Genomic DNA, 72,089 nt, shown 5'->3' with positions numbered 1-72,089 from the left:
AAATTTGGAAAATGTTCATAATCCCCCCCAAAAAATTGCTATTTTGAAAAATACTCAGAACTTGCAAAAAGTTTCCCATTTTTCTAAAAACATTATAGTTTTTCAAAATTATTCGAGATTTCTAAAAATAAAATGGCATTTCCAAAAACGCTCCAAATTCGAAAAATATTCTTGTTTTAGTGAAATTTTAAAAATTAAAAATAATGTTCGTGTATAAAAGATACACATTGTCTAAAAATCTTATGAATTTTTAACACATGTTCCCGCTTTCAAAAGGTGTTCACAAATTCAAATAATGTTTATGTTTTTATAAATAGTTGATGTTTTCAGAAAATGTTTGTGAATTTTAAAAGATGTCCCCTGTCATATTTTATTCACGTTTTTTCCAAAAGTGTACCTAAATTTTCTAAAACTGTTTAGAATTTAAAAAATTGTTCATGTTTCCTTCAATATTTAGAAACTTCATACCTTAAAATCACCACGATTGAAGGGATAGAAAGGAAGAGTAGATTAAATAACTCATGGGCCTTCTCTAGCGTACGATGACATAATAAAACTCTTAAATGCCCTCAATCAATGAATGGAAAAAAGGCAGATTGATTCCTTCACTGCCAATGAAACCCAGAAGCTAAATATTCCTTTTTCGTGTGTACACAAGGTTTTACTTGCACATATAATTGTCACTGACTTTATATACGTACTATTTTATTTCCCGTTGCAATGCACGGCCATATGTGCTAGTAATAACAAAGCAAGGTGCGTTTCTTCAGCTTTTTCATCCGTTCACCACCGATTTTTTTTATATCCGAGGTGGTACTAAAATTTTGTGGTCCATCTGCTAGAAAAAAATAGTTATGTCCAGAATTTTGTACGTGGTCCGCACGCAATAAGGCCCAGAGAAGCCAACCCATTTATATCCTGCCCATGCAGCAGGGAAACTTTATTTGTCCCACAAGGAATATCCTATCGGACGCTCACTGCGGCAGATTGTCGAGCGAACGCACAGAAGCGAGCGACCTAGCGATCCAGATGGGCCAGCCCAACTACGCGCAACAGTATTCGGTTTTGGGTACTTTCTGGAAGCTTCCTGACCGGTTTTGGGCAGCTTCCCGAAGGTTCTTGAACCAGTTTTCACTGGGTTTTTTTCTTTTTCTATTTCTTAATTTCTTTCTCTTTTTTTCTTCTTTCTTTGTTTTTCTGTTTCTTAATTTTTTTTCTTCTTTCTTTGTTTTTCTGTTTCTTTATTTCCTTTTGTCAATTCCTTTTCTTCTCTTTTTATTTCCTTTTTGTTCTTCAGATTTTCAAATTCCTTTCTGTTACTTTTTTCTTTTCTTATTTTTCATTTTTCCTGTTTGTTTTATTTCTTTGGTTTCTTATTTCCTTTTTCTTTTCTTTTCTTTTTATTTTCAAAATATTCAATTTTGTTTGCCTTTCCATAAAATGTTCACTTTTAAAAAAAATCTCAAAATTCAGAAATTGTTCTCGTTACACAAAAAAGTTCAAAACTTTTGAAATTAATATAATGTACCAGACTTCAACAAATGTCCGTGCTTCCAAATTTATTCGGGATTTTTCAAATTTGTTCTCCGTCTCAAAAAAATTTCTCAATATTCAAATAACATTCGTGCTTTAAGAAATTGTTTGCGCTTCCAAATTTGTTCTACATTTCAAAATTTGTTCTCAAGATTCAAATAAAATGTTCATGCATTAAAAAAATTCCGCGCTTCCAAATTTGTACTCCATTTCAAAAAACAAATCTCAAGATTAAAAAAACGTTCGTGCTTTAAAAAATGTTCATGTTCAAATTTTGTTCTCTAAGTTCAAAAAATGTTTGGGATTTTAAAAAGTGTTCATTTTATCAAAACTTTGTTCAAGCCTTTTAATTTTTGTTTTAAAATTTGGAAAATGTTCGGTATTTAAGAAACACCTGTTCAAAATAATTTTCGTGCTAGGAATTTGAGAAAATGTTCGGATCTTCATTACATTTAGCTCCGCGCGCCATTGCAAACCAAGAATGCTTGTCTATTGTGTTGGTGATGCTCATGTGTACATAGATGTAGGTCCTTGGTTCGATTTTCCCCTCGAGCGGAGTTTTTTGGGATTTTTTTTACTGCGTTGTGCGAATGGGCCGGCCCAGCTGGAGACGCGCATGTGCGTCCGCTCGACAATTCGCCGCAGCGAGCGGCGCATAGGAGCTCTCGTCCCGCAACACCACAAAAAGTTGGAACTTCGCATAGGTCGCCCTAGATTGGGCCTGCCTATTTTCATTTTTTTTCTGTGTTCTTTTTCTATTTTTATTTTTTCCCTTCCAATTTTTTCCCTTTTCCCCATAAATTTATATTTATATTTTTTCCAGAATTTCTTTTTTCATTCAAATTTTCGTTAGATCTTCAAAGTTTCAAATTTTCTTCCTATTTTTAAAAATATTTGGAACTTTAAATTTTTATTCTCATTACAATTTTGTTCAAAATCCAAAAAATGTTCGTGTTTCATAAAATGTTTTCTGAATTGTTGAAATTTTTTAAAATAAATTGCATTTTATAAAACAATAGAAATTCGAACAATATTCTTTTTATTGAAAAATGTTCGCTTTTCCTCATTAAAAATGATTCCTGTTTTGAAAAATGTTTGTGAAATTCAAAAAATCTTCCTATTTCAATTTTTTCCTTTAATAATTTAACAATTTTTTCAAAAAAGCGCTTGCATTTTATAATAAAATCAGGACTCAAAAATTATTCACATTTAGAAGAATATTTTGGAATACATTTTTTTGAGAAGTTCGACACAGACCAGAAAAAAATTTGTTTGGAATGTGATGTTGTAGTATGTTCTTATACATTCGCGCTAGACATTGGTTAGTAGAAGTTGTTTGTGGCTAGCAACAGGTGGTCGACTTTTCAGGTCGTGAGTTTGATCCGTCAACTCATCGGGTTTGTTGGATACTAGTCATCAACCATGTACCAGCACAGGCTAGACATTTATCTACTTTTTGACCAATATTGTATTAGTAAATATACCAGCATACATTCTTGTTGATTCACTTTATAGGTCTTTTTCACTTATATTTTGAATTGTTTTTGTCTTCGGATTTCCATGGATGTTTCCACGTGAAAATTAAAATTAAACTTCATATATATCACAAAATATTTAACCATAAATACGGAAATATAAGAACTAAATTTTATAGATAGAACTCATGTCGATGTCGATTCAGATGTTTGTTTCTACGGCTATATAAGCAATCATGTTCCCCACGGAACAATAGAACGTAAATGGAGTTATATTTACGAAGAGTGTCAGACCCAACCTATAACTATCCAAGCAAAGCCACATAGAATTAAAAGAGGGAGAAGTGGATTAAAAGAGGGAGAAGTGGAAAGTGAACCTGTATAAATTCTCAAGTTCATTGATCAACTGCATGGAGTTGCTATCTTCATTAACTGATAAGTATAAATAATCTAACATCTTCAGGACCCACACACATGTTTGCATGACAAACTGAAACACCCAAGTTTGGATAATCCACTCTCTTGTAAGTAATTGTTTATTTCCTCATGTTTGCTTACATCATCATACCCAGATAAGGATCTAGCTGACAATATAAAACGTATTTATTTCCTCGTACTGGCCTATTATTGTTAGAATAGTTGTGCAAATAATATCTTATTTTACATGGTGTTAAATATGATTAACTTAGACATCGTACACAATTTATGTTATAGATGAACAGGACCTCAGCGTGACCTTTCACGTGATGGCATGTAAGTGTCACTTTGTGAGCCATACTGCCTCTTCCGTTTCATGCTGCTCCAAACCTGCTTGCAGGCTCTATCCAGCGCATCGTCTGATCAGACGACAGCAATACACCATAGTAGAAGCTGCTATGGACGTTGTACGCACCACAAAATTTATGTAGACTTAAAGAGATCAAATTTTCATATTGCTAGAATAATCTATCTAAGTAGTATGAATTATGTACCTCGAATCGTAGAGGCCGACATCTAACAGGAATCGACAGACTTGCTGCAAGTAATATTGTTGACATCCATATGATATCAAACTAACTTGTGAAGTTCAGAAGTCGTAAAGCAATAATGTAGAATAAAATCATATTCTATCCTACACGCTCAGGCTGTAGTACGTTGGAACACCTGGTAGATTAAACAATGGAAGCGGACACATATTAAAGCGAAGCAATGTGACGTTAACTGAAATCAAAAGTCTAAAAAGGGTGGTTCAAAAAAAAACATTAATCGCTGCATGGTTGAGTGTAACACATTGTAATTTCGGCATCCAATCTCATAGAACGGTTGTTCGTAGCCGGTGAGGCATCAGCAGGTGGTCGCCATGCACTCCTCAGTCTAGTTTTTCCCTCATCAAAGAATAGACAGTAGAGCCCAGCAGCAGCAAGATGCAGAGGAGGAAAGTATGCCATCAAATCAGTTGGCACAACAGCAGAAAAGAAAAACTACGATGACATAAATTACGATTGCAAGACTGAAAATTTTCCTTGTGCATTTTCAGAATTAGATATTAACATAGACAAATTTAGTCTTACTTCTATGTGTCCATACTTCCTACAAATAAAAAAATGGAAATAGCAAAGCTTAGTATCCCTTCATATGTTCGGGTTACACTTGAGACAAAAATCCTGTCCAAAGAAAAAGACTAAACAATAAGTAAACATAATCTTATCGGAACATCGGATACCAATATGGGATCGGAAACTCTCAGATAATCCATTTTACCCTGAAGGGAAAGATCAAAGTTTCATCTGCAATAGAAGCGGTGGAGAGGACAGGAACCGTGAATCTTTTTCTTCTCCTACATAAATAAGCAATTTTGGTGCCAAGAGTACAATTTATGTATTTCCAAGTTTTCATGTATAGATAATTATTTATACTTATTTCTTAGCAAAAAGTAAACAAATAACCTAAGCTTTCAATGTAGCATCACTGCCTCTCTTAAATATTATATGTCGTCCACTCCTTTAGTTCTCTATATGTAATGATCAGTTTTTCCAACTGATAGGTGCACCATGAGTCCATGGGAGATAGAAAGAAATTCACTTGAAGAAATACACGTTGAATGGTATGGGATAGAAGCTTCAGTCTTCCACCATTAAGAAACTACAATGACACATACCCTACTGTTTGATACATGCAGCAAATATATCAATGTGGTATGTTGTATTGTTTTCTTTTTTCAACAACATATCAACTCCTTGTCATTACTTTTGATGCCAGTCTAATAAAGGGGATATACATAGATAACTACTAATTCTATCTTGTCAGATGGACCAATAAATACTTGTGTCTCCACAGAACAGACATAATTACAAATAAAATCTTTCAATCTCTAAGCATTATTTCACCGTGCAAGGAATGATTTTCAGTCTATGGAGATTCTGGTCTTTGTCTTACCTCGATGATGCATGAAGAAATAAAACTCTCAATCTTCAGAGTAACTAATCATTACAGCGGATCAACACCTTAATGAAGAAATAAGTCGATAGCCAGGGCGCAAAGTGGACGTCTACATTTGAACACAGTCCATTAACTCAAAACTTAAAAAACATGTGAAAATAGAAACTTCAGAATCAAAATAAGCTTATTATAATTCATATCTTTATCCTAATTAACCTCGCCCGAAGAGATTATATATGTTCCAAAAAATAAGCAAGTAAGCGGATGCTACATGATCTATTGATCTATTGGACGTCTTTCAGCTTGATCTGTCTATTCTTTTTAAAAGCCATAGTATTGAAGGGCGCCAATTAATAGATCAACTTCTTGAATACTGCTCATATTCTTGTTAATTCTTTACTAACATAAGGAAAATAAGCAGTGATGATTTTAGTGGATGGACACTCCATATTTGTTTTTGCAGGATGCTCGATCTGTTAAACCATAACATCAGTGTTGATATCTTGTTCAAATAAATAAAAAGTAAAACGATAAAAACAGTAACATGAAACTGTAGATATGTTTATCGGAAGGTCACCGGAGCATTGGCACGCTTAAATCTGTAGAAATTGCTTCCATCATCTTGCAACAGCAACGATCTATCAAGAGAAGCACTATCTCCTTGTCCAATCGCGGGTTGGGAACATGTTCAGACCTGTTTGTTCGTTTTATCAAGGACAAAACTAATGAATGAGGCGACCCATTGGCAAGCTTGGATACGATGAAAACCTGGAGGAAGTCGTGGAGACCTTGGCCGGTAGAGCCTCATGCGATGAGAACATGGAGGAGGGGGTGGACGGCCGGCTGTACAGAAGAGATGCGAAGTGGAGGCAACGGGGATCTTGAGAAAACCATGGCGGAGCCGGCGAGGAGGGGGTGGACTTTGGCCCGCTGTATGGCAAGGGCGAGGAGCGACGTATAGGCCATGTCGATCTTGAGGATACGGTGCTAGAGGTGGATGGTTAGAGGGACTGTGGTATCCCCAGCCCACCAGGGTTCAAATCCTGGTGCTCGCATTTATTCCTGAATTTATTTCAGGATTTACGGCGATGTGCATTCAGTGGGAGGAGACGTTCCCTCGATGATGAGGTGCCTACGGTGACTTCGTAAATTTCAAGATGATATGCCGGCTCGGTCTTTCGGAGGTAGGGTGTGCGTGTGTGCGTTCATAGCAATATTTTAAATAGCGTGCTATAAAATATAGCGAGGCCCTTCTCTAAATGCTACACAAGTTATAGCGCGCTAATAGCGTGCAATATTTCAAAATAGCGTTTGCAAAAAAAATCAAATATATCTAAAAATAAAGTATTTAAGCAACTATTTTTTTCATAGGAGCAAGCAATATATGCATAAGGGCCAAATCCAGCACATAAACATAGTAAGTCTCAAACATCAACAACCATAGTTTTAAGAGTCTCTAACATCAACAGCCACTGGGGCAGCCACCTGGGCCTGCTGGTTAGGTCTCGTGGGAGAATCTGATAAAAGGAGTGAGAAAGTTAGTGGCCGTGGGTTGGTTTTGGCCTGCTGGGCCTGCTGGGCTGTGCTTATTTCAGTTTTGCATGGTTTGCACATTGTAACGTTACAACGTTACAACGTTATAGCGTGTGTAGCGCGCTAAATACGCGATTAGCGCCGTAGCGTCCGATTTTGTCAAAACGTAACGTCTCCCTTCCAAATATGCTATACCCGCGTTATAACGGCGAAATAGCGTGCTATTTAAAATATTGGTTCATAAGGATGAGTGTATGCGCGTGTATATGAGGGCTTGTGTCTGTACTGTGTTCAAAAAAGAGAAGGAGATGTACGCCTGGATTTCTTTAGCGAGAGGTACGTGGGGCTGTTTGTAAAGGTATTCTGGACTCCTAAACTATCACGGCTGTAAGGATGGAACAATGAGTGTAGGCTAGTTCAGTGTTTTTTAAAGGGCAAGTTCCGGTTTGGTCTTTGTCACGTATTTTGTGAGTCTTTTTTTCACTGTGAGAGTAACATAAATCATGGGGTCAAGATTTATCTGTTATATAGATCAATGGTGTAAATAATTTTAATGATGTGGATTATCATGGAGACACGTATAGTGCATCTAATCCAATTAGTATATATATTGGATATCTCTTCTTTGGATATATATGGGATAATTTTTTACCAACAATATATGGGATAATTTTTTTTTATAAAAATAGTTACTATGTGATTAGATTTTGATTAGGTTAATTTGGGATTAGGTGGAAGTGGTAGACAGGTATTCTTTTTATCTTGAATAGTATTTACTATTCACCAGGTAGGGCACTATTCACAATAGTGCTCCACTATTGAATACACTATTTGGAATAGTATTTCACTATTCACAACAATATTTAATTCAATATGATTACCTTCACGTTCTAACTCGATTATATATTTAATGCAGGATCTATTTAGAGGCTGGCGAGGCCAACAATTCGTCCGGCGATGTGCGCAAAGATGTAAAATCCTACTCAGTACTCACCATATTTTTCATTATGTTGCATCAGATGTAGCTAGTTACGTTCACTTAGCAGTTTTAATTGCAAATTTATGGGGTAAATTCCTATCGTCTTCCCAGGCAGTTCCACCCAAAGGGAACACTTCTCTACGGCCACAAGGTTCTCATTCAAATGCCACTCTGGCTACACAGAAAACTACACACGCAGAGGTTTCTTCTATAGGATCCCTAGCATAAGAACTCGTCCCATAAATTCATAAATAAAAGCACTAAGTGAAACCAAGAAACTACATCATTTCAACAACATAATTTACATATGATTTTCCCTTTCGGGAGGCCCCGAAGGGATTACACACAACTAGGAAATTACCTTCAAACTCTTGGCGAACTAAGCGCCTTTTTGGCTATTCTACTAGTAGTGGTGGTGGGTAGACTACGAAGGAAGTGGTGCTCTGGTGGAGAGTCTCGATGCTTTGAGTGCTCCGTGCTCTCCCGTCTCTTGTGTTCTCTTCTTGAGCCCAGCGTCTCCTTTTATAGCCGCGAGGGGTGGCTGCAAGGTGGCCTTCGGGACCCTTTCTTCACTTATTTTACCCACGGTAGCATGCACACGTGTCCTACTAGGGTATAAGCGTGTCCTTTTAATAATATAGAAAAGTGCGAGAGAGTGCCGACAAGTTTCAATCTTCAGGAATCTTTGCTTTCTTCACGTGGCATTGTCTCTCGGTGAATAATTGGCTAGTCTTTGTGTACCAGTCTTCGCTCTTCGGCCATACAGGTCTTCATGCGATTAGCCTTGAGAGCTTCTTCAGCCTTGAAGAATCCTCGTGTCAGTGTATGCGTACATACATGCCAAGGCTACTTACATTTTCAATATTACTTAATATTATTATTTATTTATTTTACAAATATATATATATATATATATATATCATTTTATTTATTTATTATTATTATTATTAAATTTTTTTACATGGGGTCTCCCCTGCCCATATGATTGATAATACCTTATCAATATTTAAAGGACCTTATGGGAATTTCTATCAATATTCGAGTCGGGTATATGTCCTCCGCGCCCGAATAATTGATAGCAATATCAATATATGCAGTTTGGGCTTTATTCAGGTCGCTGCCCATGCCCTGCTATGTCCATATGATCATCATCATTTAACAGATTGAAATCATATTTTTCATCACATTCTTTCTTTATTTCTTTAAATTTTTCATCCACTTCTTGCCTTAATTCTTTTAATATTTCCTCCTTTAATTCTTTCTTTATTATCTTTGAAAATTCTTCAAACCTTTTATCCATTTCTTGATCTATGTATTCACTGTCTAAAGGGTCAAGCCCCTTTAGAAGGCATTCTTGATATGTCTTATATTTTGGGGATTCTTCTTTCTTTATATTGTTTGAGCTTGATGCCTCCCCCTTTGTGGGAGTTGGTGAAGCAGGTATGCCTCTTTTCATTTGGATATAGTTTTTAGCCTTTGGGTCAATATAATAATCTGGTCCTAATACCTTCCTTGCCCAAAGTAAGGCCTCATCTATACTGTAATATCTTTTGAATGTTAAATCTTGTCCATTTCTTTTTGCATCTAATTTTTCAATCATAATATTCTCCCATTCCAAATATATGCCAGGTTTGTTTCCATCAAATATAAGATATAGAGTTTCTCCTTTTGGTATTTCAACCTTTGCTGGCTTTGGCACATTTTTGTTTAATTCATTAAAATATTCAGCCAAACTGTTGAGAATTGATAAAAAATATCCTTGTTCCTCTCTTTTGCGAGTATATTGGAACCAAAAGTTATCCAATATGCATCTTTGAGCTTCATCGAGCTTAATATGGGATTTTGGCTTAAAATTGAATGTATTTGGCTGAAACATTTTCAGCCTATTTTCTTCTCCAAAGAAGAGATATTCATCCTTGTTGGCGAATAATCCTTTCCTCATTCCTGCAAATTTGATGCACGAGAAAATATGTCAGGTAAGGTATTATCCTTCCCCTTAATATGCTCAAAAATAACTTTATAACCATTCCCAGCTATGGTGTCTTCAAATAAGACCCATCTTCTGGTTGAGCTTTTCTTACTATTAATTTTATTGTAATATCGGCATATGGCTTCACAGTCTGTTCGTACTGTAAATTCTTTAAATCCTAGATATAACCTAAATGCATTTATTGCATTTACAACTGCAAGAATTTCTCTATCAATATTATTTACCGTCTTTAATTTGTAACTTCCTGAAGCATATCTGCATATTTTTTCATCTCCCTTTGGAGAGTATTTATTGGGCTTTTGTTTTAGTATCGCACCCCATCCTACCTTAGATGCATCTGTCTCAATTATAAAATAATTGTCTTCTAGAGGCAATTCTAGGGGTTTTAAATTCCCGACCTTTTCCTTGATGGCCTTTACTAATTTTATATCTTCAGAATTGAAGTATCTTTGACCATTTTTTCTTAATTTAGCATATAAAGGTCCTGCTAGCTTTGCTAAGTTATCTATATAGTTTCGCGCATAGTTTACAATTCCTAAGAACTGTTGTAAAACCTTTTTATCACTCATATTATCAGGAAACTCTAATATTTTCTTTGCAATATGTTCTTGTAGATATATTTTTCCTTCTCCTATTTCATGACCAAGGAAATTTATTTTCTCTTTGCAAATCTCCATCTTCTTTTTAGATAGTATGAGCCCATTTTGTTCTACCTTTCGAAAGAACACTTCAAGATGGGCTATATGCTCTTTGTATGATTTTGAGAATACTAACAAATCATCTATGTATACTAATATAAATGCTTGATTCTCATTAAATATATTTTGCATCTTTCTTTGAAATAGTGCAGGTGCATTCTTTAGGCCTAATGGCATTACTAGCCATTCATAATGGCCTTGTGGACAAGTAAATGCTGTCCATGGAATAGATTCTTCAGCCATTTTTACTTGCCAAAATCCTGCCTTTAAATCGAATTTGGAGAAATATTTACTTCCTTGTATTCTGTTAATCCATTCCTGCTTATTAGGTATGTTGTATGCATCGTCAACTGTATTATCATTAAGCCTTTTAAAGTTAATTACCATTCTAGATTTACCTCTAACTTCTTCAGCATGATTTCTAACTATAAAAGCAGCAGATCGATGAGGGCTTCTGCTTTCTCTTATAGCTTTTAACTTTAATAACTCTTCAATATGCATTTTGAACTCTTCGATATCTTTAGGAGTTGCTTCTATTGGTCCTGACTTAATTATATAATCTGGATTTATGATATTTATTTTGCAAACTATAGAGTTCTTATCCCAATGTTTCATTGGTATTTCTCCAATAATTTGTATACTTTCTAGTCTTTGCACAATCTTATCTATATCCTTTTTAGATTTTATATCTCTATATCAATTTGGAGAGAATGATTGCAACCCAATGCATTCAGTACATGTATTTTCTATATGATATTCTTCTATGGTCTCACTAAGTTCTTCGTCTTTACAGAATTCAAGGGGATCTGGACTTGTGCTATATTCATCATCTAAATTAGATATTTCTACATTTTGTAAGGACTTTCTTTGTTTTCGCACTTCAGATATGTATGGAACATTATTTTGATAAGGAATAAATGTTACCCCCTCTTCATGTATGATTGTGGTTTGTAAAGATTGTTGTAAAAATCTTAACCCTATTATCATGTCATCATTTATTACTGACAAATCTCTTATTGTAATTTCATCTATTATATATTTTGTGCCATTTATGTAAGCTTCAATATTATATGCTAGCTGGTTATGGATCTTCTTTATTCCTGACATATCGGTAGATACTTCAGCTTTATTATCATCTATAGTTTCAACTATTTCGGGACATCTCATAAAATATTTATCATCGATGATAGTTTTAGTGCAACCAGTATCTAATAGTGCCAGTACTTTATATGAAATATTTGGCTTCAGAACAATCTTAACTGGGATCCTTATTCCTAACACTTCTTTGAATGGTAATCGAACAATATATTTGTTTCCAAAACTAGTAATTGCATCTTTCAATTGTATTAATTTGTCTCCTTTTTTATCCCTTACTGTTACCATTTGCTCTTTCATTTCTGTTTTTTTTGGAACATTATCATTTTCCTCTTTACTATTTTCTAACTCATCTTTAAGTTTTTCTAGCTTATTTATTCTATTTTCTAAATTTCTAACCCTATTGGATAATATTCGCTCTTCTGGTTCCAATTCTATCTCTTGTCTCCACTTTTGATTATTGGCTCTTAGACATGAGGCACATGCTTGTTTTAAACACAAGCTACATGTAAACCTATTATCTTGGCTTGGATAATATATACAGAAAGCACATTTTATGTTATAATCACCTTTTCCTCTAATCCAATCATGTTCACAATCTACTTGGTTCATCATTTCAATTTTTAAACCGGCTAAATCATCTATTAGGTCTATTTCATCTTCACTTGATTCATATTCTGGAGCCTCATTTTCTACTTCATCTGTTTCTATAATTGAATATATTGACTCATCGTCTTTTATTTCATCATCACATACTAATATATTTTCATTAACGCTATCTATAATTAACACCGTCTCTTGTTCTTCATATTTGCTAGAGTATCTTTTCTGGTCTTTATTAGGGCAAGTTCTACTTAGATGATCTGGTGAGTTACATATGAAACACCTGCATGTTTTATCATAGGTTTTCTTAGGATTATATCTTCTTACATTTCTTTTATGCAAGAATGGGGCTCTATTGTCTGATCTTGTTAAGAAATATCTTTTCTTTGTTCTAAAATTTCTATTATCTCTCCTTTGTGGTTTATAATATTTGTTTTTCCTATGCCTTTCTTCTCCATATGTAAGTGGTATTTGGACTATGTTATTGCAAAAATTATAATCTGATTTCTTCATAGATCTTTGGGCTTGAATACTAGTACACACCTTTCTTAATTGTTTGAAAACAAATGTTACAGCTTGAGATATGTTTACCACGTTTCCCGCCGTTTCCTTTTTATATTCTTCAAATATTATTGACCCTAGGGGATCAGGCAACTTATTAAAATATCTTTCTACTACGCCTACATTAAAACCTTGTTTAGCAGTAGTAGCATTATACAAATAATGCTGGGAAAACTCTTTAATACCTTTCCAGCTAGTTAATGTTAATTTTTCTATTTCTCTTAACCTTTCATTTTGCAATGAGGTATGTCCTAATTCAGGATCTTCTGCTATGATCATATTTGAGATAACATTCGCAAAGTTATTAGGGTTACTTCCTGCCCTTTTTAATTCTTCATATTGACTAGGGTATGATTCTACCCATTGTTCCCAAAGAACTTTTACAGATTCTCCTAAAAATGTTTCAAGATATGTTAACATATCTTCTACCTTAGTGGCTATGCTATACTGGTTTTGTATATATTTTTGTGCTATTAAACCTTTCCATATGCTAATTATATTCGGCCAATCTATTGGGTCATGAGCTGCTTGGTTTAATATAGCACCATCATTTTTGTAATTTTGGAATTGCACTGGTTTTTCAAAATCTCTTCTTTTAGTACCCATGTATCTATATTGTCCTGGGATATATGTAGGCTGGTAATCATCTTTTTCTGGAGGCCATTGTCCAGTTGTCCTGGTAGGTCTCTCTCTTTCTCCTTCTCTTTTCACAGATGATTCACCATATCCCCTTCTTCTTTTACCACTACTTTCTACTTCCATGGCTTCCATTGCATTGTCTAAATTATGTAGTCCCACATCATCTAGTGAGTTATAGAAATCACTATTTTGTTCTGAATCATCATATCTTTCATCTTCTAACCGCATTTCTTTTATTAATTCCTCCTCTTCCTCATAACTTTCTAATAATAACTTATTATTGATATCCCATTGCTCTTCTTCACTAACAATTTCTTCTTTTTGAATAATATTCTTATCTTTATTATTATTATTAACGACAGAATTTTTATTAATGATCGCATTTGCTTTTCTTTCTGCGGATGCTAAAATTTTATCTTCCATGCTTGAACTTCTAGTGACAGACATTTTATCGCTTTTTAGTTTCTTTAACCTTGCAATTTCTCGAATGATAAATAGCTCTCTTTCTCTAATTTTCGGCCAATCCTTTGTCATAGAATGACTATATTCCCATTCAATATGCTTTAGCTTCTTTTCCCAATGAATTATTTCATCATCTAAATTAGCCTTTTCCATACATTCAGATATACCTTTATTCTTATCATCATTAATTTCCGATTCTGACATAAATGATTCAGAGTCTTCTATTGATGCAGCTTTATAGTTCATAAATCGAATATTGCTACTTCCTTCACAATTTTGATAGCTTATGTAGTTTTCAGGTTGCTTTAATTCTTTTTTCTCTATTAATTCTCCTATCTTCCATTCTTCTCCTGCTCTTTCTTCAGAGCCAATTTTAAGAGGATTCATAAATTTAATACCTTTTGATTGCATACTATCAATTACGTCATTCACATTCACTCTATATCTGGAGCTACTTCTATTAGTGAGCCTTCCTATAAATTCTATACTTACTAGCAAATTTGTTCCTTTAAAATCTTCATAACCTTTAGTTTGGAAACCAAAACTCATTTTTTCAATAAATTCTTTTACGGGCATAATTAGGTCTGGAGCTATATAGGTTATTAATCTATTTTCATTCATGTCTCCTTCCAAAAATCCTAATGCTGCTTTATCTACAGATTCCCATCTTCTGTCTAATAAAGTTATCAAAACCTTCGCACCTAATTTCTTCCTTGTCATACCTTTAACTCCTATGATATACATGCCTTGATGAATATATTTGTAACCACAATATTTTAATTCATTTTCAATATTTTTGCTTACAATTCTTAAATCTACTGGATGTGTTAACACGCTTAATTCTACTTCTCGAGATATTCTGTATAGACCACTCTTACTTTCAAACATACCCATGTGATATACTTGTTGTGGCTTTATTTTTCTTAGGGTATCTTTCTGATATCTTTCTAGATCTCTTTGTATATCTATAACTTCTTCAATACTATCAATATCATCAGCCTTGCATGATAATCTATGCTTCATGGCTAAAGGTCTTGAATCTTGCCTTACTAATTGGAGAGTTTTGTCTCGTCTAAGGAAGCCTTTAGATACGTCCATTTTTCTGAATTAATATTTCTAGTAGAGGCAACTATTCCAGATGATGATAACACAATTTCTTTGTTGCTTTGAACACTTTTTAGCTTATCTAATACTTGAATTAATAGTTGGATGATTGTGTTATTTTGTCTTATTATTACTTTGGAATCTTCTTTTGGAGAGTCGTGATCTGAAAACCCGACAGGAGGTGACAGGTATTTAGCTACTTCGTTTAATGCTTGAGTATATTCGGTCATATAATTATGAGATAATCAAGGTTTTAACCTCTTGCACCAACTTTTTTATTTCAAGTATATCTTGTCTTGAATCAGTGCGTGTGAGTGACTCTTTGCCTTTACTTAAGTAACGGCCTATTGATAACACTTCTTCTTTAATATAATCGTTATTCTTGGAAACTATATTCTGTCTTGCTTTTGCTTCCTCTAGCTTATGTAAAGCTAGATCAATTTTATTATTCAAACCTGAATACTTATCAGCAAGCTTTTGGTATTCTTTGAATAAACTTTTAAATTTTTGGTCTAAGTTATCTTGTCTTTTTCCCCAAGATATGTAAAAGTTATATATCAAATCGACAACCGTATTTAACTGGCTATGAGATGAATGCCAGATATGCTCTTCAGAAGGATTTACTCTACACCTTATATTTAGATTTTCCTTAGTATTAATTACTTTACCTGCGCTAACTTCTAAGTTTAAATATTTTAACCTTTCAATGATTAAACGCTGGACCTGATACCAACAATATATGGGATATTTTTTTTATAAAAATAGTTAATATGTGATTAGATTTTGATTAGGTTAATTTGGGATTAGGTGGAAGTGGTAGATAGGTATTCTTTTTATCTTGAATAGTATTTACTATTCACTAGGTAGGGCACTATTCACAATAGTGCTCCACTATTGAATACACTATTTGGAATAGTATTCCACTATTCACAACAATATTTAATTCAATATGATTACCTTCACGTTCTAACTCGATTATATATTTAATGCAGGATCTATTTAGAGGCTGGCGAGGCCAACAATTCGTCCGGCGATGTGCGCAAAGGTGTAAAATCCTACTCAGTACTCACCATATTTTTCATTATGTTGCATCAGATGTAGCTAGTTACGTTCACTTAGCAGTTTTAATTGCAAATTTATGGGGTAAATTCCTATCGTCTTCCCAGGCAGTTCCACCCAAAGGGAACACTTCTCTACGGCCACAAGGTTCTCATTCAAACGCCACTCTGGCTACACAGAGAACTACATATACCCGACCCGAATATTGATAGAAATTTCCATAAGGTCCTTTAAATATTGATAAGGTATTATCAATCATATGGGCAGGGAAGACCCCCTGTAAAAAAATTTATTAATAATAATAATAAATAAATAAAATGATATATATATATATATATTTGTAAAATAAATAAATAATAATATTAAGCAATATTGAAAATGTAAGCAGCTTTGGCATGTATGTACGCATACACTGACACGAGGATTCTTGAAGGCTGAAGAAGCTCTCAAGGCTAATCGCATGAAGATCTGTATGGCCGAAGAGCGAAGACTGGTACACAAAGACTAGCCAATTATTCACCGAGAAACAATGCCACGTGAAGAAAGCAAAGATTCCTGAAGATTGAAACTTGTCGGCACTCTCTCGCACTTTTCTATATTATTAGAAGGACACGCGTATACCCTAGTAGGACACGTGTGCATGCTACCGTGGGTAAAATAAGTGAAGAAAGGGTCCCGAAGGCCACCTTGCAGCCACCCCTCGCGGCTATAAAAGGAGACGCTGGGCTCAAGAAGAGAACACAAGAGACGGGAGAGCACGGAGCACTCAAAGCATCGAGACTCTCCACCAGAGCACCACTTCCTTCGTAGTCTAGCCACCACCACTACTAGTAGAATAGCCAAGAAGGCGCTTAGTTCGCCAAGAGTTTGAAGGTAATTTCCTAGTTGTGTGTAATCCCTTCGGGGCCTCCCGAAAGGGAAAACCATATGTAAATTATGTTGTTGAAATAATGTAGTTTCTTGGTTTCACTTAGTGCTTTTATTTATGAATTTATGGGACGAGTTCTTATGCTAGGGATCCTATAGGAGAAACCTCTGCGTGTGTAGTTCTCTGTGTAGCCAGAGTGGCGTTTGAATGAGAACCTTGTGGCCGTAGAGAAGTGTTCCCTTCGGGTGGAACTGCCTGGGAAGACTATAGGAATTTACCCCATAAATTTGCAATTAAAACTGCTAAGTGAACGTAACTAGCTACATCTGATGCAACATAATGAAAAATATGGTGAGTACTGAGTAGGATTTTACACCTTTACGCACATCGCCGGACGAATTGTTGGCCTCGCCAGCCTCTAAATAGATCCTGCATTAAATATATAATCGAGTTAGAACGTGAAGGTAATCATATTGAATTAAATATTGTTGTGAATAGTGGAATACTATTCCAAATAGTGTATTCAATAGTGGAGCACTATTGTGAATAGTGCCCTACCTAGTGAATAGTAAATACTATTCAAGATAAAAAGAATACCTGTCTACCACTTCCACCTAATCCCAAATTAACCTAATCAAAATCTAATCACATAGTAACTATTTTTATAAAAAAAATTTATCCCATATATTGTTGGTATCAGGTCCAGCGTTTAATCATTGAAAGGTTAAAATATTTAAACTTAGAAGTTAGCGCAGTTAAAGTAATTAATACTAAGGAAAATCTAAATATAAGGTGTAGAGTAAATCCTTCTGAAGAGCATATCTGGCATTCATCTCATAGCCAGTTAAATACGGTTGTCGATTTGATATATAACTTTTACATATCTTGGGGAAAAAGACAAGATAATTTAGACCAAAAATTTGAAAGTTTATTCAAAGAATACCAAAAGCTTGCTCATAAGCATTCAGGTTTGAATAATAAAATTGATCTAGCTTTACATAAGCTAGAGGAAGCAAAAGCAAGACAGAACATAGTTTCCAAGAACAACGATTATATTAAAGAAGAAGTGTTATCAATAGGCCGTTACTTAAGTAAAGGCAAAGAGTCACTCACACGCACTGATTCAAGACAAGATATACTTGAAATAAAAAAGTTGGTGCAAGAGGTTAAAACCTTGATTATCTCATAATTATATGACCGAATATACTCAAGCATTAAACGAAGTAGCTAAATACCTGTCACCTCCTGTCGGGTTTTCAGATCACGACTCTCCAAAAGAAGATTCCAAAGTAATAATAAGACAAAATAACACAATCATCCAACTATTAATTCAAGTATTAGATAAGCTAAAAAGTGTTCAAAGCAACAAAGAAATTGTGTTATCATCATCTGGAATAGTTGCCTCTACTAGAAATATTAATTCAGAAAAATGGACGTATCTAAAGGCTTCCTTAGACGAGACAAAACTCTCCAATTAGTAAGGCAAGATTCAAGACCTTTAGCCATGAAGCATAGATTATCATGCAAGGCTGATGATATTGATAGTATTGAAGAAGTTATAGATATACAAAGTGTGACGCCCGGATAATTAAGCTACAGTGATTCCCCGCTAATGATGCCACGTCACCACGGTTACTGTGATAAACTCTCGATAGTTCAGAACCGAAACAAATTCAAAATTTAAATAAAAGAAAACAATAAAAGTTTTCAAAAATTAAAACAAAAATGTTCGGTGGTTGCCAAATATTACAAAGATAATTATGGTGTAAGGTTCACAATTTTATAAAATGCCTAAGTGTTTATAAATAAATAAAAACAGAAAAGAAAATAAATAAAAAGAAAACAGAAAACAATACAAAAAAAGGAAGGAAACCCCACTGGCCCAACTGGGCCAAGCCCACCTGGCCCAGTCGGCCAGCCCCCCTGGCCCGGCCCACCCCTCACTCCCTTATCCCCCCCTCCCCCGGTCGGCAAACCCTAGCCGCACCCATTCGCCCCCCCCGATCCCCTCCTCCTCCCTCCCCGCGCCGATCTGGATCGGCTCCGCCCGATCCCGTCGCCCCCCGACGCCGGCGACCGATCCGCCGCCCCGACCTCACCTCGTCCCCTCCTTCCCGACCGGCCGCGCAGGGCGCAAGGCCCCTCGTCGCCTCGGGCCGTCCCCGACCCCCACCCCACCTCGCCGGATCCGCGACGCCGACGGCCGCCTCCCCGCCCTCCTCCTCACCGGTCGCCCCCGACCGTCTCCGAGCACGCCTCCGAGACCCTGCGCCCCCCCCCGTGAGGTCTTCCCCCCCCTCCGTGGATCCCCTCTCTCCCCTCGTCCCCCTCCCGAGCGCCACCACCGCGCCCCCCCCCCCCGTCGCCGGCTCCGGCCGCCCCCCACGTGCTCCCCGGCCTCCCTCTCCCTTCTCCTCGCCCGAGCCTCGGCCCCGGCGAGCCGCCGCACCTGAACGCCCCCGCGTCGTGGATCTCGTCGCCGGCGCCCCCCCCGGTGACCAAATGGTCACGGGGCCGAGCCCGTGGTGCTCAGCGCGCCGCGCGACCCCCCCCTCGGCCCCCGTAGCGCGCTGTCGACGAAGACCCGAACCACCCCGCCGCCTCCGCCGCTCGCCGGCGCCGTTTCCGGCCGAGTCCGGCCGTGGCCTTGCCACCAATGGACGCGGCGTCCTCTCCCCATTCGAACGCACCCACCCGCGGCCCCTTTTGGCCGCCGGGCGACGATTCCGGCGAAGTCCGGCGCCCCCTCCGCCGCGGACGCCCACCGGAGCCCCCAATGCCGGCTGCCGACGTGGCCGACACGGGGCCACCCCCTGGGTCACTGAACCGTGGGCCCTAGGGGCCCGGCCGGTCTGTTGACTCGGTCAGCCAGGCTGACTGGACCGGCCCCTGCCTATGACATGGGGGCCCCACCCCCAGAACGTTTAAAAAAAAGAAAAAGGAAAAAGGAATTTAGATAAATATAATTAATAAAAATAATAATGAATAAAATTAATTAAATAATTAATTAGTTAAGTAAATAATTAATTTAATTAATCCTGATTAATTAAACCTAATGACTAATTAACCTAATTAACTACTGTTAATTAAACTTAACTAAGATAATTAGTTAACAGTCACTAACGAACGGGACCCACCTGTCAGGTTGACCAAGTCAACCCTGTTGACTGCTGACGTCAGCATGACATCATGCTGACGTCATAAATTCATTTTTCGAATTAATTAATTAATTAATTAAATTCCAGAAATTAATAAAATCTTTAGAAAATCATATCTTTTAATCCGTAACTCGGATTAAAATATTTTCAACATGAAAGTTGCTCAGAACGACGAGACGAATCCGGATACGCAACCCGTTCGTCCGCCACATACCCCTAACCTATCGAACTCGCAACTTTCCCCCTCCGGCTCCTCTGCCCGAAAACACAAAACACCGGGACTACTTTCCCGGATGTTTTCCCCCCTTCTCCGGTATCACCTACTACCGCGTTAGGGCACACCGAACACCGCGTATTGCCTTGTTATAATTTGTGATGCTTTGTTTGCCCTGTATTCATTATTTCTTCCCCCTCTTCTCTCCGGTAGACTACGAGACCGACGCTGCTGCTGACCAATTCGGCTACGGAGTTGACGACCCCTCTCTCTTGCCAGAGCAACCAGGCAAGCCCCCCCTTTGATCCCCAGATATCGCCTATTCTCCTCTATACTGCTTGCGTTAGAGTAGTGTAGCATGTTACTGCTTTCGTTAATCCTATTCTGATGCATAGCCTGACATTGTCGCTACATCTATTGATACCTTACCTGTAATCCTAAATGCTTAGTATAGGATGCTAGTTTATCATCATTGGCCCTACATTCTTGTCAGTCTGCCTTGCTATACTATCGGGCCGTGATCACTTGGGAGGTGATCACGGGTATATACTATACATACATACATACTATGCAGATGGTGACTAAAGTCGGGTCAGCTCATTGAGTACCCGCAAGTGATTCTGACGAGGGGGCTGAAAGGACAGGTGGCTCCATCCCGGTAGAGGTGGGCCTGGGTTCCCGACGGTCCCCGACGGTTACTTTGTGGCGGAGCGACAGGGCAGGTTAAGACCACCTAGGAGACAGGTGGGCCTGGCCCTGTTCGGTGTTCGCGGATACTTAACACGCTTAACGAGATCTTGGTATTTGATCTGAGTCGGCTACGAGCCTATACGCACTAACCATCTACGTGGGAGTAGTTATGGGTATCCCGACGTCGTGGTATCAGCCGAAGCACTTCAGACGTCAGCGACGGAGCGGCGCGCGCCGAATTGGACTGGAACGCCACTAGGCTAGGTCTGCTTTCGGCCGCCCTCGCAACGTGCAGGTGTGCTATGGGCGATGGGCCCAGACCCCTGTGCGCTTAGGTTTAGACCGGCGTGCTGGCCTCTCTGTTTTGCCTAGGTGGGGCTGCGACGTGTTGATCTTCCGAGGCCGGGCATGACCCAGGAAAGTGTGTCCGGCCAAATGGGATCGAGCGTGTTGGGTTATGTGGTGCACCCCTGCAGGGAAGTTAATCTATTCGAATAGCCGTGATCTTCGGTAACAGGACGACTTGGAGTTGTACCTTGACCTTATGACAACTAGAACCGGATACTTAATAAAACACACCCTTCCAAGTTCCACAGACAACCCGGTGATCGCTTTTCTACAGGGCGACGAGAGGAGGATCGCCGGGTAGGGTTATGCTATGCGATGCTACTTGGAGATGCTGCTTGGAGATGCTACTTGAAGATGCTACTTGGAGGACTTCAATCTACTCTCTCCTACATGCTGCAAGACGGAGGCTGCCAGAAGCGTAGTCTTCGACAGGATTAGCTATCCCCCTTTTATTCTGGCATTCTGCAGTTCAGTCCACCGATATGGCCCTTTACACATATACCCATGCATATGTAGTGTAGCTCCTTGCTTGCGAGTACTTTGGATGAGTACTCACGGTTGCTTTCTCCCCTCTTTTCCCCTTTCCCTTCTACCTGGTTGCCGCAACCAGATGCTGGAGTCCTGGAGCCAGACGCCACCGTCGACGATGAACCCCTACTACACCGGAGGTGCCTACTACTACGTGCAGCCCGCTGACGACGACCAGGAGTAGTTTAGGAGGATCCCAGGCAGGAGGCCTGCGCCTCTTTCGATCTGTATCCCAGTTTGTGCTAGCCTTCTTAAGGCAAACTTGTTTAACTTGTCTGTACTCAGATATTGTTGCTTCCGCTGACTCGTCTATGATCGAGCACTTGTATTCGAGCCCTCGAGGCCCCTGGCTTGTATTATGATGCTTGTATGACTTATTTATGTTTTAGAGTTGTGTTGTGATATCTTCCCGTGAGTCCCTGATCTTGATCGTACACATTTGCGTGCATGATTAGTGTACGATTGAATCGGGGGCGTCACAAGTTGGTATCAGAGCCGACTGCCTGTAGGAATCCCCCTTCTCAACTCCTTGGCCGAAGTCGAGTCTAGTCGTTGAAAAACTTTTACTATCATGGCTGTGTGGCCCATGGGCCCACGTCGCCATCGGGTGGTAGTAGGATCTTTTATTCCTCGACCTATACTCTGGGACTCTTATTTCTCTTCTATTCGGGTTAAATGATTTTTGCTAAATCTAACATTAGGATCTCGTTATCACTTTCACCCGGAGAGCCCCTTATTAATGATGATCGTCTGCGGCACGTGAAGACCCTGAAGATACTCGCCGTTGTTAACCCGAGAACTTATGTTCATCGCATTTGCAATTCCCCTTCCACCGTCAACCCTTATGGATAACTACTTGCAGTTGTTATTCTTACATTCATCCCCAGTTGGTCTTGTTATTACCAGATACCTCGAAACACTCGTCGTTGTCTCGATAATCCTTTGAGCTTATCGCCTTGCTGTTCCTTGTCACCTGAATACCCCTATGGATAATTCTCGCACTTATCGAGTATCCGCTCATCCCCCAGTTGTTCATGTGTTTCACAATGGTCTTCGAAATACTATTTGATCCTCCAAAAATCCTTAATAGCTTATTGCTCTGCAATACTTGTCTGCTTGCATTATGGATGCTTTCCATATGTCTGGCAATATTCGTTAGTATCCTTAGGCATCGTCATTTTGATCCTATTGATTCAGCATGTGTGCGAATGCACACAATCATCTATCAACCCTTCTAAATTATCCTTCCGGCTCAGACATCATTTTTGAACATGAGCTGGTTCTCGACCAAACTATTTGTCGTCAATTGTGCCTCTGGTATATCCAACTTATCCATCCTTGATCAGAGCGACTGCTTCTGATCCTTTGTTTTGGAAATCGAAATTCCTTTATTATCTAAGCATCGAATCATTCCGATGTTCTATAATATGATGCCCGTGCATTCTTCTTCCTCTGGTTGAGTACCGGTGCTCACCTCAGATCCCTTGAGGACCATCGGTTCCTTTGTTGGATTTTATCCGACAGTGTCCTTCATATTGAATAACCTTGAGAGCCTTTCCATGGGTATATAATGCCTTGGTAAATTGTATCATCTGCTTTTGAACAATGCTCTACCTCCGAGCTTGAGTTAATTACCCCTGAAGTTGATGGTATACGTGCCTAAGATGCCCCGATGGGTTGAACGTATACCTTCCTTAATTTGTGTGAACCCAAGAGTTTTCATGGGTCATAACGTTCCGGTATTCCGCAAGTTAAACTTTCAAACTCTAAACATTCTTAACTTAGAGTAGTAAATGAGGAGTTGTGTATTGGAGAAGTGGGAGTCGACCTTGAACCTTGCGTTCATGCCCATGGACACGATGCTAATCTTATCATGGGTGCTCCTCTTAAACCCTCTTTGGTATAAGTTCTTATATCTGGGATTCGGCCTTTTGCAATCGTGGTTCCGGCCATGTTCTCCTTTTTAATATCGTTTCTTGGTCAAGTTGAAGTACTTGTCTTCTGCAGATCATTGCACCTGTCCAACCTTTACTTTGCTCTACTGTTGAGTATTAAGCTCTGGTATCTCAAGAATATCATGGAACTGCATAACTTATTATGGGTTCTTCATCAACTATTAATTCTCACTGATTCCAATTTTCTCGGGTTCTGGGTTGTCGTCAATCGAGAACACCGATTCCACATTTCGGTTCGATAACCCTAAGTAATTTTCGTTGCTTATGAGTTTAATATTCCTTCCCATCATTCCTAGCCTGTTTGGCTATATTTTTATCATGATGATTTTAACTGTGCTACCTGGCCCTTCTTCTCGGAGCACAATTTTCGACGATGAACTAACCTTACGTCGATCCTCATCGTCATATCATTTCGCCTTAAACAACAAGCTTGAGTTCGAGTTCGTGTCGTAACTGTGGTTCCAATAACCTCTTGCTTCATCATTCCTTTGACTTGATGTCGTCGCTGATTGATTACATCTTCATGAATTCTCTTGACAAATGTGTCATGATCAACATCAACATTTTGATGCTCTTCGAAGATATCTATTGAATTCTTCATGGGAAATACCATCCTTGTCCCTTGGTAAATTGTGTTGTCATCGACTATTTCCTTGCCTTCTTACCAACACAAACTTGTTTGTGTTGTGGCTGTACCTTGAGTTCCTGGCTACCCAGCTTGTCTTATGTCCTACCTTGAAGTAATACCATCTTATATATCAAGAATGTTGTGGGAATATCACCACCTCTTAATAATTCTTGCTACAAGTTATACATCCCGCCATCTACATTCATCTCTTGGTCCTCGTGTTGTTTCTAACCGGAAAACCGACAAATGAACTATGATGCGTGAATTCAAAACTTCTAGCAGCCCTATTGCTTTGAAGTTAATGGTCAATATTTCATTCTTAGACCATTGGTTATCGAATCACCATTCTAACATTGATCGTGCTACCCAGCCCATATTTCGGGCGCACCTTTCAACCAATGTTAATTGTGTATGTTTTCCTCGAGCATACATCATTATATCATTTGATCTGACAAATGTTATCTCCTTGTTCACATAGTTGTGGAAGTCCACCTTTTTGGAAATCTCGAGGATTGTCGCTGACTCCATCATCTACCCCGTCAACCTCTCTTTGGTTTAAATGATGAACTCTTGTGTCGATACTCATTCCCATAGTGCATTTCCCGAGAATCTTACAAGGTCATCTCGTCAATTTATTTTGCACCTTTTTCAGGCATCCTGAGTCTGAGGTATCCTAACACCGATCGGATCTGAATCTCGATTAGATATGATGGTTGGAACATTTTTCCCAAGAGCTATAACATTGGTCCTTATATATCGGTAAGGTGATGTCATGCCTAGCACACCTGGTCGGAGGACCTAGTGTTAAAGTTTCCTTTCCAGCAAGGTTTTCCATTCTTCCATAAGGAAATTGTAATGCTTATTCTATAAGTTGTTCCTGGTGAATCCTTTGTATATCCAAGTCCGACCTTTGCTTGAAGACCATGTCAATGCTATCTCGAAGCATGTCTGTGATACTCCGATTTTCAACAAGAACATTTAAAGCAAATGCTAAATTTTCCTTATCAATTATCCAAACACCTTTGTATGGGTAGTGTCATGAAATTTCTCTCCCCTTACCTAAAGGGTTTTCTACATGATATCCTGCCACGGATACCATGCTCTGCTTATCCTTGGGAAGGATATATCCCTGAATTATGTGACTAAGACACATTTTTCCTTTCCATCGCCTGATTAATCTGATAATCATATGTCCTTTCCATTGTTTGGTTTAACCTTTCTTGAGGACTATATGATCTAAGCAGTAATATTCTTCTGCTTATGTAAACACCTTGGTGTACGACCGTGTCAGTAAGACCCTGTTACTATTGTTGATGACATTTCGGTAGCCACCGATGGACGAGAACCTTGCCTATTGGCCCGCCTCGTTCAACGAGCAGGAAAATGGTTCTCTTCGTCCCTCGCCCTTGGTACCGATGTTGTTGCCGACATAACCGACAGACTATCCTTCTGGCATGCCTTGCTTACATGATCGTGCAAGATGTCACTGTCCTTCCTACTTTTAATCCACATGGTGGGCCCATAACCCACAGTTCCACAGGATCGAAACCTGACTCTCCTGTACCCCCCTGTACCCAAGGTTGTTCCTCGCGCGTGGCCTCGTATGTAATTCATGAGCCACCTTCAATCTGGTATCAGACAAATACTTATTCTCGTGGCTTCGAACCCCTTTCACGCCACATATCAGACATCGAACGATTGCCTGCCCGCTCGAAACTTCCCAGGATACCTCCTTACTCTGCTCTTGATATTTCCTTAAGTTTCAATTCGAGAGTTACTTCCGCCACCCTCCCCGATGTTATCGACCAGATAGTCAAACCTGCAGAGGTCCATTCTCTCGGAATACCCACCCTTTATCCTTTCGTAAGTACGATGGAACCCCGAAGAAAGGACGACAAACTTCATCATGATGACCTGAAGGAGAGGACTGAAGACATCAATGTAATGGGTCGACCTCTTCGAGAAGAGCTACTATGATCGAGAAGAATCGTTAGAATTTCGTAACCAGACCCCTTCCCCCTTATAACCGATCCTAAATCTCGGGACGAGATTTCTTGTAGTGGAGGAGAATTGTGACGCCCGGATAATTAAGCTACAGTGATTCCCCGCTAATGATGCCACGTCACCACGGTTACTGTGATAAACTCTCGATAGTTCAGAACCGAAACAAATTCAAAATTTAAATAAAAGAAAACAATAAAAGTTTTCAAAAATTAAAACAAAAATGTTCGGTGGTTGCCAAATATTACAAAGATAATTATGGTGTAAGGTTCACAATTTTATAAAATGCCTAAGTGTTTATAAATAAATAAAAACAGAAAAGAAAATAAATAAAAAGAAAACAGAAAACAATACAAAAAAAGGAAGGAAACCCCACTGGCCCAACTGGGCCAAGCCCACCTGGCCCAGTCGGCCAGCCCCCCTGGCCCGGCCCACCCCTCACTCCCTTATCCCCCCCTCCCCCGGTCGGCAAACCCTAGCCGCACCCATTCGCCCCCCCGATCCCCTCCTCCTCCCTCCCCGCGCCGATCTGGATCGGCTCCGCCCGATCCCGTCGCCCCCCGACGCCGGCGACCGATCCGCCGCCCCGACCTCACCTCGTCCCCTCCTTCCCGACCGGCCGCGCAGGGCGCAAGGCCCCTCGTCGCCTCGGGCCGTCCCCGACCCCCACCCCACCTCGCCGGATCCGCGACGCCGGACGGCCGCCTCCCCGCCCTCCTCCTCACCGGTCGCCCCCGACCGTCTCCGAGCACGCCTCCGAGACCCTGCGCCCCCCCCCCCCGTGAGCTCTTCCCCCCCCCCATGGATCCCCTCTCTCCCCTCGTCCCCCTCCCGAGCGCCACCACCGCGCCCCCCCCCGTCGCCGGCTCCGGCCGCCCCCCCCACGTGCTCCCCGGCCTCCCTCTCCCTTCTCCTCGCCCGAGCCTCGGCCCCGGCGAGCCGCCGCACCTGAACGCCCCCGCGTCGTGGATCTCGTTGCCGGCGCCCCCCGGTGACCAAATGGTCACGGGGCCGAGCCCGTGGTGCTCAGCGCGCCGCGCGACCCCCCCTCGGCCCCCGTAGCGCGCTGTCGACGAAGACCCGAACCACCCCGCCGCCTCCGCCGCTCGCCGGCGCCGTTTCCGGCCGAGTCCGGCCGTGGCCTTGCCACCAATGGACGCGGCGTCCTCTCCCCATTCGAACGCACCCACCCGCGGCCCCTTTTGGCCGCCGGGCGACGATTCCGGCGAAGTCCGGCGCCCCCTCCGCCGCGGACGCCCACCGGAGCCCCCAATGCCGGCTGCCGACGTGGCCGACACGGGGCCACCCCCTGGGTCACTGAACCGTGGGCCCTAGGTGCCCGGCCGGTCTGTTGACTCGGTCAGCCAGGCTGACTGGACCGGCCCCTGCCTATGACATGGGGGCCCCACCCCCAGAACGTTTAAAAAAAAAAGAAAAAGGAAAAAGGAATTTAGATAAATATAATTAATAAAAATAATAATGAATAAAATTAATTAAATAATTAATTAGTTAAGTAAATAATTAATTTAATTAATCCTGATTAATTAAACCTAATGACTAATTAACCTAATTAACTACTATTAATTAAACTTAACTAAGATAATTAGTTAACAGTCACTAACGAACGGGACCCACCTGTCAGGTTGACCAAGTCAACCCTGTTGACCGCTGACGTCAGCATGACATCATGCTGACGTCATAAATTCATTTTTCGAATTAATTAATTAATTAATTAAATTCCAGAAATTAATAAAATCTTTAGAAAATCATATCTTTTAATCCGTAACTCGGATTAAAATATTTTCAACATGAAAGTTGCTCAGAACGACGAGACGAATACGGATACGCAACCCGTTCGTCCGCCACACACCCCTAACCTATCGAACTCGCAACTTTCCCCCTCCGGCTCCTCTGCCCGAAAACACAAAACACCGGGACTACTTTCCCGGATGTTTTCCCCCCTTCTCCGGTATCACCTACTACCGCGTTAGGGCACACCGAACACCGCGTATTGCCTTGTTATAATTTGTGATGCTTTGTTTGCCCTGTATTCATTATTTCTTCCCCCTCTTCTCTCCGGTAGACTACGAGACCGACGCTGCTGCTGACCAATTCGGCTACGGAGTTGACGACCCCTCTCTCTTGCCAGAGCAACCAGGCAAGCCCCCCCTTTGATCACCAGATATCGCCGATTCTCCTCTATACTGCTTGCATTAGAGTAGTGTAGCATGTTACTGCTTTCGTTAATCCTATTCTGATGCATAGCCTGACATTGTCGCTACATCTATTGATACCTTACCTGTAATCCTAAATGCTTAGTATAGGATGCTAGTTTATCATCATTGGCCCTACATTCTTGTCAGTCTGCCTTGCTATACTATCGGGCCGTGATCACTTGGGAGGTGATCACGGGTATATACTATACATACATACATACTATGCAGATGGTGACTAAAGTCGGGTCAGCTCATTGAGTACCCGCAAGTGATTCTGACGAGGGGGCTGAAAGGACAGGTGGCTCCATCCCGGTAGAGGTGGGCCTGGGTTCCCGACGGTCCCCGACGGTTACTTTGTGGCGGAGCGACAGGGCAGGTTAAGACCACCTAGGAGACAGGTGGGCCTGGCCCTGTTCGGTGTTCGCGGATACTTAACACGCTTAACGAGATCTTGGTATTTGATCTGAGTCGGCTACGAGCCTATACGCACTAACCATCTACGTGGGAGTAGTTATGGGTATCCCGACGTCGTGGTATCAGCCGAAGCACTTCAGACGTCAGCGACGGAGCGGCGCGCGCCGAATTGGACTGGAACGCCACTAGGCTAGGTCTGCTTTCGGCCGCCCTCGCAACGTGCAGGTGTGCTATGGGCGATGGGCCCAGACCCCTGTGCGCTTAGGTTTAGACCGGCGTGCTGGCCTCTCTGTTTTGCCTAGGTGGGGCTGCGACGTGTTGATCTTCCGAGGCCGGGCATGACCCAGGAAAGTGTGTCCGGCCAAATGGGATCGAGCGTGTTGGGCTATGTGGTGCACCCCTGCAGGGAAGTTAATCTATTCGAATAGCCGTGATCTTCGGTAACAGGACGACTTGGAGTTGTACCTTGACCTTATGACAACTAGAACCGGATACTTAATAAAACACACCCTTCCAAGTTGCACAGACAACCCGGTGATCGCTTTTCTACAGGGCGACGAGAGGAGGATCGCCGGGTAGGGTTATGCTATGCGATGCTACTTGGAGATGCTGCTTGGAGATGCTACTTGAAGATGCTACTTGGAGGACTTCAATCTACTCTCTCCTACATGCTGCAAGACGGAGGCTGCCAGAAGCGTAGTCTTCGACAGGATTAGCTATCCCCCTTTTATTCTGGCATTCTGCAGTTCAGTCCACCGATATGGCCCTTTACACATATACCCATGCATATGTAGTGTAGCTCCTTGCTTGCGAGTACTTTGGATGAGTACTCACGGTTGCTTTTCTCCCTCTTTTCCCCTTTCCCTTCTACCTGGTTGCCGCAACCAGATGCTGGAGCCCTGGAGCCAGACGCCACCGTCGATGATGAACCCTACTACACCGGAGGTGCCTACTACTACGTGCAGCCCGCTGACGACGACCAGGAGTAGTTTAGGAGGATCCCAGGCAGGAGGCCCGCGCCTCTTTCGATCTGTATCCCAGTTTGTGCTAGCCTTCTTAAGGCAAACTTGTTTAACTTATGTCTGTACTCAGATATTGTTGCTTCCGCTGACTCGTCTATGATCGAGCACTTGTATTCGAGCCCTCGAGGCCCCTGGCTTGTATTATGATGCTTGTATGACTTATTTATGTTTTAGAGTTGTGTTGTGATATCTTCCCGTGAGTCCCTGATCTTGATCGTACACATTTGCGTGCATGATTAGTGTACGGTCAAATCGGGGGCGTCACACAAAGAGATCTAGAAAGATATCAGAAAGATACCCTAAGAAAAATAAAGCCACAACAAGTTCACATGGGTATGTTTGAAAGTAAGAGTGGTCTATACAGAATATCTCGAGAAGTAGAATTAAGCGTGTTAACACATCCAGTAGATTTAAGAATTGTAAGCAAAAATATTGAAAATGAATTAAAATATTGTGGTTACAAATATTTTCATCAAGGCATGTATATCATAGGAGTCAAAGGTATGACAAGGAAGAAATTAGGTGCGAAGGTTTTGATAACTTTATTAGACAGAAGATGGGAATCTGTAGATAAAGCAGCATTAGGATTTTTTGAAGGAGACATGAATGAAAATAGATTAATAACCTATATAGCTCCAGACCTAATGATGCCCGTAAAAGAATTTATTGAAAAAAATGAGTTTTGGTTTCCAAACTAAAGGTTATGAAGATTTTAAAGGAACAAATTTGCTAGTAAGTATAGAATTTATAGGAAGGCTCACTAATAGAAGTAGCTCCAGATATAGAGTGAATGTGAATGACGTAATTGATAGTATGCAATCAAAAGGTATTAAATTTATGAATCCTCTTAAAATTGGCTCTGAAGAAAGAGCAGGAGAAGAATGGAAGATAGGAGAATTAATAGAGAAAAAAGAATTAAAGCAACCTGAAAACTACATAAGCTATCAAAATTGTGAAGGAAGTAGCAGTATTCGATTTATGAACTATAAAGCTGCATCAATAGAAGACTCTGAATCATTTATGTCAGAATCGGAAATTAATGATGATAAGAATAAAGGTATATCTGAATGTATGGAAAAGGCTAATTTAGATGATGAAATAATTCATTGGGAAAAGAAGCTAAAGCATATTGAATGGGAATATAGTCATTCTATGACAAAGGATTGGCCGAAAATTAGAGAAAGAGAGCTATTTATCATTCGATAAATTGCAAGGTTAAAGAAACTAAAAAGCGATAAAATGTCTGTCACTAGTAGTTCAAGCATGGAAGATAAAATTTTAGCATCCGCAAAAAGAAAAGCAAATGCGATCATTAATAAAAATTCTGTCGTTAATAATAATAATAAAGATAAGAATATTATTCAAAAAGAAGAAATTGTTAGTGAAGAAGAGCAATGGGATATCAATAATAAGTTATTATTAGAAAGTTATGAGGAAGAGGAGGAATTAATAAAAGAAATGCGGTTAGAAGATGAAAGATATGATGATTCAGAACAAAATAGTGATTTCTATAACTCACTAGATGATGTGGGACTACATAATTTAGACAATGCAATGGAAGCCATGGAAGTAGAAAGTAGTGGTAAAAGAAGAAGGGGATATGGTGAATCATCTGTGAAAAGAGAAGGAGAAAGAGAGAGACCTACCAGGACAACTGGACAATGGCCTCCAGAAAAAGATGATTACCAGCCTACATATATCCCAGGACAATATAGATACATGGGTACTAAAAGAAGAGATTTTGAAAAATCAGTGCAATTCCAAAATTACAAAAATGATGGTGCTATATTAAACCAAGCAGCTCATGACCCAATAGGTTGGCCGAATATAATTAGCATATGGAAAGGTTTAATAGCACAAAAATATATACAAAACCAGTATAGCATAGCCACTAAGGTAGAAGATATGTTAACATATCTTGAAACATTTTTAGGAGAATCTGTAAAAGTTCTTTGGGAACAATGGGTAGAATCATACCCTAGTCAATATGAAGAATTAAAAAGGGCAGGAAGTAACCCTAATAACTTTGCGAATGTTATCTCAAATATGATCATAGCAGAAGATCCTGAATTAGGACATACCTCATTGCAAAATGAAAGGTTAAGAGAAATAGAAAAATTAACATTAACTAGCTGGAAAGGTATTAAAGAGTTTTCCCAGCATTATTTGTATAATGCTACTACTGCTAAACAAGGTTTTAATGTAGGCGTAGTAGAAAGATATTTTAATAAGTTGCCTGATCCCCTAGGGTCAATAATATTTGAAGAATATAAAAAGGAAACGGCGGGAAACGTGGTAAACATATCTCAAGCTGTAACATTTGTTTTCAAACAATTAAGAAAGGTGTGTACTAGTATTCAAGCCCAAAGATCTATGAAGAAATCAGATTATAATTTTTGCAATAACATAGTCCAAATACCACTTACATATGGAGAAGAAAGGCATAGGAAAAACAAATATTATAAACCACAAAGGAGAGATAATAGAAATTTTAGAACAAAGAAAAGATATTTCTTAAGAAGATCAGACAATAGAGCCCCATTCTTGCATAAAAGAAATGTAAGAAGATATAATCCTAAGAAAACCTATGATAAAACATGCAGGTGTTTCATATGTAACTCACCAGATCATCTAAGTAGAACTTGCCCTAATAAAGACTAGAAAAGATACTCTAGCAAATATGAAGAACAAGAGAGGGTGTTAATTATAGATAGCGTTAATGAAAATATATTAGTATGTGATGATGAAATAAAAGACGATGAGTCAATATATTCAATTATAGAAACAGATGAAGTAGAAAATGAGGCTCCAGAATATGAATCAAGTGAAGATGAAATATACCTAATACATGATTTAGCCGGTTTAAAAATTCAAATGATGAACCAAGTAGATTGTGAACATGATTGGATTAGAGGGAAAGGTGATTATAACATAAAATGTGCTTTCTATATATATTATCCAAGCCAAGATAATAGGTTTACATGTAGCTTGTGTTTAAAACAAGCATGTGCCTCATGTCTAAGAGCCAATAATCAAAAGTGGAGACAAGAGATAGAATTGGAACCAGAAGAGCGAATATTATCCAGTAGGGTTAGAAATTTAGAAAATAGAATAAATAAGCTAGAAGCAGAGCTAGAAAAACTTAAAGATGAGTTAGAAAATAGTAAAGAGGAAAATGATAATGTTCCAAAAAACACAGAAATGAAAGAGCAAATGGTAACAGTAAGGGATAAAAGAGGAGACAAATTAATACAATTGAAAGATGCAATTACTAGTTTTGGAAACAAATATATTGTTCGATTACCATTCAAAGAAGTGTTAGGAATAAGGATCCCAGTTAAGATTGTTCTGAAGCCAAATATTTCATATAAAGTACTGGCACTATTAGATACTGGTTGCACTAAAAATATCATCCATGATAAATATTTTATGAGATGTCCCGAAATAGTTGAAACTATAGATGATAATAAAGCTGAAGTATCTACCGATATGTCAGGAATAAAGAAGATCCATAACCAGCTAGCATATAATATTGAAGCTTACATAAATGGCACAAAATATATAATAGATGAAATTACAATAAGAGATTTGTCAGTAATAAACGATGACATGATAATAGGGTTAAGATTTTTACAACAATCTTTACAAACCACAATCATACATGAAGAGGGGGTAACATTTATTCCTTATCAAGATAATGTTCCATACATATCTGAAGTGCGAAAACAAAGAAAGTCCTTACAAAATGTAGAAATATCTAATTTAGATGATGAATATAGCACAAGTCCAGATCCCCTTGAATTCTGTAAAGACGAAGAACTTAGTGAGACCATAGAAGAATATCATATAGAAAATACATGTACTGAATGCATTGGGTTGCAATCATTCTCTCCAAATTGGTATAGAGATATAAAATCTAAAAAGGATATAGATAAGATTGTGCAAAGACTAGAAAGTATACAAATTATTGGAGAAATACCAATGAAACATTGGGATAAGAACTCTATAGTTTGAAAAATAAATATCATAAATCCAGATTATATAATTAAGTCAGGACCAATAGAAGCAACTCCTAAAGATATCGAAGAGTTCAAAATGCATATTGAAGAGTTATTAAAGTTAAAAGCTATAAGAGAAAGCAGAAGCCCTCATCGATCTGCTGCTTTTATAGTTAGAAATCATGCTGAAGAAGTTAGAGGTAAATCTAGAATGGTAATTAACTTTAAAAGGCTTAATGATAATACAGTTGACGATGCATATAACATACCTAATAAGCAGGAATGGATTAACAGAATACAAGGAAGTAAATATTTCTCCAAATTCGATTTGAAGGCAGGATTTTGGCAAGTAAAAATGGCTGAAGAATCTATTCCATGGACAGCATTTACTTGTCCACAAGGCCATTATGAATGGCTAGTAATGCCATTAGGCCTAAAGAATGCACCTGCACTATTTCAAATAAAGATGCAAAATATATTTAATGAGAATCAAGCATTTATATTAGTATACGTAGATGATTTGTTAGTATTCTCAAAATCATACAAAGAGCATATAGCCCATCTTGAAGTGTTCTTTCGAAAGGTAGAACAAAATGGGCTCATACTATCTAAAAAGAAGATGGAGATTTGCAAAGAGAAAATAAATTTCCTTGGTCATGAAATAGGAGAAGGAAAAATATATCTACAAGAACATATTGCAAAGAAAATATTAGAGTTTCCTGATAATATGAGTGATAAAAAGGTTTTACAACAGTTCTTAGGAATTGTAAACTATGCGCGAAACTATATAGATAACTTAGCAAAGCTAGCAGGACCTTTATATGCTAAATTAAGAAAAAATGGTCAAAGATACTTCAGTTCTGAAGATATAAAATTAGTAAAGGCCATCAAGGAAAAGGTCAGGAATTTAAAACCCCTAGAATTGCCTCTAGAAGACAATTATTTTATAATTGAGACAGATGCATCTAAGGTAGGATGGGGTGCGATACTAAAACAAAAGCCCAATAAATACTCTCCAAAGGCAGACGAAAAAATATGCAGATATGCTTCAGGAAGTTACAAATTAAAGACGGTAAATAATATTGATAGAGAAATTCTTGCAGTGGTAAATGCAATAAATGCATTTAGGTTATATCTAGGATTTAAAGAATTTACAGTATGAACAGACTGTGAAGCCATATGCCGATATTACAATAAAATTAATAGTAAGAAAAGCTCAACCGGAAGATGGGTCTTATTTGAAGACACCATAGCTGGGAATGGTTATAAAGTTATTTTTGAGCATATTAAGGGGAAGGATAATACCTTACCTGACATATTTTCTCGTGCATCAAATTTGCAGGAATGAGGAAAGGATTATTCGCCAACAAGGATGAATATCTCTTCTTTGGAGAAGAAAATAGGCTGAAAATGTTTCAGCCAAATACATTCAATTTTAAGCCAAAATCCCATATTAAGCTCGATGAAGCTCAAAGATGCATATTGGATAACTTTTGGTTCCAATATACTCGCAAAAGAGAGGAACAAGGATATTTTTTATCAATTCTCAACAGTTTGGCTGAATATTTTAATGAATTAAACAAAAATGTGCCAAAGCCAGCAAAGGTTGAAATACCAAAAGGAGAAACTCTATATCTTATATTTGATGGAAGCAAACCTGGCATATATTTGGAATGGGAGAATATTATGATTGAAAAATTAGATGCAAAAAGAAATGGACAAGATTTAACATTCAAAAGATATTACAGTATAGATGAGGCCTTACTTTGGGCAAGGAAGGTATTAGGACCAGATTATTATATTGACCCAAAGGCTAAAAACTATATCCAAATGAAAAGAGGCATACCTGCTTCACCAACTCCCACAAAGGGGGAGGCATCAAGCTCAAACAATATAAAGAAAGAAGAATCCCCGAAATATAAGACATATAAAGAATGCCTTCTAAAGGGGCTTGACCCTTTAGACAGTGAATACAGATCAAGAAATGGATAAAAGGTTTGAAGAATTTTCAAAGATAATAAAGAAAGAATTAAAGGAGGAAATATTAAAAGAATTAAGGCAAGAAATGGATGAAAAATTTGAAGAAATAAAGAAAGAATGTGATGAAAAATATGATTTCAATCTGTTAAATGATGATGATCATATGGACATAGCAGGGCATGGGCAGTGACCTGAATAAAGCCCAAACTGCATATATTGATATTGCTATCAATTATTCGGGCGCGGAGGACATATACCCGACCCGAATATTGATAGAAATTCCCATAAGGTCCTTTGAATATTGATAAGGTATTATCAATCATATGGGCAGGGAAGACCCCCTGTAAAAAAAAATTAATAATAATAATAATAAATAAATAAAATGATATATATATATATATTTGTAAAATAAATAAATAATAATATTAAGCAATATTGAAAATGTAAGCAGCCTTGGCATGTATGTACGCATACACTGACACGAGGATTTTTGAAGGCTGAAGAAGCTCTCAAGGCTAATCGCATGAAGATCTGTATGGCCGAAGAGCGAAGACTGGTACACAAAGACTAGCCAATTATTCACCGAGAGACAATGCCACGTGAAGAAAGCAAAGATTCCTGAAGATTGAAACTTGTCGGCACTCACTCGCACTTTTCTATATTATTAGAAGGACACGCGTATACCCTAGTAGGACACGTGTGCATGCTACCGTGGGTAAAATAAGTGAAGGAAGGCTCCCGAAGGCCACCTTGCAGCCACCCCTCGCGGCTATAAAAGGAGATGCTGGGCTCAAGAAGAGAACACAAGAGACGGGAGAGCACGGAGCACTCAAAGCATCGAGACTCTCCACCAGAGCACCACTTCCTTCGTAGTCTAGCCACCACCACTACTAGTAGAATAGCCAAGAAGGCGCTTAGTTCGCCAAGAGTTTGAAGGTAATTTCCTAGTTGTGTGTAATCCCTTCGGGGCCTCCCGAAAGGGAAAACCATATGTAAATTATGTTGTTGAAATGATGTAGTTTCTTGGTTTCACTTAGTGCTTTTATTTATGAATTTATGGGACGAGTTCTTATGCTAGGGATCCTATAGGAGAAACCTTTGCGTGTGTAGTTCTCTGTGTAGCCAGAGTGGCGTTTAAATGAGAACCTTGTGGCCATAGAGAAGTGTTCCCTTCGGGTGGAACTGCCTGGGAAGATGATAGGAATTTACCCCATAAATTTGCAATTAAAACTTCTAAGTGAACGTAACTAGCTACATCTGATGCAACATAATGAAAAATATGGTGAGTACTGAGTAGGATTTTACACCTTTGCGCACATCGCCGGACGAATTGTTGGCCTCGCCAGCCTCTAAATAGATCTTGCATTAAATATATAATCGAGTTAGAACGTGAAGGTAATCATATTGAATTAAATATTGTTGTGAATAGTGGAATACTATTCCAAATAGTGTATTCAATAGTGGAGCACTATTGTGAATAGTGCCCTACCTAGTGAATAGTAAATACTATTCAAGATAAAAAGAATACCTGTCTACCACTTCCACCTAATCCCAAATTAACCTAATAAAAATCTAATCACATAGTAACTATTTTTATAAAAAAAATTATCCCATATATTGTTGGGTATGTCCTAATTCAGGATCTTCTGCTATGATCATATTTGAGATAACATTTGCAAAGTTATTAGGGTTACTTCCTGCCCTTTTTAATTCTTCATATTGACTAGGGTATGATTCTACCCATTGTTCCCAAAGAACTTTTACAGATTCTCCTAAAAATGTTTCAAGATATGTTAACATATCTTCTACCTTAGTGCCTATGCTATACTGATTTTGTATATATTTTTGTACTATTAAACCTTTCCATATGCTGATTATATTCGGCCAATCTATTGTGTCATGAGCTGCTAGGTTTAATATAGCACCATCATTTTTACAATTTTGGAATTGCACTGGTGTTTCAAAATCTCTTCTTTTAGTACCCATGTATCTATATTATCCTGGGATATATGTAGGCTGGTAATCATCTTTTTCTGGAGGCCATTGTCCAGCTGTCCTGGTAGGTCTCTCTCTTTCTCCTTCTCTTTTCACAGATGATTCACCATATCCCCTTCTTCTTTTACCACTACTTTCTACTTCCATGGCTTCCATTGCATTGTCTAAATTATGTAGTCCCACATCATCTAGTGAGTTATAGAAATCACTATTTTGTTCTGAATCATCATATCTTTCATCTTCTAACCACATTTCTTTTATTAATTCCTCCTCTTCCTCATAACTTTCTAATAATAACTTATTATTGATATCCCATTGCTCTTCTTCACTAACAATTTCTTCTTTTTGAATAATATTCTTATCTTTATTATTATTATTAACGACAGAATTTTTATTAATGATCGCATTTGCTTTTCTTTCTACGGATGCTAAAATTTTATCTTCCATGCTTGAACTACTAGTGACAGACATTTTATCGCTTTTTAGTTTCTTTAACCTTGCAATTTCTCGAATGATAAATAGCTCTCTTTCTCTAATTTTCGGCCAATCCTTTGTCATAGAATGACTATATTCCCATTCAATATGCTTTAGCTTATTTTCCCAATGAATTATTTGTATAATGCTACTACTGCTAAACAAGGTTTTAATGTAGGCGTAGTAGAAAGATATTTTAATAAGTTGCCTGATCCCCTAGGGTCAATAATATTTGAAGAATATAAAAACGAAACGACGGGAAACGTGGTAAACATATCTCAAGCTGTAACATTTGTTTTCAAACAATTAAGAAAGGTGTGTACTAGTATTCAAGCCCAAAGATCTATGAAGAAATCAGATTATAATTTTTGCAATAACATAATCCAAATACCACTTACATATGGAGAAGAAAGGCATAGGAAAAACAAATATTATAAACCACAAAGGAGAGATAATAGAAATTTTAGAACAAAGAAAAGATATTTCTTAAGAAGATCAGACAATAGAGCCCCATTCTTGCATAAAAGAAATGTAAGAAGATATAATCCTAAGAAAACCTATGATAAAACATGCAGGTGTTTCATATGTAACTCACCAGATCATCTAAGTAGAACTTGCCCTAATAAAGACCAGAAAAGATACTCCAGCAAATATGAAGAACAAGAGAGGGTGTTAATTATAGATAGCGTTAATGAAAATATATTAGTATGTGATGATGAAATAAAAGACGATGAGTCAGTATAGTCAATTATAGAAACAGATGAAGTAGAAAATGAGGCTCCAGAATATGAATCAAGTGAAGATGAAATAGACCTAATACATGATTTAGCCGTTTTAAAAGTTGAAATGATGAACCAAGTAGATTGTGAACATGATTGGATTAGAGGAAAAGGTGATTATAACATAAAATGTGCTTTCTGTATATATTATCCAAGCCAAGATAATAGGTTTACATGTAGCTTGTGTTTAAAACAAGCATGTGCCTCATGTCTAAGAGCCAATAATCAAAAGTGGAGACAAGAGATAGAATTGGAACCAGAAGAGCGAATATTATCCAGTAGGGTTAGAAATTTAGAAAATAGAATAAATAAGCTAGAAGCAGAGCTAGAAAAACTTAAAGATGAGTTAGAAAATAGTAAAGAGGAAAATGATAATGTTCCAAAAAACACAGAAATGAAAGAGCAAATGGTAACAGTAAGGGATAAAAAAGGAGACAATTAATACAATTGAAAGATGCAATTACTAGTTTTGGAAACAAATATATTGTTCGATTACCATTCAGAGAAGTGTTAGGAATAAGGATCCTAGTTAAGATTGTTCTGAAGCCAAATATTTCATATAAAGTACTGGCACTATTAGATACTGGTTGCACTAAAAATATCATCCATGATAAATATTTTATGAGATGTCCCGAAATAGTTGAAACTATAGATGATAATAAAGCTAAAGTATCTACCGATATGTCAGGAATAAAGAAGATCCATAACCAGCTAGCATATAATATTGAAGCTTACATAAATGGCACAAAATATATAATAGATGAAATTACAATAAGAGATTTGTCAGTAATAAATGATGACATGATAATAGGGTTAAGATTTTTACAACAATCTTTACAAACCACAATCATACATGAAGAGGGGGTAACATTTATTCCTTATCAAGATAATGTTCCGTACATATCTGAAGTGCGAAAACAAAGAAAGTCCTTACAAAACGTAGAAATATCTAATTTAGATGATGAATATAGCACAAGTCCAGATCCCCTTGAATTCTGTAAAGACGAAGAACTTAGTGAGACCATAGAAGAATATCATATAGAAAATACATGTACTAAATGCATTGGGTTGCAATCATTCTCTCCAAATTGGTATAGAGATATAAAATCTAAAAAGGATATAGATAAGATTGTGCAAAGACTAGAAAGTATACAAATTATTGGAGAAATACCAATGAAACATTGGGATAAGAACTCTATAGTTTGCAAAATAAATATCATAAATCCAGATTATATAATTAAGTCAGGACCAATAGAAGCAACTCCTAAAGATATCGAAGAGTTCAAAATGCATATTGAAGAGTTATTAAAGTTAAAAGCTATAAGAGAAAGCAGAAGCCCTCATCGATCTGCTGCTTTTATAGTTAGAAATCATGCTGAAGAAGTTAGAGGTAAATCTAGAATGGTAATTAACTTTAAAAGGCTTAATGATAATACAGTTGACGATGCATACAACATACCTAATAAGCAGGAATGGATTAACAGAATACAAGGAAGTAAATATTTCTCCCAATTCGATTTAAAGGCAGGATTTTGGCAAGTAAAAATGGCTGAAGAATCTATTCCATGGACAGCATTTACTTGTCCACAAGGCCATTATGAATGGCTAGTAATGCCATTAGGCCTAAAGAATGCACCTGCACTATTTCAAAGAAAGATGCAAAATATATTTAATGAGAATCAAGCATTTATATTAGTATACGTAGATGATTTGTTAGTATTCTCAAAATCATACAAAGAGCATATAGCCCATCTTGAAGTGTTCTTTCGAAAGGTAGAACAAAATGGGCTCATACTATCTAAAAAGAAGATGGAGATTTGCAAAGAGAAAATAAATTTATTTGGTCATGAAATAGGAGAAGGAAAAATATATCTACAAGAACATATTGCAAAGAAAATATTAGAGTTTCCTGATAATATGAGTGATAAAAAGGTTTTACAACAGTTCTTAGGAATTGTAAACTATGCGCGAAACTATATAGATAGCTTAGCAAAGCTAGCAGGACCTTTATATGCTAAATTAAGAAAAAATGGTCAAAGATACTTCAATTCTGAAGATATAAAATTAGTAAAGGCCATCAAGGAAAAGGTCAGGAATTTAAAACCCCTAGAATTGCCTCTAGAAGACAATTATTTTATAATTGAGACAGATGCATCTAAGGTAGGATGGGGTGCGATACTAAAACAAAAGCCCAATAAATACTCTCCAAAGGCAGACGAAAAAATATGCAGATATGCTTCAGGAAGTTACAAATTAAAGACGGTAAATAATATTGATAGAGAAATTCTTGCAGTTTTAAATGCAATAAATGCATTTAGGTTATATCTAGGATTGAAAGAATTTACAGTATGAACAGACTGTGAAGCCATATGCCGATATTACAATAAAATTAATAGTAAGAAAAGCTCAACCAGAAGATGGGTCTTATTTGAAGACACCATAGCTAGGAATTGTTATAAAGTTATTTTTGAGCATATTAAGGGGAAGGATAATACCTTACCTGACATATTTTCTCGTGCATCAAATTTGCAGGAATGAGGAAAGGATTATTCGCCAACAAGGATGAATATCTCTTCTTTGGAGAAGAAAATAGGCTAAAAATGTTTCAGCCAAATACATTCAATTTTAAGCCAAAATCCCATATTAAGCTTGATGAAGCTCAAAGATGCATATTGGATAACTTTTGGTTCCAATATACTCGCAAAAGAGAGGAACAAGGATATTTTTTATCAATTCTCAACAGTTTGGCTGAATATTTTAATGAATTAAACAAAAATGTGCCAAAGCCAGCAAAGGTTGAAATACCAAAAGGAGAAACTCTATATCTTATATTTGACGGAAACAAACCTGGCACATATTTGGAATGGGAGAATATTATGATTGAAAAATTAGATGCAAAAAGAAATGGACAAGATTTAACATTCAAAAGATATTACAGTATAGATGAGGCCTTACTTTGGGCAAGGAAGGTATTAGGACCAGATTATTATATTGACCCAAAGGCTAAAAACTATATCCAAATGAAAAGAGGCATACCTGCTTCACCAACTCCCACAAAGGGGGAGGCATCAAGCTCAAACAATATAAAGAAAGAAGAATCCCCAAAATATAAGACATATCAAGAATGCCTTCTAAAGGGGCTTGACCCTTTAGACAGTGAATACATAGATCAAGAAATGGATAAAAGGTTTGAAGAATTTTCAAAGATAATAAAGAAAGAATTAAAGGAGGAAATATTAAAAGAATTAAGGCAAGAAATGGATGAAAATTTTGAAGAAATAAGGAAAGAATGTGATGAAAAATATGATTTCAATCTGTTAAACGATGATGATCATATGGACTTAGCAGGGCATGGGCAGCGACCTGAATAAAGCCCAAACTGCATATATTGATATTGCTATCAATTATTCGGGCGCGGAGGACATATACCCGACCCGAATATTGATAGAAATTCCCATAAGGTCCTTTAAATATTGATAAGGTATTATCAATCATATGGGCAGGGAAGACCCCCTGTAAAAAAAATTTAATAATAATAATAATAAATAAATAAAATGATATATATATATATTTGTAAAATAAATAAATAATAATATTAAGCAATATTGAAAATGTAAGCAGCCTTGGCATGTATGTACGCATACACTGACACGAGGATTCTTGAAGGCTGAAGAAGCTCTCAAGGCTAATCGCATGAAGATCTGTATGGCCGAAGAGCGAAGACTGGTACACAAAGACTAGCCAATTATTCACCGAGAGACAATGCCACGTGAAGAAAGCAAAGATTCCTGAAGATTGAAACTTGTCGGCACTCTCTCGCACTTTTCTATATTATTAGAAGGACACGCGTATACCCTAGTAGGACACGTGTGCATGCTACCGTGGGTAAAATAAGTGAAGGAAGGCTCCCGAAGGCCACCTTGCAGCCACCCCTCGCGGCTATAAAAGGAGACGCTGGGCTCAAGAAGAGAACACAAGAGACGGGAGAGCACGGAGCACTCAAAGCATCGAGACTCTCCACCAGAGCACCACTTCCTTCGTAGTCTAGCCACCACCACTACTAGTAGAATAGCCCAGAAGGCGCTTAGTTCGCCAAGAGTTTGAAGGTAATTTCCTAGTTGTGTGTAATCCCTTCGAGGCCTCCCGAAAGGGAAAACCATATGTAAATTATGTTGTTGAAATGATGTAGTTTCTTGGTTTCACTTAGTGCTTTTATTTATGAATTTATGGGACAAGTTCTTATGCTAGGGATCCTGTAGGAGAAACCTCTGCGTGTGTAGTTCTCTGTGTAGCCAGAGTGGCGTTTGAATGAGAACCTTGTGGCCGTAGAGAAGTGTTCCCTTCGGGTGGAACTGCCTGGGAAGACGATAGGAATTTACCCCATAAATTTGCAATTAAAACTGCAAAGTGAACGTAACTAGCTACATCTGATGCAACATAATGAAAAACATGGTGAGTACTGAGTAGGATTTTACACCTTTGCGCACATCGCCGGACGAATTGTTGGCCTCGCCAGCCTCTAAATAGATCCTGCATTAAATATATAATCGAGTTAGAACGTGAAGGTAATCATATTGAATTAAATATTGTTGTGAATAGTGGAATACTATTCCAAATAGTGTATTCAATAGTGGAGCACTATTGTGAATAGTGCCCTACCTAGTGAATAGTAAATACTATTCAAGATAAAAAGAATACCTGTCTACCACTTCCACCTAATCCCAAATTAACCTAATCAAAATCTAATCACATAGTAACTATTTTTATAAAAAAAATTTTTATCCCATATATTGTTGGTATCAGAGCACGGAGAGCACGGAGCACTCAAAGCATCGAGACTCTCCACCAGAGCACCACTTCCTTCGTAGTCTAGCCACCACCACTACTAGTAGAATAGCCAAGAAGGCGCTTAGTTCGCCAAGAGTTTGAAGGTAATTTCCTAGTTGTGTGTAATCCCTTCGGGGCCTCCCGAAAGGGAAAACCATATGTAAATTATGTTGTTGAAATGATGTAGTTTCTTGGTTTCACTTAGTGCTTTTATTTATGAATTTATGGGACGAGTTCTTATGCTAGGGATCCTATAGGAGAAACCTCTGCATGTGTAGTTCTCTGTGTAGCCAGAGTGGCGTTTGAATGAGAACCTTGTGGCCGTAGAGAAGTGTTCCCTTCGGGTGGAACTGCCTGGGAAGATGATAGGAATTTACCCCATAAATTTGCAATTAAAACTGCTAAGTGAACGTAACTAGCTACATCTGATGCAACATAATGAAAAATATGGTGAGTATTGAGTAGGATTTTACACCTTTGCGCACATCGCCGGACGAATTGTTGGCCTCGCCAGCCTCTAAATAGATCCTGCATTAAATATATAATCGAGTTAGAACATGAAGGTAATCATATTGAATTAAATATTGTTGTGAATAGTGGAATACTATTCCAAATAGTGTATTCAATAGTGGAGCACTATTGTGAATAGTGCCCTACCTAGTGAATAGTAAATACTATTCAAGATAAAAAGAATACCTGTCTACCACTTCCACCTAATCCCAAATTAACCTAATCAAAATCTAATCACATAGTAACTATTTTTATAAAAAAAATTATCCCATATATTGTTGGTATCAGGTCCAGCGTTTAATCATTGAAAGGTTAAAATATTTAAACTTAGAAGTTAGCGCAGGTAAACTAATTAATACTAAGGAAAATCTAAATATAAGGTGTAGAGTAAATCCTTCTGAAGAGCATATCTGGCATTCATCTCATAGCCAGTTAAATACGGTTGTCGATTTGATATATAACTTTTACATATCTTGGGGAAAAAGACAAGATAATTTAGACCAAAAATTTGAAAGTTTATTCAAAGAATACCAAAAGCTTGCTGATAAGTATTCAGGTTTGAATAATAAAATTGATCTAGCTTTACATAAGCTAGAGGAAGCAAAAGCAAGACAGAATATAGTTTCCAACAATAACGATTATATTAAAGAAGAAGTGTTATCAATAGGCCGTTACTTAAGTAAAGGCAAAGAGTCACTCACACGCACTGATTCAAGACAAGATATACTTGAAATAAAAAAGTTGGTGCAAGAGGTTAAAACCTTGATTATCTCATAATTATATGACCGAATATACTCAAGCATTAAACGAAGTAGCTAAATACCTGTCACCTCCTGTCGGGTTTTCAGATCACGACTCTCCAAAAGAAGATTCCAAAGTAATAATAAGACAAAATAACACAATCATCCAACTATTAATTCAAGTATTAGATAAGCTAAAAAGTGTTCAAAGCAACAAAGAAATTGTGTTATCATCATCTGGAATAGTTGCCTCTACTAGAAATATTAATTCAGAAAAATGGATGTATCTAAAGGCTTCCTTAGACGAGACAAAACTCTCCAATTAGTAAGGCAAGATTCAAGACCTTTAGCCATGAAGCATAGATTATCATGCAAGGCTGATGATATTGATAGTATTGAAGAAGTTATAGATATACAAAGAGATCTAGAAAGATATCAGAAAGATACCCTAAGAAAAATAAAGCCACAACAAGTTCACATGGGTATGTTTGAAAGTAAGAGTGGTCTATACAGAATATCTCGAGAAGTAGAATTAAGCGTGTTAACACATCCAGTAGATTTAAGAATTGTAAGCAAAAATATTGAAAATGAATTAAAATATTGTGGTTACAAATATATTCATCAAGGCATGTATATCATAGGAGTCAAAGGTATGACAAGGAAGAAATTAGGTGCGAGGGTTTTGATAACTTTATTAGACAGAAGATGGGAATCTGTAGATAAAGCAGCATTAGGATTTTTGGAAGGAGACATGAATGAAAATAGATTAATAACCTATATAGCTCCAGACCTAATGATGCCCGTAAAAGAATTTATTGAAAAAATGAGTTTTGGTTTCCAAACTAAAGGTTATGAAGATTTTAAAGGAACAAATTTGCTAGTAAGTATAGAATTTATAGGAAGGCTCACTAATAGAAGTAGCTCCAGATATAGAGTGAATGTGAATGACGTAATTGATAGTATGCAATCAAAAGGTATTAAATTTATGAATCCTCTTAAAATTGGCTCTGAAGAAAGAGCAGGAGAAGAATCGAAGATAGGAGAATTAATAGAGAAAAAAGAATTAAAGCAACCTGAAAACTACATAAGCTATCAAAATTGTGAAGGAAGTAGCAGTATTCGATTTATGAACTATAAAGCTGCATCAATAGAAGACTCTGAATCATTTATGTCAGAATCGGAAATTAATGATGATACGAATAAAGGTATATCTGAATGTATGGAAAAGGCTAATTTAGATGATGAAATAATTCATTGGGAAAAGAAGCTAAAGCATATTGAATGGGAATATAGTCATTCCATGACAAAGGATTGGCCGAAAATTAGAGAAAGAGAGCTATTTATAATTCGAGAAATTGCAAGGTTAAAGAAACTAAAAAGCGATAAAATGTCTGTCACTAGTAGTTCAAGCATGGAAGATAAAACTTTAGCATCCGCAGAAAGAAAAGCAAATGCGATCATTAATAAAAATTCTGTTGTTAATAATAATAATAAAGATAAGAATATTATTCAAAAAGAAGAAATTGTTAGTGAAGAAGAGCAATGGGATATCAATAATAAGTTATTATTAGAAAGTTATGAGGAAGAGGAGGAATTAATAAAAGAAATGTGGTTAGAAGATGAAAGATATGATGATTCAGAATAAAATAGTGATTTCTATAACTCACTAGATGATGTGGGACTACATAATTTAGACAATGCAATGGAAGCCATGGAAGTAGAAAGTAGTGGTAAAAGAAGAAGGGGATATGGTGAATCATCTGTGAAAAGAGAAGGAGAAAGAGAGAGACCTACCAGGACAGCTGGACAATGGCCTCCAGAAAAAGATGATTACCAGCCTACATATATCCCAGGACAATATAGATACATGGGTACTAAAAGAAGATATTTTGAAAAACCAGTGCAATTCCAAAATTATAAAAATGATGGTGCTATATTAAACCTAGCAGCTCATGACCCAATAGATTGGCCGAATATAATCAGCATATGGAAAGGTTTAATAGTACAAAAATATATACAAAATCAGTATAGCATAGGCACTAAGGTAGAAGATATGTTAACATATCTTGAAACATTTTTAGGAGAATCTGTAAAAGTTCTTTGGGAACAATGGGTAGAATCATACCCTAGTCAATATGAAGAATTAAAAAGGGCAGGAAGTAACCCTAATAACTTTGCGAATGTTATCTCAAATATGATCATAGCAGAAGATCCTGAATTAGGACATACCTCATTGCAAAATGAAAGGTTAAGAGAAATAGAAAAATTAACATTAACTAGCTGGAAAGGTATTAAAGAGTTTTCCCAGCATTATTTGTATAATGCTACTACTGCTAAACAAGGTTTTAATGTAGGCGTAGTAGAAAGATATTTTAATAAGTTGCCTGATCCCCTAGGGTCAATAATATTTGAAGAATATAAAAAGGAAACGGCGGGAAACGTGGTAAACATATCTCAAGCTGTAACATTTGTTTTCAAACAATTAAGAAAGGTGTGTACTAGTATTCAAGCCCAAAGATCTATGAAGAAATCAGATTATAATTTTTGCAATAACATAGTCCAAATACCACTTACATATGGAGAAGAAAGGCATAGGAAAAACAAATATTATAAACCACAAAGGAGAGATAATAGAAATTTTAGAACAAAGAAAAGATATTTCTTAAGAAGATCAGACAATAGCGCCCCATTCTTGCATAAAAGAAATGTAAGAAGATATAATCCTAAGAAAACCTATGATAAAAGATGCAGGTGTTTCATATGTAACTCACCAGATCATCTAAGTAGAACTTGCCCTAATAAAGACCAGAAAAGATACTCTAGCAAATATGAAGAACAAGAGAGGGTGTTAATTATAGATAGCGTTAATGAAAATATATTAGTATGTGATGATGAAATAAAAGACGATGAGTCAATATATTCAATTATAGACACATATGAAGTAGAAAATGAGGCTCCAGAATATGAATCAAGTGAAGATGAAATAGACCTAATAGATGATTTAGCCGGTTTAAAAATTGAAATGATGAACCAAGTAGATTGTGAACATGATTGGATTAGAGGAAAAGGTGATTATAACATAAAATGTGCTTTCTGTATATATTATCCAAGCCAAGATAATAGGTTTACATGTAGCTTGTGTTTAAAACAAGCATGTGCCTCATGTCTAAGAGCCAATAATCAAAAGTGGAGACAAGAGATAGAATTGGAACCAGAAGAGCGAATATTATCCAGTAGGGTTAGAAATTTAGAAAATAGAATAAATAAGCTAGAAGCAGAGCTAGAAAAACTTAAAGATGAGTTAGAAAATAGTAAAGAGGAAAATGATAATGTTCCAAAAAACACAGAAATGAAAGAGCAAATGGTAACAGTAAGGGATAAAAGAGGAGACAAATTAATACAATTGAAAGATGCAATTACTAGTTTTGGAAACAAATATATTGTTCGATTACCATTCAAAGAAGTGTTAGGAATAAGGATCCCAGTTAAGATTGTTCTGAAGCCAAATATTTCATATAAAGTACTGGCACTATTAGATACTGGTTGCACTAAAAATATCATCCATGATAAATATTTTATGAGATGTCCCGAAATAGTTGAAACTATAGATGATAATAAAGCTGAAGTATCTACCGATATGTCAGGAATAAAGAAGATCCATAACCAGCTAGCATATAATATTGAAGCTTACATAAATGGCACAAAATATATAATAGATGAAATTACAATAAGAGATTTGTCAGTAATAAACGATGACATGATAATAGGGTTAAGATTTTTACAACAATCTTTACAAACCACAATCATACATGAAGAGGGGGTAACATTTATTCCTTATCAAGATAATGTTCCATACATATCTGAAGTGCGAAAACAAAGAAAGTCCTTACAAAATGTAGAAATATCTAATTTAGATGATGAATATAGCACAAGTCCAGATCCCCTTGAATTCTGTAAAGACGAAGAACTTAGTGAGACCATAGAAGAATATCATATAGAAAATACATGTACTGAATGCATTGGGTTGCAATCATTCTCTCCAAATTGGTATAGAGATATAAAATCTAAAAAGGATATAGATAAGATTGTGCAAAGACTAGAAAGTATACAAATTATTGGAGAAATACCAATGAAACATTGGGATAAGAACTCTATAGTTTGAAAAATAAATATCATAAATCCAGATTATATAATTAAGTCAGGACCAATAGAAGCAACTCCTAAAGATATCGAAGAGTTCAAAATGCATATTGAAGAGTTATTAAAGTTAAAAGCTATAAGAGAAAGCAGAAGCCCTCATCGATCTGCTGCTTTTATAGTTAGAAATCATGCTGAAGAAGTTAGAGGTAAATCTAGAATGGTAATTAACTTTAAAAGGCTTAATGATAATACAGTTGACGATGCATACAACATACCTAATAAGCAGGAATGGATTAACAGAATACAAGGAAGTAAATATTTCTCCAAATTCGATTTGAAGGCAGGATTTTGGCAAGTAAAAATGGCTGAAGAATCTATTCCATGGACAGCATTTACTTGTCCACAAGGCCATTATGAATGGCTAGTAATGCCATTAGGCCTAAAGAATGCACCTGCACTATTTCAAAGAAAGATGCAAAATATATTTAATGAGAATCAAGCATTTATATTAGTATACGTAGATGATTTGTTAGTATTCTCAAAATCATACAAAGAGCATATAGCCCATCTTGAAGTGTTCTTTCGAAAGGGAGAACAAAATGGGCTCATACTATCTAAAAAGAAGATGGAGATTTGCAAAGAGAAAATAAATTTCCTTGGTCATGAAATAGGAGAAGGAAAAATATATCTACAAGAACATATTGGAAAGAAAATATTAGAGTTTCCTGATAATATGAGTGATAAAAAGGTTTTACAACAGTTCTTAGGAATTGTAAACTATGCGCGAAACTATATAGATAACTTAGCAAAGCTAGCAGGACCTTTATATGCTAAATTAAGAAAAAATGGTCAAAGATACTTCAATTCTGAAGATATAAAATTAGTAAAGGCCATCAAGGAAAAGGTCAGGAATTTAAAACCCCTAGAATTTCCCCTAGAAGACAATTATTTTATAATTGAGACAGATGCATCTAAGGTAGGATGGGGTGCGATACTAAAACAAAAGCCCAATAAATACTCTCCAAAGGCAGACGAAAAATATGCAGATACGCTTCAGGAAGTTACAAATTAAAGACGGTAAATAATATTGATAGAGAAATTCTTGTAGTTGTAAATGCAATAAATGCGTTTAGGTTATATCTAGGATTTAAAGAATTTACTGTACGAACAGACTGTTAAGCCATATGCCGATATTACAATAAAATTAATAGTAAGAAAAGCTCAACCAGAAGATGGGTCTTATTTGAAGACACCATAGCTGGGAATGGTTATAAAGTTATTTTTGAGCATATTAAGGGGAAGGATAATACCTTACCTGACATATTTTCTCGTGCATCAAATTTGCAGGAATGAGGAAAGGATTATTCGCAAACAAGGATGAATATCTCTTCTTTGGAGAAGAAAATAGGGTGAAAATGTTTCAGCCAAATACATTCAATTTTAAGCCAAAATCCCATATTAAGCTCGGTGAAGCTCAAAGATGCATATTGGATAACTTTTGGTTCCAATATACTCGCAAAAGAGAGGAACAAGGATATTTTTTATCAATTCTCAACAGTTTGGCTGAATATTTTAATGAATTAAACAAAAATATGCCAAAGCCAGCAAAGGTTGAAATACCAAAAGGAGAAACTCTATATCTTATATTTGATGGAAACAAACCTGGCATATATTTGGAATGGGAGAATATTATGATTGAAAAATTAGATGCAAAAAGAAATGGACAAGATTTAACATTCAAAAGATATTACAGTATAGATGAGGCCTTACTTTGGGCAAGGAAGGTATTAGGACCAGATTATTATATTGACCCAAAGGCTAAAAACTATATCCAAATGAAAAGAGGCATACCTGCTTCACCAACTCCCACAAAGGGGGAGGCATCAAGCTCAAACAATATAAAGAAAGAAGAATCCCCAAAATATAAGACATATCAAGAATGCCTTCTAAAGGGGCTTGACCCTTTAGACAGTGAATACATAGATCAAGAAATGGATAAAAGGTTTGAAGAATTTTCAAAGATAATAAAGAAAGAATTAAATAAGGAAATATTAAAAGAACTAAGGCAAGAAATGGATGAAAAATTTGAAGAAATAAAGAAAGAATGTGATGAAAAATATGATTTCAATCTGTTAAATGATGATGATCATATGGACTTAGCAGGGCATGGGCAGCGACCTGAATAAAGCCCAAACTGCATATATTGATATTGCTATCAATTATTAGGGCGCGGAGGACATATACCCGACCCGAATATTGATAGAAATTCCCATAAGGTCCTTTAAATATTGATAAGGTATTATCAATCATATGGGCAGGGAACACCCCCTGTAAAAAAATAAAATAAAATGATATATATATATATATTTGTAAAATAAATAAATAATAATATGAAGCAATATTGAAAATGTAAGCAGCCTTGGCATGTATGTACGCATACACTGACACGAGGATTCTTGAGGGCTGAAGAAGCTCTCAAGGCTAATCGCATGAAGATCTGTATGGCCGAAGAGCGAAGACTGGTACACAAAGACTAGCCAATTATTCACCGAGAGACAATGCCACGTGAAGAAAGCAAAGATTCCTGAAGATTGAAACTTGTCGGCACTCTCTCGCACTTTTCTATATTATTAGAAGGACACACGTATACCCTAGTAGGACACGTGTGCATGCTACCGTGGGTAAAATAAGTGAAGGAAGGCTCCCGAAGGCCACCTTGCAGCCACCCCTCGCGGCTATAAAAGGAGACGCTGGGCTCAAGAAGAGAACATAAGAGACGGGAGAGCACGGAGCACTCAAAGCATCGAGACTCTCCACCAGAGCACCACTTCCTTCGTAGTCTAGCCACCACCACTACTAGTAGAATAGCCAAGAAGGCGCTTAGTTCGCCAAGAGTTTGAAGGTAATTTCCTAGTTGTGTGTAATCCCTTTGGGGCCTCCCGAAAGGGAAAACCATATGTAAATTATGTTGTTGAAATGATGTAGTTTCTTGGTTTCACTTAGTGCTTTTATTTATGAATTTATGGGACGAGTTCTTATGCTAGGGATCCTATAGGAGAAACCTCTGCGTGTGTAGTTCTCTGTGTAGCCAGAGTGGCGTTTGAATGAGAACCTTGTGGCCATAGAGAAGTGTTCCCTTCGGGTGGAACTGCCTGGGAAGACGATAGGAATTTACCCCATAAATTTGCAATTAAAACTTCTAAGTGAACGTAACTAGCTACATCTGATGCAACATAATGAAAAATATGGTGAGTACTGAGTAGGATTTTACACCTTTGCGCACATCGCCGGACGAATTGTTGGCCTCTCCAGCCTCTAAATAGATCCTGCATTAAATATATAATCGAGTTAGAACGTGAAGGTAATCATATTGAATTAAATATTGTTGTGAATAGTGGAATACTATTCCAAATAGTGTATTCAATAGTGGAGCACTATTGTGAATAGTGCCCTACCTAGTGAATAGTAAATACTATTCAAGATAAAAAGAATACCTGTCTACCACTTCCACCTAATCCCAAATTAACCTAATCAAAATCTACTCACATAGTAACTATTTATAAAAAAAAATTATCCCATATATTGTTGGTATCAGGTCCAGCGTTTAATCAATGAAAGGTTAAAATATTTAAACTTAGAAGTTAGCGCAGGTAAAGTAATTAATACTAAGGAAAATCTAAATATAAGGTGTAGAGTAAATCCTTCTGAAGAGCATATCTGGCATTCATCTCATAGCCAGTTAAATACGGTTGTCGATTTGATATATAACTTTTACATATCTTGGGGAAAAAGACAAGATAATTTAGACCAAAAATTTGAAAGTTTATTCAAAGAATACCAAAAGCTTCCTGATAAGTATTTAGGTTTGAATAATAAAATTGATCTAGCTTTACATAAGCTAGAGGAAGCAAAAGCAAGACAGAATATAGTTTCCAACAATAACGATTATATTAAAGAAGAAGTGTTATCAATAGGCCGTTACTTAAGTAAAGGCAAAGAGTCACTCACACGCACTGATTCAAGACAAGATATACTTGAAATAAAAAAGTTGGTGCAAGAGGTTAAAACCTTGATTATCTCATAATTATATGACCGAATATACTCAAGCATTAAACGAAGTAGCTAAATACCTGTCACCTCCTGTCGGGTTTTCAGATCACGACTCTCCAAAAGAAGATCCCAAAGTAATAATAATACAAAATAACACAATCATCCAACTATTAATTCAAGTATTAGATAAGCTAAAAAGTGTTCAAAGCAACAAAGAAATTGTGTTATCATCATCTGGAATAGTTGCCTCTACTAGAAATATTAATTCAGAAAAATGGACGTATCTAAAGGCTTCCTTAGACGAGACAAAACTCTCCAATTAGTAAGGCAAGATTCAAGACCTTTAGCCATGAAGCATAGATTATCATGCAAAGCTGATGGTATTGATAGTATTGAAGAAGTTATAGATATACAAAGAGATCTAGAAAGATATCAGAAAGATACCCTAAGAAAAATAAAGCCACAACAAGTATATCACATGGGTATGTTTGAAAGTAAGAGTGGTCTATACAGAATATCTCGAGAAGTAGAATTAAGCGTGTTAACACATCCAGTAGATTTAAGAATTGTAAGCAAAAATATTGAAAATGAATTAAAATATTGTGGTTACAAATATATTCATCAAGGCATGTATGTCATAGGAGTTAAAGGTATGACAAGGAAGAAATTAGGTGTGAAGGTTTTGATAACTTTATTAGACAGAAGATGGGAATCTGTAGATAAAGCAGCATTAGGATTTTTGGAAGGAGACATGAATGAAAATAGATTAATAACCTATATAGCTCCAGACCTAATGATGCCCGTAAAAGAATTTATTGAAAAAATGAGTTTTGGTTTCCAAACTAAAGGTTATGAAGATTTTAAAGGAACAAATTTGCTAGTAAGTATAGAATTTATAGGAAGGCTCACTAATAGAAGTAGCTCCAAATATAGAGTGAATGTGAATGACGTAATTGATAGTATGCAATCAAAAGGTATTAAATTTATGATTCCTCTTAAAATTGGCTCTGAAGAAAGAGCAGGAGAAGAATGGAAGATAGGAGAATTAGTAGAGAAAAAAGAATTAAAGCAACCTGAAAACTACATAAGCTATCAAAATTGTGAAGGAAGTAGCAGTATTTGATTTATGAACTATAAAGCTACATCAATAGAAGACTCTGAATCATTTATGTCAGAATCGGAAATTAATGATGATAAGAATAAAGGTATATCTAAATGTATGGAAAAGGCTAATTTAGATGATGAAATAATTCATTGAGAAAAGAAGCTAAAGCATATTGAATGGGAATATAGTCATTCTATGACAAAGGATTGGCCGAAAATTAGAGAAAGAGAGCTATTTATCATTCGAGAAATTGCAAGGTTAAAGAAACTAAAAAGCGATAAAATGTCTGTCACTAGTAGTTCAAGCATGGAAGATAAAATTTTAGCATCCGCAGAAAGAAAAGCAAGTGCGATCATTAATAAAAATTCTGTTGTTAATAATAATAATAAAGATAAGAATATTATTCAAAAAGAAGAAATTGTTAGTGAAGAAGAGCAATGGGATATCAATAATAAGTTATTATTAGAAAGTTATGAGGAAGAGGAGGAATTAATAAAAGAAATGTGGTTAGAAGATGAAAGATATGATGATTCAGAACAAAATAGTGATTTCTATAACTCACTAGATGATGTGGGACTACATAATTTAGACAATGCAATGGAAGCCATGGAAGTAGAAAGTAGTGGTAAAAGAAGAAGGGGATATGGTGAATCATCTGTGAAAAGAGAAGGAGAAAGAGAGAGACCTACCAGGACAGCTGGACAATGGCCTCCAGAAAAAGATGATTACCAGCCTACATATATCCCAGGACAATATAGATACATGGGTACTAAAAGAAGAGATTTTGAAAAACCAGTGCAATTCCAAAATTATAAAAATGATGGTGCTATATTAAACCTAGCAGCTCATGACCTAATAGATTGGCCGAATATAATCAGCATATGGAAAGGTTTAATAGTACAAAAATATATACAAAATCAGTATAGCATAGGCACTATGGTAGAAGATATGTTAACATATCTTGAAACATTTTTAGGAGAATCTGTAAAAGTTCTTTGGGAACAATGGGTAGAATCATACCCTAGTCAATATGAAGAATTAAAAAGGGCAGGAAGTAACCCTAATAACTTTGCGAATGTTATCTCAAATATTATCATAGCAGAAGATCCTGAATTAGGACATACCTCATTGCAAAATGAAAGGTTAAGAGAAATAGAAAAATTAACATTAACTAGCTGTAAAGGTATTAAATAGTTTTCCCAGCATTATTTGTATAATGCTACTACTGCTAAACAAGGTTTTAATGTAGGCGTAGTAGAAAGATATTTTAATAAGTTGCCTGATCCCCTAGGGTCAATAATATTTGAAGAATATAAAAAGGAAACAACGGGAAACGTGGTAAACATATCTCAAGCTGTAACATTTGTTTTCAAACAATTAAGAAAGGTGTGTACTAGTATTCAAGCCCAAAGATCTATGAAGAAATCAGATTATAATTTTTGCAATAACATAGTCCAAATACCACTTACATATGGAGAAGAAAGGCATAGGAAAAACAAATATTATAAACCACAAAGGAGAGATAATAGAAATTTTAGAACAAAGAAAAGATATTTCTTAAGAAGATCAGACAATAGAGCCCCATTCTTTCATAAAAGAAATGTAAGAAGATATAATCCTAAGAAAACCTATGATAAAACATGCAGGTGTTTCATATGTAACTCACCAGATCATCTAAGTAGAACTTGCCCTAATAAAGACCAGAAAAGATACTCTAGCAAATATGAAGAACAAGAGAGGGTGTTAATTATAGATAGCGTTAATGAAAATATATTAGTATGTGATGATGAAATAAAAGACGATGAGTCAATATATTCAATTATAGAAAAAGATGAAGTAGAAAATGAGGCTCCAGAATATGAATCAAGTGAAGATGAAATAGACCTAATACATGATTTAGCCGGTTTAAAAATTGAAATGATGAACCAAGTAGATTGTGAACATGATTGGATTAGAGGAAAAGGTGATTATAACATAAAATGTGCTTTCTGTATATATTATCCAAGCCAAGATAATAGGTTTACATGTAGCTTGTGTTTAAAACAAGCATGTGCCTCATGTCTAAGAGCCAATAATCAAAAGTGGAGACAAGAGATAGAATTGGAACCAGAAGAGCGAATATTATCCAGTAGGGTTAGAAATTTAGAAAATAGAATAAATAAGCTAGAAGCAGAGCTAGAAAAACTTAAAGATGAGTTAGAAAATAGTAAAGAGGAAAATGATAATGTTCCAAAAAACACAGAAATGAAAGAGCAAATGGTAACAGTAAGGGATAAAAAAGGAGACAAATTAATACAATTGAAAGATGCAATTACTAGTTTTGGAAACAAATATATTGTTCGATTACCATTCAAAGAAGTGTTAGGAATAAGGATCCCAGTTAAGATTGTTCCGAAGCCAAATATTTCATATAAAGTACTGGCACTATTAGATACTGGTTGCACTAAAAATATCATCCATGATAAATATTTTATGAGATGTCCCGAAATAGTTGAAACTATAGATGATAATAAAGCTGAAGTATCTACCGATATGTCAGGAATAAAGAAGATCCATAACCAGCTAGCATATAATATTGAAGCTTACATAAATGGCACAAAATATATAATAGATGAAATTACAATAAGAGATTTGTAAGTAATAAATGATGACATGATGATAGGGTTAAGATTTTTACAACAATCTTTACAAACCACAATCATACATGAAGAGGGGGTAACATTTATTCCTTATCAAAATAATGTTCCATACATATCTGAAGTGCGAAAACAAAGAAAGTCCTTACAAAATGTAGAAATATCTAATTTAGATGATGAATATAGCACAAGTCCAGATCCCCTTGAATTCTGTAAAGACGAAGAACTTAGTGAGACCATAGAAGAATATCATATAGAAAATACATGTACTGAATGCATTGGGTTGCAATCATTCTCTCCAAATTGGTATAGAGATATAAAATCTAAAAAGGATATAGATAAGATTGTGCAAAGACTAGAAAGTATACAAATTATTGGAGAAATACCAATGAAACATTGGGATAAGAACTCTATAGTTTGCAAAATAAATATCATAAATCCAGATTATATAATTAAGTCAGCACCAATAGAAGCAACTCCTAAAGATATCGAAGAGTTCAAAATGCATATTGAAGAGTTATTAAAGTTAAAAGCTATAAGAGAAAGCAGAAGCCCTCATCGATCTGCTGCTTTTATAGTTAGAAATCATGCTGAAGAAGTTAGAGGTAAATCTAGAATGGTAATTAACTTTAAAAGGCTTAATGATAATACAGTTGACGATGCATACAACATACCTAATAAGCAGGAATGGATTAACAGAATACAAGGAAGTAAATATTTCTCCAAATTCGATTTAAAGGCAGGATTTTGGCAAGTAAAAATGGCTGAAGAATCTATTCCATGGACAGCATTTACTTGTCCACAAGGCCATTATGAATGGCTAGTAATGCCATTAGGCCTAAAGAATGCACCTGCACTATTTCAAAGAAAGATGCAAAATATATTTAATGAGAATCAAGCATTTATATTAGTATACGTAGATGATTTGTTAGTATTCTCAAAATCATACAAAGAGCATATAGCCCATCTTGAAGTGTTCTTTCGAAAGGTAGAACAAAATGGGCTCATACTATCTAAAAAGAAGATGGAGATTTGCAAAGAGAAAATAAATTTCCTCGGTCATGAAATAGGAGAAGGAAAAATATATCTACAAGAACATATTGCAAAGAAAATATTAGAGTTTCCTGATAATATGAGTGATAAAAAGGTTTTACAACAGTTCTTAGGAATTGTAAACTATGCGCGAAACTATATAGATAACTTAGCAAAGCTAGCAGGACCTTTATATGCTAAATTAAGAAAAAATGGTCAAAGATACTTCAATTCTGAAGACATAAAATTAGTAAAGGCCATCAAGGAAAAGGTCAGGAATTTAAAACCCCTAGAATTGCCTCTAGAAGACAATTATTTTATAATTGAGACAGATGCATCTAAGGTAGGATGGGGTGCGATACTAAAACGAAAGCCCAATAAATACTCTCCAAAGGAAGACGAAAAAATATGCAGATATGCTTCAGGAAGTTACAAATTAAAGACGGTAAATAATATTGATAGAGAAATTCTTGCAGTTGTAAATGCAATAAATGCATTTAGGTTATATCTAGGATTTAAAGAATTTACAGTACGAACAGACTGTGAAGCCATATGCCGATATTACAATAAAATTAATATTAAGAAAAGCTCAACCAGAAGATGGGTCTTATTTGAAGACACCATAGCTAGGAATGGTTATAAAGTTATTTTGAGCATATTAAGGGGAAGGATAATACCTTACCTGACATATTTTCTCGTGCATCAAATTTGCAGGAATGAGGAAAGAATTATTCGCCAACAAGGATGAATATCTCTTCTTTGGAGAAGAAAATAGGCTGAAAATGTTTCAGCCAAATACATTCAATTTTAAGCCAAAATCCCATATTAAGCTCAATGAAGCTCAAAGATGCATATTGGATAACTTTTGGTTCCAATATACTCGCAAAAGAGAGGAACAAGGATATTTTTTATCAATTCTCAACAGTTTGGCTGAATATTTTAATGGATTAAACAAAAATGTGCCAAAGCCAGCATAGGTTGAAATACCAAAAGGAGAAACTCTATATCTTATATTTGATGGAAACAAACCTGGCATATATTTGGAATGGGAGAATATTATGATTGAAAAATTAGATGCAAAAAGAAATGGACAAGATTTAACATTCAAAAGATATTACAGTATAGATGAGGCCTTACTTTGGGCAAGGAAGGTATTAGGACCAGATTATTATATTGACCCAAAGGCTAAAAACTATATCCAAATGAAAAGAGGCATACCTGCTTCACCAACTCCCACAAAGGGGGAGGCATCAAGCTCAAACAATATAAAGAAAGAAGAATCCCCAAAATATAAGACATATCAAGAATGCCTTCTAAAGGGGCTTGACCCTTTAGACAGTGAATACATAGATCAAGAAATGGATAAAAGGTTTGAAGAATTTTCAAAGATAATAAAGAAAGAATTAAAGGAGGAAATATTAAAAGAATTAAGGCAAGAAATGGATGAAAAATTTGAAGAAATAAAGAAAGAATGTGATGAAAAATATGATTTCAATCTGTTAAATGATGATGATCATATGGACATAGCAGGGCATGGGCAGCAACCTGAATAAAGCCCAAACTGCATATATTGATATTGCTATCAATTATTCGGGCGCGGAGGACATATACCCGACCCGAATATTGATAGAAATTCCCATAAGGTCCTTTAAATATTGATAAGGTATTATCAATCATATGGGCAGGGAAGACCCCATGTAAAAAAAATTTAATAATAATAATAATAAATAAATAAAATGATATATATATATATATATTTGTAAAATAAATAAATAATAATATTAAGCAATATTGAAAATGTAAGCAGCCTTGGCATGTATGTACGCATACACTGACACGAGGATTCTTGAAGGCTGAAGAAGCTCTCAAGGCTAATCGCATGAAGACCTGTATGGCCGAAGAGCGAAGACTGGTACACAAAGACTAGCCAATTATTCACCGAGAGACAATGCCACGTGAAGAAAGCAAAGATTCCTGAAGATTGAAACTTGTCAGCACTCTCTCGCACTTTTCTATATTATTAGAAGGACACGCGTATACCCTAGTAGGACACGTGTGCATGCTACCCCTCGCGGCTATAAAAGGAGACGCTGGGCTCAAGAAGAGAACATAAGAGACGGGAGAGCACGGAGCACTCAAAGCATCGAGACTCTCCACCAGAGCACCACTTCCTTCGTAGTCTAGCCACCACCACTACTAGTAGAATAGCCAAGAAGGCGCTTAGTTCGCCAAGAGTTTGAAGGTAATTTCCTAGTTGTGTGTAATCCCTTCGGGGCCTCCCGAAAGGGAAAACCATATGTAAATTATGTTGTTGAAATGATGTAGTTTCTTGGTTTCACTTAGTGCTTTTATTTATGAATTTATGGGACGAGTTCTTATGCTAGGGATCCTATAGGAGAAACCTCTGCGTGTGTAGTTCTCTGTGTAGCCAGAGTGGCGTTTGAATGAGAACCTTGTGGCCGTAGAGAAGTGTTCCCTTCGGGTGGAACTGCCTGGGAAGACGATAGGAATTTACCCCATAAATTTGCAATTAAAACTGCTAAGTGAACGTAACTAGCTACATCTGATGCAACATAATGAAAAATATGGTGAGTACTGAGTAGGATTTTACACCTTTGCGCACATCGCCGGACGAATTGTTGGCCTCGCCAGCCTCTAAATAGATCCTGCATTAAATATATAATCGAGTTAGAACGTGAAGGTAATCATATTGAATTAAATATTGTTGTGAATAGTGGAATACTATTCCAAATAGTGTATTCAATAGTGGAGCACTATTGTGAATAGTAAATACTATTCAAGATAAAAAGAATACCTGTCTACCACTTCCACCTAATCCCAAATTAACCTAATCAAAATCTAATCACATAGTAACTATTTTTATAAAAAAAAATTTATCCCATATACAAATTTTTTTTATAAAAATAGTTACTATGTGATTAGATTTTGATTAGGTTAATTTGGGATTAGGTGGAAGTGGTAGACAGGTATTCTTTTTATCTTGAATAGTATTTACTATTCACTAGGTAGGGCACTATTCACAATAGTGCTCCACTATTGAATACACTATTTGGAATAGTATTCCACTATTCACAACAATATTTAATTCAATATGATTACCTTCACGTTCTAACTCGATTATATATTTAATGCAGGATCTATTTAGAGGCTGGCGAGGCCAACAATTCGTCCGGCGATGTGCGCAAAGGTGTAAAATCCTACTCAGTACTCACCATATTTTCATTATGTTGCATCAGATGTAGCTAGTTACGTTCACTTAGCAGTTTTAATTGCAAATTTATGGGGTAAATTCCTATCGTCTTCCCAGGCAGTTCCACCCGAAGGGAACACTTCTCTACGGCCACAAGGTTCTCATTCAAACGCCACTCTGGCTACACAGAGAACTACACACGCAGAGGTTTCTCCTATAGGATCCCTAGCATAAGAACTCGTCCCATAAATTCATAAATAAAAGCACTAAGTGAAACCAAGAAACTACATCATTTCAACAACATAATTTACATATGGTTTTCCCTTTCGGGAGGCCCCGAAGGGATTACACACAACTAGGAAATTACCTTCAAACTCTTGGCAAACTAAGCGCCTTCTTGGCTATTCTACTAGTAGTGGTGGTGGCTAGACTACGACGGAAGTGGTGCTCTGGTGGAGAGTCTCGATGCTTTGAGTGCTCCGTGCTCTCCCGTCTCTTGTGTTCTCTTCTTGAGCCCAGCGTCTCCTTTTTTAGCCGTGAGGGGTGGCTTCAAGGTGGCCTTCGGGAGCCTTCCTTCACTTATTTTACCCACGGTAGCATGCACACGTGTCCTACTAGGGTATACGCGTGTCCTTCTAATAATATAGAAAAGTGCGAGAGAGTGCCGACAAGTTTAAATCTTCAGGAATCTTTGCTTTCTTCACGTGGCATTGTCTCTCGGTGAATAATTGGCTAGTCTTTGTGTACCAGTCTTCGCTTTTCGGCCATACAGGTCTTCATGCGATTAGCCTTGAGAGCTTCTTCAGCCTTCAAGAATCCCCGTGTCAGTGTATGCGTACATACATGCCAAGGCTGCTTACATTTTCAATATTGCTTAATATTATTATTTATTTATTTTACAAATATATATATATATATATATCATTTTATTTATTTATTATTATTATTATTATTTTTACATTGGGTCTTCCCTGCCCATATGATTGATAATACCTTATCAATATTTAAAGGACCTTATGGGAATTTCTATCAATATTCGGGTCGGGTATATGTCCTCCGCGCCCGAATAATTGATAGCAATATCAATATATGCAGTTTGGGCTTTATTCAGGTCGCTGCCCATGCCCTGCTATGTCCATATGATCATCATCATTTAACAGATTGAAATCATATTTTTCATCACATTCTTTCTTTATTTCTTCAAATTTTTCATCCATTTCTTGCCTTAATTCTTTTAATATTTCCTCCTTTAATTCTTTCTTTATTATCTTTGAAAATTCTTCAAACCTTTTATCCATTTCTTGATCTATGTATTCACTGTCTAAAGGGTCAAGCCCCTTTAGAAGGCATTCTTGATATGTCTTATATTTTGGGGATTCTTCTTTCTTTATATTGTTTGAGCTTGATGCCTCCCCCTTTGTGGGAGTTGGTGAAGCAGGTATGCCTCTTTTCATTTGGATATAGTTTTTAGCCTTTGGGTCAATATAATAATCTGGTCCTAATACCTTCCTTGCCCAAAGTAAGGCCTCATCTATACTGTAATATCTTTTGAATGTTAAATCTTGTCCATTTCTTTTTGCATCTAATTTTTCAATCATAATATTCTCCCATTCCAAATATATGCCAGGTTTGCTTCCATCAAATATAAGATATAGAGTTTCTCCTTTTGGTATTTCAACCTTTGCTGGCTTTGGAACATTTTTGTTTAATTCATTAAAATATTCAGCCAAACTGTTGAGAATTGATAAAAAATATCCTTGTTCCTCTCTTTTGCGAGTATATTGGAACCAAAAGTTATCCAATATGCATCTTTGAGCTTCATCGAGCTTAATATGGGATTTTGGCTTAAAATTGAATGTATTTGGCTGAAACATTTTCAGCCTATTTTCTTCTCCAAAGAAGAGATATTCATCCTTGTTGGCGAATAATCCTTTCCTCATTCCTGCAAATTTGATGCACGAGAAAATATGTCAGGTAAGGTATTATGCTTCCCCTTAATATGCTCAAAAATAACTTTATAACCATTCCCAGCTATGGTGTCTTCAAATAAGACCCATATTCTGGTTGAGCTTTTCTTACTATTAATTTTATTGTAATATCGGCATATGGCTTCACAGTCTGTTCGTACTGTAAATTCTTTAAATCCTAGATATAACCTAAATGCATTTATTGCATTTACAACTGCAAGAATTTCTCTATCAATATTATTTACCGTCTTTAATTTGTAACTTCCTAAAGCATATCAGCATATTTTTCCGTCTGCCTTTGGAGAGTATTTATTGGGCTTTTGTTTTAGTATCGCACCCCATCCTACCTTAGATGCATCTGTCTCAATTATAAAATAATTGTCTTCTAGAGGCAATTCTAGGGGTTTTAAATTCCTTACCTTTTCCTTGATGGCCTTTACTAATTTTATATCTTCAGAATTGAAGTATCTTTGACCATTTTTTCTTAATTTAGCATATAAAGGTCCTGCTAGCTTTGCTAAGTTATCTATATAGTTTCGCGCATAGTTTACAATTCCTAAGAACTGTTGTAAAACCTTTTTATCACTCATATTATCAGGAAACTCTAATATTTTCTTTGCAATATGTTCTTGTAGATATATTTTTCCTTCTCCTATTTCATGACCAAGGAAATTTATTTTCTCTTTGCAAATCTCCATCTTCTTTTTAGATAGTATGAGCCCATTTTGTTCTACCTTTCGAAAGAACACTTCAAGATGGGCTATATGCTCTTTGTATGATTTTGAGAATACTAACAAATCATCTACGTATACGAATATAAATGCTTGAGTCTCATTAAATATATTTTGCATCTTTCTTTGAAATAGTGCAGGTGCATTCTTTAGACCTAATGGCATTACTAGCCATTCATAATGGCCTTGTGGACAAGTAAATGCTGTCCATGGAATAGATTCTTCAGCCATTTTTACTTGCCAAAATCCTGCCTTTAAATCGAATTTGGAGAAATATTTACTTCCTTGTATTCTGTTAATCCATTCCTGCTTATTAGGTATGTTGTATGCATCATCAACTATATTATCATTAAGCCTTTTAAAGTTAATTACCATTCTAGATTTACCTCTAACTTCTTCAGCATGATTTCTAACTATAAAAGCAGCAGATCGATGAGGGCTTCTGCTTTCTCTTATAGCTTTTAACTTTAATAACTCTTCAATATGCATTTTGAACTCTTCGATATCTTTAGGAGTTGCTTCTATTGGTCCTGACTTAATTATATAATCTGGATTTATGATATTTATTTTGCAAACTATAGAGTTCTTATCCCAATGTTTCATTGGTATTTCTCCAATAATTTGTATACTTTCTAGTCTTTGCACAATCTTATCTATATCCTTTTTAGATTTTATATCTCTATACCAATTTGGAGAGAATGATTGCAACCCAATGCATCCAGTACATGTATTTTCTATATGATATTCTTCTATGGTCTCACTAAGTTCTTCGTCTTTACAGAATTCAAGGGGATCTGGACTTGTGCTATATTCATCATCTAAATTAGATATTTCTACATTTTGTAAGGACTTTCTTTGTTTTCGCACTTCAGATATGTATGGAACATTATCTTGATAAGGAGTAAATGTTACCCCCTCTTCATGTATGATTGTGGTTTGTAAAGATTGTTGTAAAAATCTTAACCCTATTATCATGTCATCATTTATTACTGACAAATCTCTTATTGTAATTTCATCTATTATATATTTTGTGCCATTTATGTAAGCTTCAATATTATATGCTAGCTGGTTATGGATCTTCTTTATTCCTGACATATCGGTAGATACTTCAGCTTTATTATCATCTATAGTTTCAACTATTTCGGGACATCTCATAAAATATTTATCATGGATGATATTTTTAGTGCAACCAGTATCTAATAGTGCCAGTACTTTATATGAAATATTTGGCTTCAGAACAATCTTAACTGGGATCCTTATTCCTAACACTTCTTTGAATGGTAATCGAACAATATATTTGTTTCCAAAACTAGTAATTGCATCTTTCAATTGTATTAATTTGTCTCCTTTTTTATCCCTTACTGTTACCATTTGCTCTTTCATTTCTGTGTTTTTTGGAACATTATCATTTTCCTCTTTACTATTTTCTAACTCATCTTTAAGTTTTTCTAGCTCTGCTTCTAGCTTATTTATTCTATTTTCTAAATTCCTAACCCTACTGGATAATATTCGCTCTTCTGGTTCCAATTCTATCTCTTGTCTCCACTTTTGATTATTGGCTCTTAGACATGAGGCACATGCTTGTTTTAAACACAAGCTACATGTAAACCTATTATCTTGGCTTGGATAATATATACAGAAAGCACATTTTATGTTATAATCACCTTTTCCTCTAATCCAATCATGTTCACAATCTACTTGGTTCATCATTTCAATTTTTAAACCGGCTAAATCATCTATTAGGTCTATTTCATCTTCACTTGATTCATATTCTGGAGCCTCATTTTCTACTTCATCTGTTTCTATAATTGAATATATTGACTCATCGTCTTTTATTTCATCATCACATACTAATATATTTTCATTAACGCTATCTATAATTAACACCCTCTCTTGTTCTTCATATTTGCTAGAGTATCTTTTCTGGTCTTTATTAGGGCAAGTTCTACTTAGATGATCTGGTGAGTTACATACGAAACACCTGCATGTTTTATCATAGGTTTTCTTAGGATTATATCTTCTTACATTTCTTTTATGCAAGAATGGGGCTCTATTGTCTGATCTTCCTAAGAAATATCTTTTCTTCGTTCTAAAATTTCTATTATCTCTCCTTTGTGGTTTATAATATTTGTTTTTCCTATGCCTTTCTTCTCCATATGTAAGTGGTATTTGGACTATGTTATTGCAAAAATTATAATCTGATTTCTTCATAGATCTTTGGGCTTGAATACTAGTACACACCTTTCTTAATTGTTTGAAAACAAATGTTACATCTTGAGATATGTTTACCACGTTTCCCGCTGTTTCCTTTTTATATTCTTCAAATATTATTGACCCTAGGGGATCAGGCAACTTATTAAAATATCTTTCTACTACGCCTACATTAAAACCTTGTTTAGCAGTAGTAGCATTATACAAATAATGCTGGGAAAACTCTTTAATACCTTTCTAGCTAGTTAATGTTAATTTTTCTATTTCTCTTAACCTTTCATTTTGCAATGAGGTATGTCCTAATTCAGGATCTTCTGCTATGATCATATTTGAGATAACATTCGCAAAGTTATTAGGGTTACTTCGTGCCCTTTTTAATTCTTCATATTGACTAGGGTATGATTCTACTCATTGTTCCCAAAGTACTTTTACAGATTCTCCTAAAAATGTTTCAAGATATGTTAACATATCTTCTACCTTAGTGCCTATGCTATACTGATTTTGTATATATTTTTGTACTATTAAACCTTTCCATATGCTGATTATATTCGGCCAATCTATTGGGTCATGAGCTGCTAGGTTTAATATAGCACCATCATTTTTATAATTTTGGAATTGCACTGGTTTTTCAAAATCTCTTCTTTTAGTACCCATGTATCTATATTGTCCTGGGATATATGTAGGCTGGTAATCATCTTTTTCTGGAGGCCATTGTCCAGCTGTCCTGGTAGGTCTCTCTCTTTCTCCTTCTCTTTTCACAGATGATTCACCATATCCCCTTCTTCTTTTACCACTACTTTCTACTTCCATGGCTTCCATTGCATTGTCTAAATTATGTAGTCCCACATCATCTAGTGAGTTATAGAAATCACTATTTTATTCTGAATCATCATATCTTTCATCTTCTAACCACATTTCTTTTATTAATTCCTCCTCTTCCTCATAACTTTCTAATAATAACTTATTATTGATATCCCATTGCTCTTCTTCACTAACAATTTCTTCTTTTTGAATAATATTCTTATCTTTATTATTATTATTAACGACAGAATTTTTATTAATGATCGCATTTGCTTTTCTTTCTGCGGATGCTAAAATTTTATCTTCCATGCTTGAACTACTAGTGACAGACATTTTATCGCTTTTTAGTTTCTTTAACCTTGCAATTTCTCGAATGATAAATAGCTCTCTTTCTCTAATTTTCGGCCAATCCTTTGTCATAGAATGACTATATTCCCATTCAATATGCTTTAGCTTCTTTTCCCAATGAATTATTTCATCATCTAAATTAGCCTTTTCCATACATTCAGATATACCTTTATTCGTATCATCATTAATTTCCAATTCTGACATAAATGATTCAGAGTCTTCTATTGATGCAACTTTATAGTTCATAAATCGAATACTGCTACTTCCTTCACAATTTTGATAGCTTATGTAGTTTTCAGGTTGCTTTAATTCTTTTTTTCTCTATTAATTCTCCTATCTTCCATTCTTCTCCTGCTCTTTCTTCAGAGCCAATTTTAAGAGGATTCATAAATTTAATACCTTTTGATTGCATACTATCAATTACGTCATTCACATTCACTCTATATCTGGAGCTACTTCTATTAGTGAGCCTTCCTATAAATTCTATACTTACTAGCAAATTTGTTCCTTTAAAATCTTCATAACCTTTAGTTTGGAAACCAAAACTCATTTTTTCAATAAATTCTTTTACGGGCATCATTAGGTCTGGAGCTATATAGGTTATTAATCTATTTTCATTCATGTCTCCTTCCAAAAATCCTAATGCTGCTTGTTCTACAGATTCCCATCTTCTGTCTAATAAAGTTATCAAAACCTTCGCACCTAATTTCTTCCTTGTCATACCTTTGACTCTTATGATATACATGCCTTGATGAATATATTTGTAACCACAATATTTTAATTCATTTTCAATATTTTTGCTTACAATTCTTAAATCTACTGGATGTGTTAACACGCTTAATTCTACTTCTCGAGATATTCTGTATAGACCACTCTTACTTTCAAACATACCCATGTGATATACTTGTTGTGGCTTTATTTTTCTTAGGGTATCTTTCCGATATCTTTCTAGATCTCTTTGTATATCTATAACTTCTTCAATACTATCAATATCATCAGCTTTGCATGATAATCTATGCTTCATGGCTAAAGGTCTTGAATCTTGCCTTACTAATTGGAGAGTTTTGTCTCGTCTAAGGAAGCCTTTAGATACGTCCATTTTTCTGAATTAATATTTCTAGTAGAGGCAACTATTCCAGATGATGATAACATAATTTCTTTGTTGCTTTGAACACTTTTTAGCTTATCTAATACTTGAATTAATAGTTGGATGATTGTGTTACTTTGTCTTATTATTACTTTGGAATCTTCTTTTGGAGAGTCGTGCTCTGAAAACCCGACAGGAGGTGACAGGTATTTAGCTACTTCGTTTAATGCTTGAGTATATTCGGTCATATAATTATGAGATAATCAAGGTTTTAACCTCTTGCACCAACTTTTTTATTTCAAGTATATCTTGTCTTGAATCAGTGCGTGTGAGTGACTCTTTGCCTTTACTTAAGTAACGGCCTATTGATAACACTTCTTCTTTAATATAATCGTTATTCTTGGAAACTATATTCTGTCTTGCTTTTGCTTCCTCTAGCTTATGTAAAGCTAGATCAATTTTATTATTCAAACCTGAATACTTATCAGCAAGCTTTTGGTATTCTTTGAATAAACTTTCAAATTTTTGGTCTAAATTATCTTGTCTTTTTCCCCAAGATATGTAAAAGTTATATATCAAATCTACAACCGTATTTAACTGGCTATGAGATGAATGCCAGATATGCTCTTCAGAAGGATTTACTCTACACCTTATATTTAGATTTTCCTTAGTATTAATTACTTTACCTGCGCTAACTTCTAAGTTTAAATATTTTAACCTTTCAATGATTAAACGCTGGACCTGATAACAACAATACATGGGATAAATTATTTTTTACAAAAATAGTTACTATGTGATTAGATTTTGATTAGGTTAATTTGGGATTAGGTGGAAGTGGTAGACATGTATTCTTTTTATCTTGAATAGTATTTACTATTCACTAGGTAGGGCACTATTCACAATAGTGCTCCACTATTGAATACACTATTTGGAATAGTATTCCACTATTCACAACAATATTTAATTCAATATGATTACCTTCACGTTCTAACTCGATTATATATTTAATGCAGGATCTATTTAGAGGCTGGCGAGGCCAACAATTCGTCCGGCGATGTGCGCAAAGGTGTAAAATCCTACTCAGTACTCACCATATTTTTCATTATGTTGCATCAGATGTAGCTAGTTACGTTCACTTAGCAGTTTTAATTGCAAATTTATGGGGTAAATTCCTATCGTCTTCCCAGGCAGTTCCACCCGAAGGGAACACTTCTCTACGGCCACAAGGTTCTCATTCAAACGCCACTCTGGCTACACAGAGAACTACACACGCAGAGGTTTCTCCTATAGGATCCCTAGCATAAGAACTCGTCCCATAAATTCATAAATAAAAGCACTAAGTGAAACCAAGAAACTACATCATTTCAACAACATAATTTACATATGGTTTTCCCTTTCCGGAGGCCCCGAAGGGATTACACACAACTAGGAAATTACCTTCAAACTCTTGGCGAACTAAGCGCCTTCTTGGCTATTCTACTAGTAGTGGTGGTGGCTAGACTACGAAGGAAGTGGTGCTCTGGTGGAGAGTCTCGATGCTTTGAGTGCTCCGTGCTCTCCCGTCTCTTGTGTTCTCTTCTTGAGCCCAACGTCTCCTTTTATAGCCGCGAGGGGTGGCTGCAAGGTGGCCTTCGGGAGCCTTCCTTCACTTATTTTACCCACGGTAGCATGCACACGTGTCCTACTAGGGTATACGCGTGTCCTTCTAATAATATAGAAAAGTGCGAGAGAGTGCCGACAAGTTTCAATCTTCAGGAATCTTTGCTTTCTTCACGTGGCATTGTCTCTCGGTGAATAATTGGCTAGTCTTTGTTTACTAGTCTTCGCTCTTCGGCCATACAGATCTTCATGCGATTAGCCTTGAGAGCTTCTTCAGCCTTCAAGAATCCTCATGTTAGTGTATGCGTACATACATGCCAAGGCTGCTTACATTTTCAATATTGCTTAATATTATTATTTATTTATTATTATTATTATTATTTTTTTTACAGGGGGTCTTCCCTGCCCATATGATTTATAATACCTTATCAATATTTAAAGGAACTTATGGGAATTTCTATCAATATTCGGTATATATATATATATATATATATATATATATATATATATATATATATATGGGCTATTCTGTTACGCGTAACAGAATATTCAAGCGGTTGAACTGATGAAAATCGAGCGGTTGAACTGATGCTTTCTGTTGTTGCTAAAAATTGTCTTCTTTAGTTTAAAATTTTTTGCAAATATTTTTGTCGAAACGGGACGTGTAATATATCGTTGGAAAGCTTTTCACATCCACATTACAATCTTATAATTTGGTTTTGCAAAATCATTATGGTTTAAGAGCAGTTTTGAAAAAACCGTTTTTTTCAAAACCGAAAACATGAATCGTATTTTGGACTCAATTTTCAAACCGTCTGTCGGAATTGATCAAATAAGATGGCGTTGAAAAGCTGGTGAAAATCCGCATCTTCCATATATGTATTTTTTTTAAGTCTATATGATTTAAAAGTAAGTTGAAAAACGGTGAAATTCTGGGTGAAACGTATTTTCGCGATTTTTTGCAAACGGTTTGTCGGATTGATGCAAATGATACGGCGTTGGAAAGCTATGAAAAATACGCAACTTTTGCGTATAGAAAGTTTTTTCGAATTCCTTACGGTTTAAATACGAATTCAAATATGGATAAAATTGGTTTTGAACGCGGTTTTTTTAAAAAGTTTATCGAAATGGGGCAAATAATATATCGTTGGATAGCTATCAAAAATGCGAAACTTAGTCATGTTGAACGTTTTCTCTACTTCGCAACCGTTTAAGAGTAATTTGGAATACGGCATGACGGATCCTGCTGTTTTCTCGTCTGAAAAACAGAGTAGTCGTACTGATATATGTGTATGTTTGTACTGAGCTATTTTTTTAGAGTAATTTTGAATGGTTCCGAAAAAGGGTACTTGTACTGAGATTTGCATGGGTTTGTACTAAGCGTGTTTTCACTAACTGGACTTTGCTCTGTTTTGCTCGTAAGTTTTCAATGGTTTATTGTATCATCGCCCCTGTACTTGCATGGTTTATATCATCGAACTGAATGATATTTTTTTCAAAAATAAATTTTTTTTCTCTTTTTTGAATTAATTTTTTTTACAATGATGCTCCGGACTTTTCTTATTTTACAACTTGTAGTTTCTCATTTGGATTGCATGGGGTTTCTTTTTGCTTGAGCTTTACAGGTTGAATTTCTGTCATTTCTTTTATTCCGAACGAACCACCATTTTTAACTCG

The 72,089-nt window shown here is 36.4% G+C and overlaps 3 long non-coding RNA genes across 5 annotated transcripts; 1 reads left to right on the top strand and 2 right to left on the bottom strand.

Annotated features, from left to right (window-relative positions):
• Positions 1-3,528: 3,528 nt before the first annotated feature.
• Positions 3,529-8,507, bottom strand: LOC123047540 (uncharacterized). The gene is made up of 2 exons (XR_006423020.1): positions 8,300-8,507; positions 3,529-5,535 (listed from the first exon to the last, which is right to left on the bottom strand). It is a non-coding gene; the product is annotated as an uncharacterized lncRNA (long non-coding RNA).
• Positions 8,508-16,646: 8,139 nt separating this feature from the next.
• Positions 16,647-43,648, top strand: LOC123047538 (uncharacterized). 3 transcript variants are annotated; one of them, XR_006423018.1, is made up of 3 exons: positions 16,701-17,022; positions 36,666-37,105; positions 43,039-43,648. It is a non-coding gene; the product is annotated as an uncharacterized lncRNA (long non-coding RNA). The 3 variants fall into 3 exon arrangements; XR_006423016.1 differs by having other exon boundaries at positions 16,707-17,022; positions 43,084-43,644; XR_006423017.1 differs by lacking the exon at positions 43,039-43,648 and having other exon boundaries at positions 16,647-17,022; positions 36,666-37,224.
• Positions 33,808-36,094, bottom strand: LOC123047539 (uncharacterized). Its single transcript, XR_006423019.1, has 2 exons — positions 35,500-36,094; positions 33,808-33,994 (listed from the first exon to the last, which is right to left on the bottom strand). It is a non-coding gene; the product is annotated as an uncharacterized lncRNA (long non-coding RNA).
• Positions 43,649-72,089: the final 28,441 nt, after the last annotated feature.

Source organism: Triticum aestivum, chromosome 2B (assembly GCF_018294505.1).
Source record: "Triticum aestivum cultivar Chinese Spring chromosome 2B, IWGSC CS RefSeq v2.1, whole genome shotgun sequence".
NCBI classification, from domain to species: domain Eukaryota; kingdom Viridiplantae; phylum Streptophyta; class Magnoliopsida; order Poales; family Poaceae; genus Triticum; species Triticum aestivum.
Note: the sequence above shows the minus strand (reverse complement) of the source record. Positions and strands in the feature narration are given on the sequence as shown.